A 60,546-nucleotide genomic window follows, 5' to 3' on the forward strand; every position below is an offset into this window, starting at 1 on the left:
TACAAGGTCAAGGTTAAACAAGTAGACAGACGGGACAGAGTAACTTGTAACTATCATACCACAGAAACACACGATCTTGTCACCGCTATTTTGTCACCACGGTTTTGTCACCACGATTTCGTCACCAGATTTTGTCACCACAATTTGGCGCTTTGAAGATTGCGTTGTCAACTACAGCGTTTCTCAAAAGGTGGTGTTCGGGGATTGTCATTGAATTGAGAAAGACGTTGAGGAATAGAGAGATGGTCAACAGATCATGTGTGGTGCCCCAACATTCCAAAAAAACTAAAGAATGAGTGAAGTTGTTCTATGACAGCTATTTAGTAGCTGCTCACAATCTTTATGAACAGCCTATAAACAGAGAAGACAGATTAGAACTGGACAGTCTGGACCACACCGATTTGCTTGTCTTTAAAAGTCTTGATATGATCAACCTCAGCCTTATTGAATTCCTCTCCTTCTCTCCTACAAACCTACAGAGGGAATCAATACATAAAGTCTGAGGGGATTCCCATTGCCTTGATTTTGTTTTTCCGGGAATCATTGAAAAAAAAAGACCTAACAGATGAGACGTTTATAAAACCGTATGTAGATCGTGTCATAAACAAATTATGTTCAGGGCATCTATGCGTGTCCATAGGTCAATCTAGTCATGCATGTTAATCAATGACTTCAATTCAAAGTTTTAAGAAATATCCAGAAAATGTCTCGGATCTTACATGAGCTTCACATTGATATCAACTTAAAAAGTTAAAAAAAAATTTATAATGATGAGAATTGTCTTTAAAATTGTCATTGTCCTTTGTTGATTTTTCTGTTTTTAAATATTGTGACTTTTATTAGACATCGGTAGGTCCACTTAATATGTCATATCGCGGCTATATAGTTGTTTCTATCTAGAACACGCTAATACTTCCGTATCAACTTACAATAAACTATCGTTAGACAGTTACCATCATAATTTAACTTAGAATAGCAGGCCTACAATGTAGTACCGGTACACTAATGATATCCATAGAATATATTTTATAACGCTAACCCCCTCCCCTCTGTTACTGTGTTAGAACATAGATCTCATATTATCACATTGCACAGACATTCCTTGAACAAGAAAAACATTTTAAAATGCTATTTTCAAAAGACAATAAACGAAATGCAAGGAAAATGTCAGATTGGCTTACTCGCCCCAGCAAGGAATAGTTGGCCATTAAGTCTAACCCTAACCCTAACCTTAAGCCATCACGTGACCACGATGGAAGTAAATAAAATTGAACATTTTAAGGTGCAGGTCCTAATGTCACATTCTTTGGAGTCACTCTCTAGGAGAAACTGGAAAATAGTTGCTCTAGGATCTATTCATTGGTTTAAAATGTCAATGCTTATTTTGTGTGTGTGTGTCTGTCTGTTATGATTGGTCACGTCTGCTAAGACCAAAAAAAAAAAAAAAAAAAGAACACGAATTCTTAAATTAGTCCAAATTAAAGTTAGGGCTACTTGAGATTCTACATATGTCGCAGGATGGACAGTCATGCCAGAGCAAAGAATGACCTACGATTGTCCTGTATAAAAAAAAACAACATTTACTGGAAGATGTTTAACAGAAGGTGTTTTCACGGTAGAAAAATGCCCCCTAAGAATCCCTTAAGGAATACGACATCTATTTCTAGGATTAGAAAGAATTAGTCTATGACTTTGCGCTGCCATTGTTGCTCTGGTCACGTGACAAATAAAATAGCGGACAGGGGAAAATAAAAGAGCCAAAAAAAATGAAGCAGCTCTATGCCTAACTTCACAGCTATCTTCGTGTTCCTAAGAAATAAGTTTGTGCTCATGTTGACAATGAAGGAAGAGCTTCAAGGTCTATAGTGATTATTTTAACAGAAAGAACGAAGACTGCACTTGTAAACACAACAATGCATAATACTGGTGTAGGGGGAACAACAACGTAATAACAACATTTTGTAAGGCGTACGAGTTACTTCCCTTTCCTTTCCATTTTATAGGTTTCAAATAAAAATTCTGAGAATGTATTGGAAATGATAATTTCAGGTTGGATTACCTCCCATGCGTTTCATTTGTACTTATTCCTTTCAGTCAAGTTAAAGACAATATCTTTGTAGCAATCTTTTAAATAGAACGTCATTTGATCTTCAAACATGTCCACACTGATTATAGCTAAATGATAAACAAGTGAGATTATATTTAGAACTCCAGCAGGCCTATTTATATGTTGTTACTTGTTAAGTGCATGTAATGTTTAGAAAAAGTACTGGGGCTGCGCAGCCACGGGAAATACTGCATTCCTCACTAATCTTCGGACTCGAAGACAAACCTTATTATTATTATTATTATTTACATTAGTTTGGGACCATTCAGAAAAGCTAATCGTTTCATTGTCAAAATTTTCTAATCTACAGAACATTGATAAGACAATCATGCATTTCTTATAAAGCAAATGATAGTGGGTAATAAATTAGAAGCCATTCAGATCAATGATTGAGTCTTTAAAAAATACTCTAAAATTTAACGACCTTGTCTTCTTTCTTCTTCTTTGTTCTCATTTTTATGTTGGAGCGTTCAATACATTAGATGAACTGCGCAGTGGTTTCCAAATCAGGGAGCAAGCTCTCCATATAATTTTCTTTCTATTGGGGTCTAAATTTATATATTTTGTTACAAATGAACAGTGACAGGTAAAGGTCACTACGTGTGACCCCGGCTAGATGACACAGCAGCGAGTGTTCTCTGGAATCTACGCGTGACCTCCGTGACCATATCGAAGGTGCCGATCTACGTTTATAAACAAAGACAGGATGTGACGTGTCCTCAAGTGATGTTCCAGAAGGTACTAGCAGTGTTTCAGCGACATTGGAGAAACGATTAGGGGCTCTATATGAACCAGAGAGTTAATGTGAAAAGTCAGTCGTCGGTAAAGTCGTCGTTACTGCTGTCTACTGTACGAGCAGTAGAATAGAGATGTGTACGACTCGATGCAAGTTAACTAAGGTAGAGTTAACCGGTGTGGACTAGAGTCGTTCAAGTCTATACAGCGAACTACAGTGGGCTTGAGCCGTTACAGTCGATACAGTCGATGTAAGACGTGTACGGCTCTGATTCGGTAGAGTTGAGAACCACTCGGAACCACAGAGTAGAGTGGAATACGGCTCGATGCAAGTTGAGAAGAGTTTAAGTGCAACGAAGTACAGTGATATACTACCAAAGTACAGTGAAGTATAAACTACCAGATATTGTACAGTCTTCTAGGCTACTTGTTACAGTGACGGATTGATAGAGTTAATAGTCAATAAAGTTATATGAAGCTGTGTTTTTAGCAGTGTTTTTATTTGTGTGCCTACTAATACATTAAGACAGAAGAAGAGAAATAGGCCTACGTATATATATATATATATATATAGTCTTCGGACTATCAGTGAATCGGATTGACTATTTGTTAAGGTCTTAGGCCTTGGACTCGGGATATTGAAAAAAAAAGAGACCCAGCATGATATATATGACTAAATCAGGATCATTACAGAGACAGTATATCATAGTGAATGAGACTAATAATACTCTAGCTCTATCATCAAGCTTCATTCTAGTTGTCTGTTTGGAAAATAAACAAATAGTAACTTGATAGGTTTATATAATAATTGTATCCAATAAGTGATTTCACTGTTCCTAGTTGTATGTTAAATTAAAATAAAAGATCAGCACAACGACAAATCAACTTCACTTTCCCCAACTAAAGTCAGGTACCCATTAGAGTTGGGTGGACTCAGGGGCGTCCTAAAAAATCCAAAATTCCAGTCTTCACCGAGATTCGAACCCAGAATCCTGGGTTCGAAAGCCAAGCACCCCCATTAGAGATATATACGCGAAAAATAATATTTTATACACACACACACACAAATTAAATTGCTTTCCAGACTTTAAATATTCCCCACAGAAAACTTCATTAAATCATTGAGCAAATTCTCTTGATTAGGTGGAATAAGTAAAGGCTGTTGGTCATTGTGCTGGATACATGATGGCCTCTTTGTCCTAAAGAAACAGGTAAACATCCCTTTCTTTGTTCTGACTTAAAATCTAAATCTTTCAGATGTTCCCTCAGAATTGAAGAATATTACGTCCTAGCCCAATCCTCCAGCAGGATAGTGAGGGATGTTGGCAAGCAGAGCTCTCTAACAGTCCAGAGCACATACCACATGATTAGGCAGCACTCCTTCTGACTTTAGGTCATGGCAGTGGTGTAGAAACCATAGTGGAATGTAAATTATTGTCCCTGGGTTCTAGAAACCAAAGTGGAATGTAAATTATTGTCCCTGGGTTCTAGAAGCCAAAGTGGAATGTAAATTATTGTCCCTGGGTTCTAGAAGCCAAAGTGGAATGTAAATTATTGTCCCTGGGTTCTAGAAACCAAAGTGGAATGTAAATTATTGTCCCTGGGTTCTAGAAGCCAAAGAAAACTAGCTAATGATTACTTTTTACAATTAAATTTTTCTTTCATGCTGTAGCAGTATGCTATGATTCAATCTCTATGATTCAATCTCTATGATTCAAATCTCTATGATTCAATCTCTATGATTCAAATCTCTATGATTCAAATCTCTATGATTCAATTATCTATGATTCAATCTCTATGATTCAAATCTCTATGATTCAAATCTCTATGATTCAATCTCTATGATTCAATCTCTATGATTCAAATCTCTATGATTCAAATCTCTATGATTCAATCTCTATGATTCAATCTCTATGATTCAAATATCTATGATTCAAATATCTTTTATGGATATGTGGGGAAGGTAGTAAAACTCTACATCAAATGACCATGGCTTTCAGGTCAGCTATCTATCAGCTTGTATTTTGATGTGACCATGGCTTTCAGGTCAATTTTCTATCGGTTTGTATTATGATGTGATCACGGCTTTCAGGTCAACTATCTATTGGCTTGTATTATGATGTGACCATGGCTTTCAGCTCAGCTATCTATCGGGTTGTACTATGATGTGACCATGGCTTTCAGGTCAGCTATCTATCAGCTTGTATTATGATGTGACCATGGCTTTCAGCTCAGCTATCTATCGGCTTATATTATGATGTGACCATGGCTTTCAGGTCAGCTATCTATCGGCTTGTACTATGATGTGACCATGGCTTTCAGGTCAGCTATCTATCGGCTTGTATTATGATGTGACCATAGCTTTCAGGTCAGCTATCTATCAGCTTATATTATGATGTGACCATGGCTTTCAGGTCAGCTATCTATCGGCTTGTATTATGATGTGACCTCACCTTCACCTACGTGCTCTATGATATAGTGCTTTCTCCCTATAAAGCTTTCTTCTCTTTTAAAAAATTTTACAGAGGTTTCTGAGCTGCTTTAAGACCCTCAGCAAACACAACCCAGCTCAAGTCAAGATTCAAACTTGATAGTTAGAAAATTGGTTTTGCCATTTTTAAGAAAACTCATAAGTATTGAGTGTCATGAGATTATTACTTATTACAATAAAAGTCCTTAGGGCATCGGTTCTCAACCTTTTAGGCTTGGCATCCCCTTTTTACAACCTCCCACTCTGCCGTGACCCCCCCCCTTCCACATACACACACAGCAATAGAAGAATGGACAAAAACAATTCATTTTTTGATGGCCGTAGGCGACCCCTGGCAAATTGTCAATCGACCCCCAAAAAGGTCATGACCCACAGGTTGACAACCCCTGCCATAGGGTATCGAATGTAATGACTCCATTATTTATAACATATATACATTGAATTGTCTTTCAAAAACTTTCTGATATATACAGAGTGACTGAGTTTAATTAGTGTTACATAAACCTTCTTATTTCAGGAAGTGACATTATTGTATTCTGAACATTGGCCCCATAGGTGTATTTCAACCTCTCTGGGTTATGTCTATTTTATTAATACTACATCAGACTACTAAGACTACTGCAAGAACCAAGCACACACCACAGAAACTTGTAATTGAGAACAATAACTTTATTAATGTTGTAGACATCAGTCTTGTTTTATTATTATAACGGTGTCATTCAACATAACATTTTTAGCCAATCAAATTTAAGGAGGTTATTTTATAATTTAAAAAATAGGATGAGAAAATAAAATTGTTATAAAAAAATGTATGACTATTTGATGTGGGAATGAAACAAATAATAAAATAAGAATGATTCAAACTCAGCAGACGGACGCTTTCAAATGCAGGCTAAATAAAATAAGATCTAGATGTATGAGTCTTATAAACAAAATAGCTGGAATGATAAATCACATTGGTCAGTTCAATAAAATTATCAAAAGAACACATCTAAGAAGCTTGAGTGGACTTGAGTTACTTTGATAACATCATAGACACAAACTCTGTGAAAGAAAATAAGATTTGTACAACAATAATTAACAATAATGTATTTCTTCAACTATATAAATATACAAGCAAATTGAGTTGATCAGACCACACAGGCTGCAACCATTTACTGGACTAAACTGTACATAGAATTAATTTGTTTTGGTACTTTGAGATTTACTCCTAATAAACCACTGGCCCAATTAACCGGTGGCCCAATTAACTGAATTGTACTATACGTGCCATTTTATTATACAATAGTCATTGTTTTGAGAGTTAACATTTCTTAAAGAATATTTCGGGAATCCCTCTTGAAAAAAAATATTTTTGTTTGGTAATGTCCCTTGAAAGAAATATTTTGGTAATCCCCCTTTTAAAAAAAATTGGTAGTGTCCTTGAAAAAAAATGTTAGCTAAAACCTCTTGAAAAAGAAACCTAAGTTCAATTAAAAACCTGTAGTCAGAATTGCAAAGTTAAAATTACGACATCTCAATAAATGGAAAAATTATGATATTTCAAAAATTTATGACATAATATAAATTTTGAAATAAAATATTTGTCAACTTTTGTAATCTTGTTTTGATGGCTATCTGGTCGTTTTGCATGCATATGCCCTTTGGAAAGTCCAGAGTAAGTAAGAAACACTACCACTTACCATCCCCTGTTCTGTAGCAGTTTCAGATTATGATATGATATATTTATTTCTAAAGAAGCACCAAAACTTTTAAGAAAACAAAAAAAAAATCTCAGAGGTGCCATGCAGACATTGATTAACATGTATGACTAGATGCATGAGGCGTAGGAGGTAATCATCTTCTTTTTTGACATAACGTCTGTATTTTATAAGATAAGATAAGATTAGATAAGATCAACTGGACAAACTGATAAGTAAATGTCAACTTCTTTTGTCTGACAGAATGATCTGGACATGTCATAACTTTGCCCCCATATATATGTTGAAATTCTTGTCATCATAACTTTATGACTGGATAAGTGTTTGTATTAAATTTACTTAGAAGCATTGTGGACTAAACTTTGTGTCCGAAAAAAATCATTACCTCATCCATTTTTGTTTAACTTAATTTTTGAGATTTTTGAAACTTGATACTACTTAATGATTTCACATTTGAAAAATATAAAATTCTATATAAGATATTTCCTAATAAATTGATGTATAGGAATTGTATAGTCTGCTTTTGTTAAACATTAGTGTTTGAATCTCTTAATATTTCTAATCATATCTATAAATCTATTATCGTAATTAATTGAGAAAAAAAATTGCCAATTCGGTTTAAATCTATCATTGTTTCCATTTTTCAAACCTGCTCCGCATGTTCTGAATAGGTCAGCAATAGAAATGTCTTGTTGGCTGAAAGTTCAAGTGAGCTAAAAGTTCATTTGAGCTTAAGGGTAATAAGTTTAATTCTATACATTGAAGCAACTACCCAGAGCAGTGTTGAAAGTGATTACTAGGTTGAGAAATATCGTAAGGAAGATGTTATTGGAAATAAACAAAAGACTATGCTTATTATTAATTCACAAGATGCTATTGTAAGTCATGTAATGTGCATTTAAAAAGGTTTCCCAGTTTATCATTCATTCACTGAGCCTATCACGGAGTGGGGTCGGAATGTTGTAACAGCAAATTATTGCTTACCAGTGGAACAGGTTTGAGATTTTTAATTTCGGGATCTTTTGGACCACTAAACTCTAATGGGTACCTGACACTAGTCAGGGAAAAGTAAAAGCGGTTGGTTATTGTGCTGGCTGCATGACACCCTTGTTAACCATAGACCACAGAAACAGATGACCTTTACATCATCTGCCCTATGACCACAAGGTCTGAAAGGGGAACTTCACTTTTACAAGTTTAATATTAAAAACTCAACTCACGATTTGAAAAAAAAATCTACATGAAACAAATCCATGCAGAGGTAGAGAAAGGAATCACTGACCTTCATAATTTACTTGGCCATCCCCATCAACATCAGCTTCCCTGATCATTTCATCCACCTCCTCATCTGTGAGTTTTTCACCTAAATTTGTCATAACATGTCGCAACTCAGCAGCTGAGATGAAACCATTGCCATCTTTATCAAACACCCTTTGGAACAAGAAAAAAATAAAAAAAAATTATTTTATTTAAGGCACAGTGACACAGTCATTAAAAGAAAACTTTATGCATCATATTTAAGATCCACTATTGGCTTATTTAAAATTAGATATTGTAGTTTTATAATAATTAGTCTTGGTTGGTTTTTTGTTCTACATGTTTCGGATGTTCCTTCAGAACTGAAGATTATTACCGTGAAGACTGGAGAGACGAAGAGAGCCCATGTGTCAATGTCCAAATGAGAGAAAGACGTTTGTTGATACGATGGGTGGGTGACTGTGAGACGCCAGTGTGAGACATTAGGCAATAAAAGTGTCTACAATGCGTGTTTGAACAGATACATGTGAAAAAGTACAGGTGGAGAAAAAAAGATATTTAGGACCTGATTTTTGTTAATGTTTGTTAATTAGAAAGTTTGTAGAAAGAGTTAGTTGAATTTGGAGAGTGAAAGTAGAGCTAGAACTTGTCGTGAGAAGTGAGAGCTTGTAGAACGAATAGTAAAAAGTTTGTAGAAGTTGTACAGAGAATAGAGATGGAGTTCTGTTGTAAAGTGTTTGTATACTAAATCTATATTGAAACTGCTACAACGTACACTTGCCCTTGAATCATCAACAGTTAACAAGAACTTGCATCCTTACAGTTATATTCTAGCCCAAACCTCCCACAGGAACGTGGGGGATAGCAGTCGGCAGGATTTGAACCTGAATGTCCAGAATGCATAGGCTACCCCACGACCATGCAACCATCCTTTGTAATTATCGCACTTCACTTCAGGAAAAGAAAGACAACTCTTTTGGTAGTGCCCCAGCATGCTGCCTCAAAGTGACAATACATGTCAAGAAACTCTGCAGACATATTTCTCCCTAACCACATAGAGTTTGGGAACACTCAAATCAGATATGTTCCACTGTTTCCTCTGACTTAGGACACTGTGAATCATAGTTTGGTGATAAAGGCCCAAAATATTTATTTTTATTTTATTGAGATCCTGACAGTTTATCTTTTATATTATGTGCATCTTAGCATGATAGATCTGTTTTTTTAAAGAACTACAATTATGTAAACTTACTGTTTAGTGTCCTTGATCAATTTTATACATTTATTAAAAATTTCTATGTCAATAGAAAAATTAATTTATAACAAAAACATAATATTTAAATGACATGTTGGTAATTTGCTTTTTGAAAAAGAAGATTTAGAATAATAATAGATGAATTGTAAAAAAAAAGAATTTAGAAAAAATAAGTTTAAAAATAAAAACCTGAAGGCTTCTCTTATTTCCTCTTCTGAATCTGTATCTTTCATTTTTCTGGCCATCATTGTCAAGAATTCTGGGAAGTCTATTGTTCCATTTCCTGTCATGACAAACATGTAGAAGTGAATAAAAGTTGATTATAATTGACAGCACCATTTAAATTGTGCGGAAAGAACCTAGTGCAGAACATTTAGCAAAACAAATTTCATTAGAATATGGTTTCAATATAAAATTCAATACCTAATGTTCATAAAACAATGCAAGGCTAAGTTTCAATAAACCCTATAACAATGTTTTTTTTGCTTCAGATGATTAATAAATAGCCAAGATGGGTTCAAAGGTCTTGTTAGTCCAGCAAGCTGTTAAGTTGTAGATCTTAAACAAAGACTAAGGAACAGCACAGTTATTAATAGATTTAAAATTAATGTCTTGTGTACTCAAATCTGTTCAAGTGCTAACTTTTTATATATATATATTCAAAGTACAAAATTCATCTTTCAAAATAGTAAAGTTAAGTTCCCCTTTCAGACCATGGGATTAATAGGAAAGATGATGTTAAGGTCATCTGTTTCTTTGGCCAACGGTTAACAAGCATGATGTCATGTGGCCAGAACAACAACCAACTACTTTAACTTTCAGGTACCCATTAGAGTTTGGTGGACTCAGGAGCGCCCTAAAAGTTCCAAAATTGAAAATCTTAGTCTTCACCGAGATACAAAGCCAGGACCGCAGGTTCGGAAGCCGAGTGCTTAACCACTCAGCCACCATGATGACCTTGCCCCTTCTTTCAAGATGACTTCATTTCAAATATTTCTATAGGTTTTACAAATATTGAGCTTTAAATGTTTCTTACAAACAAATTAGGAACCATCTTTTGCTGTCATATTTGGCAATGAATGTGCTAATCGATATTAATGAATACCTTATGAAATAAATGAGCCTACCATCAGCGTCTACTTCATTGATCATGTCTTGTAACTCTGCTTCTGTTGGATTCTGACCTAGTGACCTCATGACTGTTCCCAGTTCTTTGGTAGTGATAGTGCCGTCACCATCTTTGTCGAATAAACTAAAGGCTTCTTTAAACTCTGTTGAGTGTAGATTTTTAGAGTATACACATATGATCAATTAGGTAGAGTATATAATTTAAAATATTAAAGTAGTATCCACACACTAGGTGTTAGACATTTGAATGATATTCCAAACATTTATTTCAATACATATTTTCAAAAGGTAAATATATTTATTGAAACATAATGTAAACAGTTATGTATAATCAAAAACAAAGTTTTAATTGGCGAATTAAATAATAATTTAAAAATAAATAAAATAGAACAAATAGAAGGAGGAATAACTCCATGGGTTTAATGGCTACAGACTATTAATAAGGTTGTCTCCCATTTTAATATTCCTCTAAAGTCGAAATGAAAAAAGTATAACTCTAACAGCATTACCCACCGGCTAAGCCCGTTGATTTGTTCCCAGGCTAGATCTAGACATTGTTTATTTTGCTAAGAAACCCCCTCGCATTTTTTGTTCTCATTGATGCCTTCAAACAATAATAATAATAAAAAGTTATTGAGCGATTAGGGACTAGAACCCCTGACTCTCAGATTATGTCTAACACTCTAACGACTTAGCTAATCAAGTCTTATTAATAGCAAACGAAATTATGCAAAAAAAGTTAGTGCTCAAAAACTGAAGTCTAATTAAAAAGTAAAGTGCTTAAAAACTGAAGTCTAATTTTGTACTTTTCAATATATGGGCTTTAAAAAAAACAAAAAAACTTGGGTTGATTTTGCAAAACAGCTCTTTTAGTAAATTTAACCGCTGCGGTTTTGATCATAAAAATACTTTAGTTGTCGTCAACTTAGGGTAAGTAGTGAAATTTTCGTATATATTTCGCCCACTGCAAGTGGGAAAATTAGTGATGAGTAGATGTGGGCTTCTGGGAAGGTGGGGCGAAATGTGATAGGGGCAAGTTGTCACAAACACCATATCGGTCTAATTTGATTCGTTATCAAAAATGCGAAACTAAATTTGAGATGTTTACGGAAGCATATTCAAATAGTTATAAAATGAAGTCGATACATTTTCACATTTTGAACTTATCAGGGCTTCATTGTTTTGACTGTTAGTGTTAGGAAAGTGGAATTTTATTTTTGCGTAATTTTGTTGTAAAACACTTTTACTGTTGAAATGATTGTACAACATTACACTGTTTCATGTATTAGTTACACATTGAACCTGTTTTCCAATAAATGTTATTGGAATAAATGTTCTGAAAATTGCTGTGGGGCAAGTTTGCCCCAAATGAAGAGTAAGCATTTTGAAACAAATTTTAATATTAATATTTGTTTATTAATAGTTATTTGTTTCATTGATTCTTTTTTATGGATGCTGCCTAAATAGTCTTAAGCGACTTTCTCCTTAAAAGAATGCTGTTTACAAAGGTTATGCTAGCATCAACATACAGAAAATATCTGTCCTCCGAGCGCAACAATTAGTTTAGTTACTATTTAGAAAGGTTAGAGGTGGGTGCATTGCTGGGAGAAGTGAACAGATAGTTTACAAATATTAGATAGAAAAAAATAAACATTATTTTGAAGAAAAACCTACAGCTTTCCTTGTTAGGTCCAAAACTTTTCAGAACCTCCACAGATATATCATTCTTTCACGACGACCAGTCAAGGAAACTACTTCAAAAACAAAATCTTGACTAAATATGCTATTTCTTTTAGACATAGCAAGATATGGTGATTTTTGAATGTGTGACATTTTACCCCATGCCCTGTGTCGACTTTTATAGTAATGTGTGTATTTCTATTATTGCATTTTGTTATTTATTTCTTATATATTTTTTCAAGATTGTTTTAGAACTGACGTCACCCTGTATGAATATTATATTTATTAACTAAAGGGTAGAGGTACAGACCGTAAAAATGCAGATACGGCAGTGGCGTGCCACAGATGGGTATCACATTCCGACAAGGTGACGCCGATGGGAAGTAAGATACAAACTATCGATTAGCCAGCAAGTAATACGATTCCACCCAAAAAAATCAATGAACAGCTGGAAGTGTGTTGATTTCTTTATTTACAATTGAAGAGATGAAATAAGAATGTATGTATATAAATAGATTTAGGCTTACACACGTGGGAAAGTTGTGTGTGTACTAGATCATGGGAAACACACACACAGCGCGTAGTGAACAAAGGGTGGATTGTAGACCTATAGAAAACTTAAAGCAAGACGAGAAGTTGACAGAAGAACGCTGATATAGATGTCAGTGAAACAGTGTGCGTTCGTTTTTAAGTAGTTCGGTAACAGTATACATTTTATTGTATGTATTCCAGCTACATTATGTGAATGTCTGTATGAAGTGAAACAAGTACACCCCTCTCTCTCTCCCTCTCTCTCTCGCTATCTCTCTTTCAATAAGTAGATTACATGTATATAAAGTCTGTGTGTAAGACAACGGATTTTGAATGGTGAGGTGCAGTGCCAATGTAGGGCCCATTATTGCCTTCCTGTATAGTTTGTTATTGCGTGTCTTGGTTTATAATAGTTTATATACATACATATAACAGCCGATGTCAGGCACAGACAGGTGTTGGAAACATAGAGAGTTTAATGATTAATCCAACGTGATTTGTGTTTGATTTCTTTGCCAAGATTTTTTTTTTTTCGAATCAAACGTGGGGCCTAGATCTTTGAGTTCAAGTTTTGTTTTGATTCAAATGTGAGGCCTAGATCTTTCAGTTCAAGTTTGGTTTCGAAGCGGGTAGGCCTCAAACTCGGGACCATCATATCGACAGTCCGAAGAGTAAACCACATGACCAGGCAGCGCTCTACTGAATTCGTGATGTAATTGTTATGATACAGACTGAATGAAAAAAAAAGATCCCACATCAAACAATTAAGGAAGATGGATCGAGCGCCTTAAAAGATATTTGAAGCTGGCGTGTGATCACGTCACGTGGTTCTCTCGTGAGGAGAGCTCCCACGTGATTATTTGTTCAGAAAGAGGCTTGCATGTGATCCATCCATCTCCATTTAAGTTGGCTAGAGGAATGAGCGCACGGCAAGAGATGGACAGATGGTGGACGAAGGTCCAGTGAGGCGTACTGTCATAACATTGCCAGCATGTCTACATGGAGGCGAACTGTTTGACCCGATGATGTCTATAAATAGATTCAGGGGAGACTATCTATTTTTTTTTCTTCGTCACCATACATTCAAGCGCCCAAACCTTAGTACTCGTAACAGCCAATTTGTATATCAAATATATAGTTTAGTGAGGTCAAAGTATATCAATATTGAGACAAGAACATAGAACTGGAGTTGATTGATTGACAGGGCATGAAAGCATTCCCCAAACAAAGGCATATTCATCGTCCTTTTGATTCCAATAAAGTGCAAACATATCTTACAAGGGGAGCAAACGTGTGCTTATATCTGGAAAAGTAACCAATTTCATTCTTGACTAATAAGGAGAAGAGAAAAAAAAAGAAAGAGAGAGAAAAAAAAAAAAGAGAAGAGAGAGAAAAAAAGAGAAGAGAAAGAAAAAAAAATTAGCACATATTAATTACAAACTTAAATTTCACTAAGCCATTTTGTCTTTATCCATATCCTGTTAGCAATAGCAACGAAGAAACATTTGTATAAAGTCCTAGCAAATATAAATAGAAATGTACACATAGACCGATTGTACCATTGTACGGACATAGATTCTATATTGTGAGATCCTTAGGACTCGCTAGGAACCTTTTGTACAGACATAGATTCTATATCGTGAGATCCTTAGGGCTCGCTAGGAACTTTCTGCATGGAAAGGTAGGAGAGTAAGACAAAAGTAGGAGAGTCAGACTAAAGTCAGAGAGAGTCAGACAAAAGTCAGAGAGAGTCAGACCAAAGTCAGAGAAAGAGTCAGACCAAAGTCAGAGAAAGAGTCAGACCAAAGTCAGAGAGTCAGACCAAAGTCAGAGAGAGAGTCAGACCAAAGTCAGAGAGAGAGAGTCAGATCAAAGTCAGACAGAGTCAGACCAAAGTCAGAGAGTCAGACCAACGTCAGAGAGAGAGTCAGACCAAAGTCAGAGAGAGAGTCAGACCAAAGTCAGACAGAGTCAGACCAAAGTCAGAGAAAGAGTCAGACCAAAGTCAGAGAAAGAGTCAGACCAAAGTCAGAGAGTCAGACCAAAGTCAGAGAGAGAGAGAGTCAGACCAAAGTCAGAGAGAGAGTCAGACCAAAGTCAGACAGAGTCAGACCAAAGTCAGAGAAAGAGTCAGACCAAAGTCAGAGAAAGAGTCAGACCAAAGTCAGAGAGTCAGACCAAAGTAAGAGAGAGAGAGTCAGACCAAAGTCAGAGAGAGAGAGAGTCAAACCAAAGTCAGAGAGAGTCAGACCAAAGTCAGAGAGAGAGTCAGACCAAAGTCAGAGAGTCAGACCAAAGTCAGAGAGAGAGTCAGACCAAAGTCAGAGAGAGAGTCAGACCAAAGTCAGAGAGAGAGAGAGTCAGACCAAAGTCAGAAAGAGTCAGACCAAAGTCAGAGAGAGTCAGACAAAAGTCAGAGAGAGAGTCAGACCAAAGTCAGAGAGAGAGAGTCAGACCAAAGTCAGAGAGAGTCAGACCAAAGTCAGAGAGAGTCAGACCAAAGTCAGAGAGAGTCACACCAAAGTCAGAGAGAGAGTCAGACCAAAGTCAGAGAGAGAGTCAGACCAAAGTCAGAGAGAGAGTCAGACGAAAGTCAGAGAGAGTCAGACCAAAGTCAGAGAGAGATTCAGACCAACGTCAGAAAGAGTCAGACGAAAGTCAGAGAGAGAGTCAGACCAAAGTCAGAGAGAGAGTCAGACCAAAGTCAGAGAGAGAGTCAGACCAAAGTCAGAGAGAGTCAGACCAAAGTCAGAGAGAGAGTCAGACCAAAGTCAGAGAGAGAGTCAGACCAAAGTCAGAGAGAGAGTCAGACCAAAGTCAGAGAGAGTCAGACCAAAGTCAGAGAGAGAGTCAGACCAAAGTCAGAGAGAGAGTCAGACCAAAGTCAGAGAGAGTCCGACCAAAGTCAGAGAGAGAGTCACACCAAAGTCAGAGAGAGAGTCAGACCAAAGTCAGAGAGAGAGTCAGACCAAAGTCAGAAAGAGTCAGACGAAAGTCAGAGAGAGTCAGACCAAAGTCAGAGAGAGAGTCAGACCAAAGTCAGAAAGAGTCAGACCAAAGTCAGAGAGAGTCAGACAAAAGTCAGAGAGAGAGTCATACCAAAGTCAGAGAGAGAGAGTCAGACCAAAGTCAGAGAGAGTCAGACCAAAGTCAGAGAGAGTCAGACCAAAGTCAGAAAGAGTCAGACCAAAGTCAGAGAAAGAGTCAGACCAAAGTCAGAGAGAGTCAGACCAAAGTCAGAGAGAGAGTCAGACCAAAGTCAGAGAGAGAGTCAGACCAATATCAGAGAGAGAGAGTCAGACCAAAGTCAGAGAGAGTCAGACCAAAGTCAGAGAGAGAAAGTCAGACCAAAGTCAGAGAGAGAGAGAGTCAGACCAAAGTCAGAGAGTCAGACCAAAGTCAGAGAGAGTCAGACAAAAGTCAGAGAGTCAGACCAAAGTCAGAGAGAGAGTCAGACCAAAGTCAGAGAGAGAGTCAGACCAAAGTCAGAGAGAGTCAGACCAAAGTCAGAGAGAGTCAGACCAAAGTCAGAGAGAGAGTCAGACCATAGTCAGAGAGAGAGTCAGACGAAAGTCAGAGAGAGAGTCAGACCAAAGTCAGAGAGAGAGTCAGACCAAAGTCAGAGAGAGTCAGACAGACCAAAGTCAGAGAGAGTCAGACCAAAGTCAGAGAGAGAGTCAGACCAAAGTCAGAGAGAGAGTCACACCAAAGTCAGAGAGAGAGTCAGACCAAAGTCAGAGAGAGAGTCAGACCAAAGTCAGAGAGAGAGTCAGACGAAAGTCAGAGAGAGTCAGACCAAAGTCAGAGAGAGAGTCAGACCAAAGTCAGAAAGAGTCAGACGAAAGTCAGAGAGAGAGTCAGACGAAAGTCAGAGAGAGAGTCAGACCAAAGTCAGAGAGAGAGAGTCAGACCAAAGTCAGAGAGAGTCAGACCAAAGTCAGAGAGAGAGTCAGACCAAAGTCAGAGAGAGTCAGACCAAAGTCAGAAAGAGTCAGACCAAAGTCAGAGAGAGTCACACCAAAGTCAGAGAGAGTCAGACCAAAGTCAGAGAGAGAGAGTCAGACCAAAGTCAGTCAGACCAAAGTCAGAGAGAGTCAGACCAAAGTCAGAGAGAGTCAGACCAAAGTCAGAGAGAGTCAGACAAACGCGATGGTAAGACAACATCAACGAATGGACGGGCCTGACATGGTCGACAGATCATGTGTGGTACCCCAACAGTCCAAAATACTAAGATACAGGTGATGGTGAAAGTTGGCTTAGAGATTACTTTAATGAATAATAATTTTGTGTAAGCTTGGACGGAGCGAGATAAGCTGGGTTACGTAGTTATCTGGAAGTTGGCTGTAACAATACCGTTACTGATTGAATATGTTAGAACGAGGCTGGTATTGATTTTGTACCTTGAGGCTCTTATGTTTCTCCTGACGAAGTAAAAAAAAAAAAACACCATAAGAAATAAGATGGCATAATGATCACGTGATCTTAGTTAGTACACGGAAACAGTATCAAATATCCCAAGCAATAAATGTTAGCACCGATTAGATTATAATCGGCGTGTAGAGAAGCTTACGAACATGATGCTGGGAAAGAGAAGGTGCACTTAATTGTAATACTACAAAAGGATTAGGTGTAAAAACAACATTTAAACATTTTTAATTCAACACATCCAAGCTGTGAGACCAGCATAATATATTTATATAAATATGTTCTCGAAACTTTCCATTGTTATTATGGGATAGATTCAAACGAAAGATAAGTCTAATAACTAGATATGCTAATACCAATATGGTTTATAGTTTGTGAATTATTAAATCCCTTGAATATTGTGCCATTTTACTTTTTAAAAAGCCTCTTGTTTTTTTTGTTTTGGTTTAATTAAATGTTGAACTGAACGCCGGCATACACACCGAACGAATGCAAGCCTCAGACATAAGCAGTGAACAATATTACACAGTAGCAGAGACAAAACAAACACGGACACACTCTGGATGTAGGTCAAAACTTAACACAATTTTATAAATATTCACAAAATAAAACTCCTGGATGTTAATTAGGCTACGATGTATAATATTGAAATGGCTAATGCAACAGAACACCAAATATAAAACAAAAACTATAACAGCGAATGTCTCTCTTCGTGTATACTATGCGATTATAATTAAAGAAAGAAAAATATTTTTTTTTAAAAGGACTTGGTTTGAACAGACAAAAGCATTAAGAAAAAAAAACAGCCAATTCTATGAAACGTTACAGAAACAACTATTAACACTGTAAGGATTAATTCTCATGTCCACCCGTATTAAGAACCCAAACAGATGTAGATCTAGTCTTATACTGAACTGCGTGTGTATCTACCATGAGTAATTTAGTATGAGATGCATGTTACATGTATTGATACAATACAAGAAAAGCAAGCAAAATTTTTAAAATGCTTTTAGAATGGTTTATCTAATGGGAAAAACTGATCATTTACTGCTATATTTCTCAGCACTGTAAGAGTTTTTTTCCTTGTACCATATCAAACAAAATTTATTAATTACCTCTATTTAATTCACTAATCTGTAAATTTTTTTTTATTAATTCGTTTTGTTAGGGACAAGGAATAATTGTGCAAAGTTAAAACCTTGATCCGAGAATTGGACTTGGGAGAAGCAACGTGTCCCAAATGTGTAACAAACAGAGTGACATGAAATAAGCTTTTAAAGCATATCCAGGTCATAAAGCAAGATATCTGCATCTCCATTAACAGCAAAGAGAGAGAAAACTTCTTACCAGCTATTTGTTCTTCTGTAAGTTGATCAGCCTGGGGAGTAAGAGAACAAAATAAACTTTAGTTATTGATATTTATGCATCAGTAGATGATCTTTCTTATGACATAATCTTTCAGAGTAAATAGAACAATTTACAATGAGGAACGTCTGCACAATCCCATAAAGGTAAGCAAACACACACCATTTTTGTATCCACTGTGAGAAACCTTTATTCTATATTTATCACACTCGAAAATGACAAATACACACACCGAAACAACATTCATTTCATATCATAATTAATTATGTATTTATATATATTATGTAGTTGGTTTCTAGCACCGATCAGCTAGCACAATCTGTGCATGTAGTCAAATTATTTATGTAGACTTTGGAATAAACTTGTACAAACTTATTTTTGAAATAAAATTGAATAAAACTTTTCTATGAACATCAACCAGGTGAACAGAGCTCAAGTCAGATGAAGAAGAAAGCGCAAAACGTCGATACTGAGATAGTTTAGGTGTATGGAGGCTATGTACATCTTGTGGCGGGCTTGTTTCTGATTACGAAAAAAGACATCTACAGAACAATGTGAAGAATTAGACCGTTTCGAAGTGTACAAGACGGGTAGAATCCCGTTGGCGGAGCAATACTAAAATGCTTTGTCCAAGAAAAGTTTTAATATAAAATTGTTACAGACAGTATAAAAAGCTCATTTTCGAAGATGAAAGACGTCTGTAACTTTAAAAAAAAATGTTTAAACATTAATAAAAATGTCATTTTCACTTGATCAATATATTTTCAAATATCGATCTATATCCTTCATCAGTTGCGAAGCGGCTAGGAACCATCATAAAGAAATGAGATGAATGCGAGGGCATTAGCAATGGTCGGAACGATGCTGCCCATACAGCTGGTGATGTCTCCAAAGGAATAGCAAGTGCTAATACAAGCTGGGATCAGCGGCGTCGAAAGCTAGGCAGGGTGTGAGCACGGTGTACTGGACGCTGCCTAAAAGTCGCCAGATTTTTTGTTTCCTTGAACGCCAGTGCAAAGGCATAGAAATTGTGTCCCTTGAAAAAAAAAACGCCATCACCCTTCCATCGTGAGCTAGTCCGAATGAGGCAAGTTAGTAGTGTACTTTTTTTAAAACAATGCTACCATTAACTAGTCAGTAATGTAATGAAATCATGTCATAGTTTTTATTAGCCTTTTGTCAGGCCGTATTACGGCAATAATAACGTCCGATGTCACATTTTACACTGACATGACATCATATGTCATGTAACTCACATACTGAACATGAAATATATTCGAAGATTCGATTTTGTAGGTCTTTAAGCTTATATTACACATATATATATATATATATATATACCGAGCGTAACCGGTGGGTAAACTAGGACAATCCAAAATGTCTCTCTTTCCTTGAAGGCAACGTTATTGATCCCACTTCCGCTAAGGTTGGCACCGCACTTCAATATTGATAAGTATCGCCCAAGATGTTGAGGTAAATAGACTTTCTGTGCTGTTAGGACAATGGATGCACCCGGTGGTCTCAAGAGGGATCGGTTTCAGGGTATCAATAGCCATTCAAGACAGGTAACGGAAATCGATGGGTAACTTTGAACCCTTGCCGCTCGTATGCATTATAGATGTCGTGAAGAATACGACAAAAAGAGATGTCGTGTACAACTGAAATATTAAAGGTACAAACAAACGCTGTATGATGGAGATTGGTGGTATGTTAAAAACCCAAACTTTGAAGCTTCGGCAACGTATGAGGGGTTTAAGCACTGGAACCTAATCCAACCTAGGCTAGAAGGGCCATCAACACACCACACTCGCAAAGTTATGGTCATACATTGGCACCACTGATGATGCCTGACAGAGAGGATTCGAACCGCGGGACTTACCTGAATCTTGGGAAGAGTGAAAGAGATTTGGGGATATTTTCGATGTATAAAAAATGAAACAAAAAATGATTGTCTTAGAGTCAGCTAGAGGTACTAGAACAAAAACAAAACATTTTTGACAAACATGAAAGAGAATACTTTTGTTTGTAGTCAGAGGCGTCTCTTGAATTGGCATCAAAGGGTGCAGTCCTTACCCCCCCCCCTTTGCAACGCCACTTTTTGTCATATATGTTTATAGCAGCTTGTTAATTGTAATTAGATCTCTGTATAGATTAGTACTGAATGGACATCCTACAGTGCTGGGAACACTGTTTCTAATTGATTATGGTCCTAGTTTTTTAATTCTACAGAGATTACCCACTGAATGAAATTATCACAGAATAATAATCAGATGGAGCAGATTTTCTGGCTAATTGAAGACAGATTATGGTCCTCACAAAATTGCCAAACGTTAAAAAAAAATAGTGAGAGTAATAAATGGTTGTAAGAGGTCAGTTTGTGAGGTGGGGGGATGTAGAGAGGAGGAGAAAAGGGGAGGGTGGAGTGAGACACACCTAGAACTCGGTGACAGACTCTCTCTCTCTCTCTCTCACTCTATTTCTTTCTCACTGTCTCACTCTTGCTTTCTCATTTTCACTTTCTTTCTCTTTTTCTCTCACTCTCTTTGAAGTCTTTCTTTCTCTCTCTCTCTCTCTCTCTCCCGTATCTAAATGTCAGACATTGAGAGGGTAAAATGAATCAATGTCTTGAAGAAGAGAATATCAGACGTCACGTGACGCCATCGACCTGGCTCCCCCTCGTCTGAGTGCTTAATTATACGTGTACACTCGCCCATAATGAGGAGAAGAATGATACAGGTTGTGTGTTGGAGGGGGGAGGGGTAGGGAATTATGACACGACTGTTGCTTCAATATTTTCTTAGTGACAAAAGTCTAGAGGCGAGAACTAGGCGAGTAGATTCAATATCTGTAATGGGATCGTTAGGGTGTTCTTTGGGAGTATATAGATAGAGAGGTACAGAAATAAATAGAAAAGACAGAGAGAGAGAGAGAGAGAAAGAGAGAATGATAGACAGGGGAGAGTTAAATGTCGGTACTACTCCGATAAATGTGTGAAAAGGGGGGGGGGTGATGTATGTTTATGTAAGAATAGAGAGAGGGGGAGACAGTGAGAAGGAAATAGAGAGGGGAGAGGGTGCGAGAGAGAGAGAGAGAGGAAGAGAGATGGAGAGAGAGAGAAAGGGATCGAGATAGAGTGGAAAGAAAGCGAGGGGGGGGGTTACAAAATGTTGAGTTCGTCAATAATGTTTAACGACGCATTTGATAACTTAGAGCTAAATCTAGAGACAGACGGGGCGTCCGGAGATTTTTCTAAAGACCACCACCACCGTCACTTATCGTATCCCATAATGTTTCGGACCATTGGTGCACCACACAAGATCCTTTGACCGTCTTTCTCCATTCCTCTCTGTCTTTGACTTGGATAGAATCTCTTTCAATGATTGGCGTGTCCATTATTTTATGCTGACTTCCCATCGCTTTCTCTGTCTGCCTCTTTTGCTTTTTCCTGGTACCGTTCCATGAAGGAAGGTCTTTGCGAGCGCTGACGACAATGAGGTAGTAGTTAGCAAGTAATTGTGGAGTCCATTCGTCGTATTAATCCTGTTTCTAATCTCTTCTTATTACCCACTGCAGATTCTATTCCAGCCTAACAGAAAATGTACTCAAAGGCGTAGGCAAGACTTTCAAGGGGATGGAGGCGGCCTCACCTGTGTTAGAAGAGTGCACTAGATTAAAGATAGAGCAATTCTTTGAAACAGATCCAACCAATGTTATATGTCAGCCAAAAGTACATAGCAAAAAAAAAAATGCATTTCTTGAAGGTTACATGGAGCCTAAATAAAGAAATCTAAATACCAACGCCCGAGCTCGATGTGTGAGTGTTAGTTGAATGCACTAGAATAGCGAGCAGAACCGAAAGGTGCGGTCCGCCCTGGACTATTAAAATAGTTGTTCTTTCTTCTTCTTAGAATCATTGAGATACAGATCAATCAGTGTCACTTGGGGGTTTAGTGATTCGCTGTAGGTTTGAAATCATGCACTTGTACTTGGCTATATATAGCAATTGTACAAATCTTTCCTCGTACGAATAGCATTCTACGTGATTAGTTGTGATTAGTCGTGCTAATATTATACGAGGAGATTGTATAATTCTAGCACAATGACCTGTGACCTCTTTCCAACAGTTTCAAATACATTTTGACTGACATACCAGCTATTAATATTATTTTAGCGCTATCCCATATTGAATCTAAGTTAAGATATTGCAGTTCCTACAGACATGATATTTAAACTCTGGTGACGCTTGAATAGTCGAGAGTTAATGCATTGAGAGTTAAAGACTTACAATAGAGTTACAAGATATCCAGGGGATAGCCGAGGATTAATGATTGCGAACTGAATTGGGCTGTGACTTTTTAAAAATGAATAATATATGCTATTAATGGGAATCGTGAAATAAATAATCAGCCACAAAGCTTGAAGCATAAAGACATAATAAAAATTAGTTTAATTAATTCACTGAGATAGTATTGAACTGAATCACAATAAACACATGAACCCCCAAATTAGTACTTGTGATTCTTTAATTTGCCCCTGTGTTCTTCCAGAAACTACTGGATTGTCGTGACTTGAGGTGTGTAAGTATCCTGCTAGAGCAGCCTGTGTTACTTGATTGCAGACAAACACTCGAAGTCTGTACTTTTAGTACTGTTTTATGTATATCAAACCCAGTATAAATATTATATAGCTCCTGCTAAGGTGTTCTGATTGCATTACTTCCCAAGTAATTTGCTTTTGGAAATGTGCGCAATGAAAATTGGCTCCAAAGAGATAACGACACAGAGCGTTTAAAGATACAGACATGAGTCTCTTAAGTGACGTATCCGTAAATGTTCGCGAGTCTCCATCTATGAAACCAAGGGAATGGCCGGAGGCAACACACACATAAAAAGCTCAAATAAACTCCTAACAGATGCTTGCTTCTAAAACTGACAAAGCTTGCTCATACCTAGAATATAATGGTCTTTTGTTTAGATTGAAGATTGCATCTGACAGACATCTTCGTACACTGAGTTCATAAGATTTTGATTCATGTACATGAGATTCTGTTTATCTTCGTGTACGTAGACAATAAGATAGTTTTCATAGTCGCTTGAAAAAAAGAGCTTCAAAATCCGTTTAAAGAGTTGAGAACCGTTGATTATTTGAAATCGTTCCACAGTCTAGCAGTAATCTTGTCCCAGTATGAAAGCCCAGAACTATTTAAGGCATTTAGCCAAACATGTCTATCCATTGTAGTGTCTAGAACAAATCTTTGACCACTAGGTCATGTCAACGAGACACTAATGACACACACACACACACACACACACATATATAGTAAGAGGTCAGCAGACCGAAATCAGACACTTAATTCTGTAAGACGGGGAAACAGCCTCGTGTGTTGCGTGATCGGGTGGTAATTATTTGCATGAAGTCTAAAAGGTTTACAGACAGATAAGTCTAGGTACAGTGGGCTTGGGGTACTTCCCTTTCCCCCTCTAAGTTTTTTTTTTTTTACCACCAGAGGCGTAGTGAGCAAAACGTGAACCCGGGGAAAGACTTTAATAGCGCCTCCCACACCTCCGATTTTCCACGAACATCATATAGAAATATAAGCTGCGTGTGGCGCCTCCCCTGACGAAAGCGCCCGGGGCATCGTGTCCCCTTAATTTTCGGACAAATGCTGTCCTAATGACCTAGGATTCATATGAAACAGTAGTGATGTCCAGCACTTCTGAATCGACCAGAGGTCACTAAGAACAAAAGAAGACTAGTAGGAGAGAAAGAGGGGGAAAAAAAGGAGGGGGGGGTGGCACAACAATAGGTATTACTTGTAGACTTGTAGAGACATGTGTGACGTTAGGGGCTCGAGACTCGAGTAGACACAGGGAGGGGGTGCAGTGGGGAAATAAGGGAGAACGATAAAGAGAAAGAGACAGAAAGAGAATGAGTGAGAAAGAAAGAGCGATATAGAAAAAGCGAGTGTGGGAAGAGAGAGAGAAAAAGTGAGAACAAAAGTGTGTCGAGCGAAAGAAAGAGAACAAACGCGAGAAAGAGAGAATAAAAGAGAGAGAGATGGAAGAACAGATGAAGAGAAAAGGAGAGAAAGATTAAAGAAAAGAGAGGGAAGAAAAGAGAGAGGAAAGAAAAGAGGGAAGAAAAGAGATAGGGAAGAAAAGAGAGAGAATGAAGAAAAGAGAGAGGAAAGAAAAGAGAGAGAGAGGGAAGAAAAGAGAGAGAGAGGGAAGAAAAAAGATAGGAAAGAAAAGAGGGAAGAAAAGAGATAGGGAAGAAAAGAGAGAGAATGAAGAAAAGAGAGAGGAAAGAAAAGAGGGAAGAAAAGAGATAGGGAAGAAAAGAGAGAGAGAGAGAGGGAAGAAAAGAGAGAGAGGAAAGAAAAGAGAGGGAAGAAAAGAGAGAGAGGGAAGAAAAGAGAGAGAGAGAGAGGGAAGAAAAGAGAGAGAGGAAAGAAAAGAGCGGGAAGAAAAGAGAGAATGAAGAAAAGAGAGGGAAGAAAATAGAGAGAGGAAAGAAAAAAGAGGGAAGAAAATAGAGAGAAGGAAGAAAAGAAGGAAGAAAATAGAGAGAGGAAAGAAAAGAGAGGGAAGAAAAGAGAGAAGGAAGAAAAGAGAGGAAAGAAAAGAGAGGGAAGAAAAGAGAGAGGGGGAAGAAAAGAGAGAATGAAGAAAAGAGAGGGAAGAAAATAGAGAGAGGAAAGAAAAAAGAGGGAAGAAAATAGAGAGAAGGAAGAAAAGAAGGAAGAAAATAGAGAGAGGAAAGAAAAGAGAGGGAAGAAAAGAGAGAAGGAAGAAAAGAGAGGAAAGAAAAGAGAGGGAAGAAAATAGAGAGAAGGAAGAAGAGAGAGAGTTTAGAAAGAGAGAGAGAGATGGAAGAAAATGGTGAGAAGAGTATTTTGTTGTGATTGGGACACAAATGACTTGAACTTGTTTATGTTGTGACACATCGATGAAACACAAACCTCTAGATGTAGACCCCATCACACTGACCTTGTGGTCCATACAACTTGCAACTTAAATTACCCGGAAGTATAATATGACCGCTAGACAGCGAGCGATTTGTCCACCCTCCACCCACCCCCCACACACACACCGGAACTGTAGCTATTCATTAAATATTACTATCACTGATTTCACATTCATGCCCATAGATCAAGACCTATGTTAACAGTGTAAGAAATACCCACTAGAATTAGAACTTGCTAGCACACGTGACTTAATGACGCATTTTTAACCACGTGACACGTGTACGTCTATGCTAAACGTCCAGCTCCCTTTGATAGACCAAATAATTCAAATAAGAACTTTTAGTCTTAAGATAAAAGTGTTCTCATTTTAATGGCATTTGATTCTCAAGTAAAAGACATGAGCAAAAATGTTTCGTTTTCAATTTTAAATAAGGTCTTGCTTAAAAATAAACAAACTACCATTCAGTGGGGTAGCTAGGTGGGTTGAGTAAAGGGGAGAACTAGAAAAATTCCCCCGGGCCCCCATTTGAGTGAGCCCCCAAATGATTTCTTTTTACATTAAAAATTAAATATTACACAAAATGCAAAGGCCCTCAAAGAGGTCAAGCCTCACGGGCCCCAAAACGATGGAAAATTCCTAGCTACGTCCCTGCTATAAATTCATGAGAAAAAAACATGTGGGACGTATCGAAAAAGCTGATTTAAAGGGTAAGACTAAATGTATTTTATGTATGCGGAGGATTTACATAAGCAAGTCCAGTTTTTTGTACATGTATCCTTAAGTCCCTCTGTATAATGCGGTAGCTGGTCAGTTCGAACATGGTACGAGGAACTCGCTTACGATTGTTTATAATAAGCAACTTGAGGTTAAGCCACGTATCAAGAAAACGGATTTCTTAATCTGCTTGAAAAATTAAAATATAATTTAAGATTTTCATGTGAAGAACAATTGTTTTGGACAACACAAGCTAACAAGCAAAATAAAATTTTAAAAATACTTTAACAAAAATAAAGCTTACATTAAAGTGTATGAATTAGATTATATCATTCATGTAATTAAATTTGTAATAGATCTAGAATCTAGACTAACAATAATAAATCTGTGCGATTTGAACTTATTTTTTTACCACTTGTTTTGCTCAATACGCTATGATCCTATCAAGGTCTGGACCAGTTAGAAAGGGCGAGAAAGATCGGGGTATCTGGGTGATCGCATTTTATATGTACATTTATTTTTTAAAAAGAGAGAACGACCTGAGTTCATATAATCTTTATAAAAAAATATGTAGCTATGTCAAGGCTTTCAGATGGCAATAGCTCTGCATTGCCCACCTCATTACTACAGGTCAGGCTTCAGTAAAATAGAAATGAGTTAAGTAAGGGTTAGCATGGATGCGCGATGGCTTAGCGTAAAGCGCTTGGCTTCCGAATAGGGGTCCGGAGTTCGAATCCTAGTGAAGACTGGGATTTTTTATTTCGGCATCTTCTGGAGCCTCTGAGTCCACCCGGCTCTAGTACCTCACAAAGAAAAGTAAAGGCGGTTGGTCGTTGTGCTGGTCACATGACACCATTGTTAACCGTAGGCCACAAAAACAGATGACCTTTCTATCATCTGCCCTCTAGACCACAAGGTCTGAAAAGGGGAACATAAGGGAGCGCATAAGTTTTTCTCTGCGCACATCAACACTTGGTTCGTATCCACCAAGGATCCAACTGAAACTGTTTTAAACTTAAACATTCAGATCTCGATACTAAAAACAGTAGGACATTTCCATACGCAGGGGCGTCTCTGATTCCACCCAGCTATAATGGGTACCTAACATTAGTTTTCGAAACTTAAAGGCGGTTGGTTGTTGTGCTGGCCACATGACACACTCGTTTACCGTGGGCAAGAGAAACAGGTAAAATTTACATCATCTGCCCTGTAGATCGAAATGTTTGAAAGGGGAAATTTACACAGAGGCTAATCCATAAATAAAAAGTGTGGGGTTTTTTTTGGTGTCTACGTTGTGAAGAATACGGAAAGATTGACAAGCGAAGATTTTTTAAAAGCCATAATTTTGTTGCACTTTTCAGTACTGTAGAATCCAATATCTAAGCGATTTGTTTTGTAGCACAAAGTCATTTGTATTTATTTAGAAGGCTACATTGATCATGTTTAGTTTGACTATTTATTTCTAAATCTAATTTCTTACTTTTTACTAAGCATATATTTACTAAACATATATTAACTCACTCCGTCTGTCTGTCTGTCTGTGTACTCTTTTTGTTGTCCTTTTCCCCAAATCTTTATAAAGTTAAAACTTTAAACAACTATTCATTGTTGATGACAAGACACGAATCAATAATACAAAAAATTAACCATATAGTTTATCAATTAGTGGTTGTGACGAACCGTTTTAGCTCACTCAAGATATCACTCAGGTCTAAGCATTTAATTAATTTATTTACTCGCTATTAATCATCAATTTTATTAATTTAGCCAATCAAGCGCTAAAAACACAGCCACCACCCCTCCAATCCAACCCCACCCCTTTGGCATCGATGTCACATGTTACTATCCCCGCCTTGACACGTGTCACACTAGGCTCTTGACAAGAGTACACTCCCTCCATCTATCGTGGCAAACATCCGTTGACCCCCCCCCCCTTCCGGGAGCGGCTGGTCACTTTAAAGTGCCCATTCAACTCAACGCCTCGAGCAACGCTGTTCGTCTGGCACTAGCCTTTATCAAGGTATAATCTCCCTTGATGTGCCGAGCTCTGATAATCTCCCCTTCATAATCCACCTGACCACCTGGGCTGATTTCCTGGACTTTCAACTCGCGCCTTCGCGCAATGTCTATCTCCCGGAAACGCCGACACGGTCAAACGAGGATCTCTTTGTCAAAGACGCCAGATAGTCTAGACCACCTTTGCACTTATCTCCCGCCACTCACCCCCCCCCCTTTTCTATCCACGTGTATATGGACAAACTTCATCGTCCGATCTCATTCACGCTTTAGAGCCCACAGAGAGCACATCTAACTCTTGATTGAGCTCTAGACTATTTTCATTCCCTTATTTCACTTTGGATTGGTGCTTTTACCTATAGGCAACATCCGCCTGAAATCTTAGCAACCCAAAGCTGATAGCAGATTTGCTGGCACCAGATCTGTAGACATCAGACCTACTCATCCTTCAAGAGTCCAAGTAACAACGCTAGCCACAGACTCGTCACTGGCTTAACTGATTGGTAGACGCAGCTTAGCTCTGCAACCATACGAGTTGGACTGCACACGGAGCCTGGATCCACTTCGCCAGCCCACCAGCAGACAGCATCAGTACCAGCCACACCAGTCTCATCAGTGCAGCACCGGACCAAAAGCTAAGCAACCAGCCTAATGACACTCAGACCACTTGGTTCTAACATCTAATGATGATAGTCCTATGTATGTAAATACGCTAGATCCCATACTAGCAACTGTACAGCATTTCACCTTTCATTATCTTATTTTGTATAATAAACTGTACATAAGTTTACGTCTAAATATAGTATTTGTTGCCTGCATTATAACGCTGTGCTTGTAGCTTATATGTGCAAGTAAGGATTCTCAAACCATAAAAATCCCCTAGACACCCAAAACGGCCAAATCTTAATCCGACTTGTCACAGTGGTAATTGATTTTTTTTTTTTATAGTTTACGTTAGTGTTAAACCGTCCAATATTTGCGGTTCTTCCCTTAAGATACGCTTTGTTTAAAAACAAAATATTTGTTATGTTTTGTTTGTTTAGAGATCGTTAAATCGTTGCCAAATGTCTTAAAATTGATGTTTTAACCCTTGGTGATTTTTAGTGATGAAACAAAAAAGGAATCATTAACAAATCAATGTAAACAAAGAGAATGTTACTGCGAAACAAAACATAATGGGAAAAAAATTAATAGAAGCTTACAACGTAATATAAAAACTATAATGCGAATATTTCTTCGGCTGTAAGCCAGCTGTCCAGTGTAATGAGGCTATAATTGTCGAAGAATCGGTTATCGGAACTTGGCGGGGTGGCACGGAATCTATCGAATCATTTCTGTATCGGGTGTCTAGCAACACAAGTCTGCACTTAGCTGGCATGAGAGTGCCCTGTCTGGCCACTTTTTTGTGTGACAATCGTGGGAAGATAAAATGGACAAAACCGCTTATTGAAATGGTGCCCATAGATGCACCATAATTCCTATCTTATACTCTTTGAAAGAACGCCTGTAATTTATAAGATAAGATACCCACAAAATGAGTTTCAGCTCATCTTTGATCGAGTTTTATTAAAGGTCGACTGCTATAAATAACTGAAAAGTGCATTAAGACCAAAGCGAGATGGCCACAGGACACTGTATTCAGAATATATAACACTAGTATAGGAGACAATGAACAGAGACAACGGCGGACAAAGGCTTTGTCTAAGTGAATTATGAAAAAATATGTAGGTCGCAACTGGGTTTGTGTAGCCATGTGAAACACTGCACTTATCCTTTATCTAGGAATCGAAGAAGAGAGAGAGACAGACAGACACGCACACACACACACACACACTTTTGACAGTGAACATCATGTCTTACAATATGACCAAACCAGCTCAGCTTTCGTCTCTTTACAGTATTGCGGAGTTCTGTCTTTATGTTGACTTGTCATAGCACAAGCTCACTTTTTCCATTACTGGTATCTGATACCCAGCATTATTTTGTACTCTCTGTCTGTCTGTCTGTCTGTCTGTCTGTCTCTCTCTCTCTCTCTCTCTCTCTCTCTCTATATATATATATATATATATATATATATATATATATATATATATATATATATATATATACACATTTGATGTTCTAGAACAAGGTGAGAATAATTGACCCTGACATTGCATAGCTCTGGAGATAAGTGGAGTGTTTATTTTGATTTATGATAGATTTATCAGGTCTACCTCTATTATCACACGACGAAAAAAAAAAAAGAACAAATACCCAATCATTTTGTTATGCAAGAATGGGACAAACAGAGGTATTGACACATCTGCACTAATTAACTCGTACATTCCATTTACTATAGGAACAAACAAATGATTATCTTATCAATAAATATGGAGGACACTTCGAGTGGATTATTGTGAGCCATCAAACAAGATGTTTACTCTTTTTGACTGCAAGAAGCCATTTTGTTTTTACATATGTCAGCGCAGAGTGTGTGAAGTTGTTTTAAAAGATAGCGTGGCCAACACAACGACCATTTTTTACTAAATTGTTAAGAAGTATTAATCAATATGTGACAGACTTCTAATGACATTTTTTTTTACGAACTCCACGCGAAAATGGGAAGCAACGACCTTAATAAATGACAGTCTAATGATAGGAGGATGTGTAAGTCTTGTGATTCGCTGTCTACGTCTCGTTACATGCTGACGTTTACCTCTTCAAATAAGGCTGGAGTTAAGTCTTCTAATACGCTAAGGGCGTATGTCCAGTGAAATTATTGTGTAGAAATGAGATAAAACAAATACGACTACCGGGCACATTATTGAGCTTCTGAAATGGAAACTTTGCCAACAGTGAAATCTTAAAAAAGACAAAAGCCTTTAGTTTTATCTGGAAGAAGACAAAGTCATTAATTTATGTAACTTACAGATTTGTTATATTTACTAAAATCAATACCATGGCCAACAATGAGGACGCATCGATGATGTTATATTATAAAGTTAAAGAGTTTTCCTATGATTGCACTTGTACGCGATACTTTTCAAATTGCTAAATAGATTTTTTTTTAATTTATTGCTTTGTAAAATGTGTCACAGGTGTTTCTTCAGATAATCACATCCTAGCCCAAACCTCCAGCAAGACGACGGGGGATGGTAGTGGGCAGGGTTCGAACCCAGGATTATCGAGATCACCGAACGACAGGCCAGAGCACAGGCTACACAACCAGGCAGACATGATAAAAATGTAAAGCAACCCTTTGTAGTGGTTACACGGGCCGCAGTAGTGTGTCACTAGTGTTAACCATCAACGCACTTGATGGGTTGGTCTAATTAAGATGTGCTTTGGACTATATACCACCGAGCCACTGCTCCGCTCCGTCCCCTCTCATCTATATGTAAGACCAACTTACAGCCAGTTCTTATACGTAGTAACAGGCAAATAATGAAAAAAAAAATATCTAGGTCATGCAACACGTGAACAAGAATAGACAGTTCAAGACGGTCCAGAGAATAAGGTCAACGCTAAAGGAAGGGTCAATTAGAGGTTACTAATGGTCAATCCAGACAATGGCTATTTTTGTTTGGACCATTAACACTCACTCAAAGTGACACATTTTTAATGGCATAGAGTACATTTTAAAACAAGTTAAGTACTCCAAGTACCCACTTCCGACTTTGCGATCCATAGGGCAGGTGATGTAAAGGCCATCTATTTCTGTGGTCGACGGTTGACATGGCTATCACGAGGCCAGGACAACGACAAACCATCTTTACGTCCCCCAGATATTGTCAGTTGCATATCTGAGAGTAAGATGGACTCGGGGGTGCCCAAAGATTCACGAAATTCAAAATTCGGTTTCAAGAAGATTTGAGCCCGATACTTCTCGGTTCGTAAGCCAAGCGCTTTACCACTCAGCCACCACCACCACCACCACCCCTAGAATACATTGGAAATCCTTGAATGACACCAGATCTGTGTATAGATGTGCGTGTGTTCGGAGTTGACACACTGTGTAGAGCAGCTCTCAAGAGTTCAGTGCAAACACGAGCCACGAAGATGTGATGTAATTGGAAGAAAATTGTCATTCGATGATCAGCAGGCCGAGGTGGGGATATTGGCGGGGAGTTGGGGACTGCGGTTGCCAACTTCAAAACAGCCACATTGATACTACCCACTAACAAGAACCGATCCATGCTTCTAACAACCACATCTGGTGCAATTCCTATCTTCTTATCTTATACAATACAGACGTTACTTCAAAAAAGAAGATGATTACGCCCTACGCGTCATGCATCTAGTCATGCATATTAACCAATGACCTAAATTCTGCCAATTCACTGGTTCTCCTGTCTAGCTTAGGCAACCCATTCCATGCTCTAATAGCACTTGGGAAGAAGGAGCAGTTGTACAAATTTGTCCTAGCATATGGAAATAATATAGTGTATGTATCTTTGTGTCTTTCTGAGTATTTTATTAAATTTTGTTTTTGTATTTGAAGATTATGGTTCAGTGTTTTATGCATAATTGCTACTCTACTTTTAAGTCTTCTATCCTGAAGGCTTTAAAATTTAGTGATTTTACTAAAGGTGTTACTCTAGTCAAATGTGAATATTCGTTTGTTATGAATCTCACTGTTCTATTTTGTGTCTGTTCTAGTTTCTTAATGTTTTCTTGAGTTGAGGGGTCCCAAACGGAGAATGCATATTCTATTATTGGCCTAACCAAGGTTAAATAACATTTTAGTTTTATGTTCTTATTTGATTTATAGAAATTTCTTTTAATAAACCCTAATGCTTTGTTGCCTGTGATGCCTGAGAAATATCCTAAAAATACACTGGTATGACAAAGTAGAAAACACCAAACTGTGGGAGATGAGTGGACAGAAAAATATAGAACTGCAGATCTTAGAGAGGAAGTGGAGATGGATTGGTCACACCCTTAGAAAAGATACCAACAACAGAGCTAAGCAGGCCATAGAGTGGAACCCCCAGGGAACAAGATGTAGAGGAAGACCAAAAAGAACATGGCGAAGCAGTGTACTAGAAGAAGCCGAAAGGACCGGAAAGAGCTGGGAAACCATAAAACAAAAAAAAAAAACTAGCAAGAGACCGTGGAGAGTGGCGTGTTTTTGTCGAGGCTCTATGTTCCATGAGGAACACAAAGGAATGATGATCATCATGATGAATGCTTTGTTTGATGTTTTGATAGTTTCATCAATATGGGGATTCCATGACAGTTTTCATTTATTATATCACCTAGGTATTTTGCGTTTTTCGTCTGTGTTAATGGTATACCATGAATAAGATAAGTGGAATTAATTTTAGTTTTTTTGTTACTCTTAATAACTGACATTTTTCTTAGCGGAGTACTGCTTTAAGCAGTGTATAGTATTAGTCTACAGCAACTGTTTGAACAAGAAAAAACTAAAAAGTACTTTTTTAAAAAAAGACAATACCTCCTTTATACTTCTTATAGAGCGATTATTTTTTCTCTTTATACTAATGAATGCTAGATTTAAAAAAAAATTGTTTTTTACCCTGCCCCATTCCAAAAACCCCCGAGAAAAAATTCTTGGTTTAAGCGAATGTATAAATCTACTAGACTTAGATTTAGACTTAAAAGACAGTGCTCAAAATGTTCCTGGACATTTTATTAAACTTTCGAGTCGGGACTACATGCGGAAATACCCGAAGACGTTGAGTCTGTTCAAGATATGAGTCCTAGACTTTAGTTCGAATCAGTGAGCTCTCTGGTGCTAAGCCTGACTGTATATACTAATAATAGAAGATTAACGAAATATTTCTATTCACATTTGTTGAACTCAAAATTCCCACAGGTATAGACCGGTTGTGTAATATGCTAAGCAGCTTAATGTCATGTGTAAATAAGTGTACACACTTGACTGTACGTGTGTACACAGTCCAAAAGTGGGCCGACCTACGCAGTGTTCAGCTTCATAAAATAAAAAAAAAACTACAATGAACCCTCCCCCACTTCTGACACCGCACATTCCCGACAAACGAGACACCTTGCTCTCTAAGCGTCATCAATTTTCCCACTGACACTAAATATTAAGTCTTAACGCGGTAGCCTTGAGTCACGGAGTGGTTCTCAAGATTGGCAAAGCTTCAGACAATACCATTATCTCAAAATATCAGAACGACAAACAGACGTAATTAAACAAGACGCCACTCCCACAAAATAATCCTATTGTTTATGTAGGCCTTCAAATAATCATATTGATTATATGGGCCTACAAAAGATGTATTTTAAAAAACGATTTTTCATTTCAAAACATGTTTAGACTCTCCAGTTTTAGAACCCTTCTACTTAGATACTATTACGTTTTGGCGCTTCTTAACAGCAGCGGACTGCAGATGTAGGGTTGTTAATAGAGGTCAAAGTTCAAAACATCTCTGGATGGCACAGTCGTGAGTTGTCTTCATTCACACACACAGACACACACACATTCTGCTACAACATGGCATGCATTCTAAAGAAACCTTTTTTAAAATCGGAAATTCGACACTATTATATACCCTAATTGGAACGTATTTACTTTCAGACATGTTTAGATTTCAAAGTGCTTTAATATTTGAGAAAGAATCCCAAAAACTTCGTTTGTCTACAGCAAAGGACATTGGACAACTCAGTGATCGTCAAGTTTGGACAGTTTATGAACAATTTTAACGTGAACTGTTGTGTAAACCGTAAACTTATGTTAGTGTCTTAGGTGCTGTTGGCATTGTAGTCTCTTCAGTACTGAATAAAAAGATATGCAAAAAAAAATATTTCTGAAATGTAAGAACTTACAAATAAAAATTTAAAAAAATAAAAATTACAAAAAAATAAATAAAAAGTCCACAAAAGAGGCTAGAGGATCCAAAAAAAAAAAGAGGTAAAGAAAAGAGGCCTAAGGCCCAAGGATTCCTATGATGACAAAGCTAAAATTAAATAGCGCAAATTCTGAGGTTTACTATTAAAAAAAAAAAAGATCTTTGTGGTCTTAAACCAATAAAATCATTAACTTTGAATAATTTTGGATCTTCTCTCTTTGTAATGAACATGAAAAACTGATGTAGTTTTGACCGCTCTCTAACGCTCCTATATCTGCAACTATGACTTTATAATTGATGAACTCCAGCGGGTACATTACAATGAACAGTGTATTTAATCATGAACTACATACAACTTCTCCATAACCTCGACTGCTCAACAGTATTGTATGTATTATAACCTGGATGCGTTACCCTTTTTGTCTTGTGAGTTAGTGTAAATGAAAGTATAATCTGAATTTTAAAAAAATATATATTAACTCACTTTGTCTCTTGTAAACATTCTTCCTCCCATTATTCAGTCTCGGATCATGTCAAAACTTTGCATAATTACTCATTGTCGAAGACTATACATGAATGTATTAAAAAAATAATTAACCAATGAGTTAATTTATTAGTGGTAATAAATTATTGGGTTTTGTATAGAAGAAGGGAGATAAATCTAGCAGTTATTGGGAGATGTCGCAGTAATTGTCGACATGTTATGGAGATGATTTGGTATTTGATGGAGATTTCTGGAGATTTTAGGAATGAAAGTTCTAGACAGTATTTGTAATCAAGGCGAATGTAGTGGGGTTTATCCCCACTGGTCGACCCATGGCGTACCATACGCCTCTGTTTTGCAGGGCCGGCCATAGGGCACTGCGACGGCAGTGGGCCTCGCACTTTCATTGGCCCCACTCTAATCCTAGGTGTAAATTATTAAATGAAACCTCCTGATTTATCAAGAGCTTTTGAAAATATCCTGAAATTGCTAAATCACTGCCCCATATAATTCAATGCTGCAGCAATACACTCTTTTTATTTTCTATATAAAAACAATTATTTTATTAACACTAATTGATTAATTAATTGATTAACTTTTGTATTGATTCGTGTATTTCCATTGACTATGAACTATTTTTACAAAATTTCAACTTGATCCGAGAACAGGAAGTGGGAGAAAAACGTCCACAAAGTGTAATAAGGGGAATTACACCATACATACAATCACATCTTTCAAATAAGTAGCTTTTATTTCCCCTTTATGATACCAAAACAAAATAATTAATTTAAAATAATTAATTGACTAAATGGTGTTTTTTTTTAGTGATTTATGTTTTGTTAGGTACAACAAATAATTGTGTAAGCTTTCAACTTGATCCGAGAATGTGCGTGGGAGAAACCTCTAGTAAAAAAATGTGTACCAGACAGGCAGTTAGTAGGAGTCTTAGTAAAAATGTGCGTCTGTTTAGCATGAAGAAAGGGCCGCGTGTAAATTTGTCACAAGGCAAATATTCGTAAGAAAGACTACAAACACGTCCCTTCCTATTTCATTATCCCCCACGATGTCCCCAAATATACGCAGTTCAATTAAGTGCTCTGGATCTATAATCCCCCATCACTGCTACTTGACTAGTTAAGGTGAACAGGTCCAAGATGAATGTGTGGTGTAGACACTAAATGAGATTCTTTGTCGTGTCCATTCTGTGTTTCGTGCTGTGCTATTGTCGTATCAATTGAAACAAGTCATTAGAGTAGATTTTCCATGAAAATAAAGAGGTCTAAGACAATGTGCTTAAAACATTTAAAACAAACAGAGTTTATGCTGATTACTTCGGCCATCACTTGGAGCACTACAGGGAAAAACGTGGGACACTTATTTCCATGAGCCTAGCCCCCCTCCACCTCCCGAGGGTGGTCGTAGAATTTTCTGGCTGATTTTTTTTGCTTTGGTTTTGCTTATTTTAGGTGAGACTTTAATGTTCAACCATCAATTACCCCAGCGCAACCAAGGGGGTTTTGAGTTTAAAATCCCCCTCCATGGGTTAGACGTTAACCCCCCACTCTTCTATTAAATAAACAATAATGTAAACGACAGTCACTAAATTCCACGAGCGTAGCCAAGGGGGATTTCGAGTTTAAAACGCCCTCTCTTCAATATAAGACTAAAGCATACAATAGTCACCAGATTCAATAAGCGTAGTGAGTTTAAAAAAAAAAACTCCAGAGAGTTTTAAGATAAAACTCCTCCAGACGGTTTTTGAGTTTAAAACCCTCCTCCTCCTGGCAAGGCAAGGGTTAAGTGTCTATAGTCTTTCCACTAACTTCAGGAAGAACCTATTCTAGGGTACAATAAACGTTTTCCAAAAAGAATGAAGGGTTGGAAACAAACAAACAAACAAACACACACACACACACACACACATATATATATATATATATATATATATATATAAAGAAAATAATTCCCCCACCGAAAAAAATCCTGCTTATTTCAACAATTTGTCTATATCATGTGTACCAATTCAAATTTTTACCAGGTACAACGCAAAAAAAAAAGAAACGATATGGCTAACGAAACGAAGCAGGACGTTTTGGCGCCGCCGTTTTGGCGACGCCGTTTTGGCCCCGCCGTTTTGGCGCGAAGGTCGTTTTGGTGCGAGCCGTTTTGGCGACGGGACGTTTTGGCGCGAAATACATTATGTACGTTTATTGTATTATTTCTTTTAAAAGAATTATTCATATCTATGTTTTGCATGAGTGTATGTGTTAAGACATATTTTTCACGTACTAAATGTAAATGTGTGTTTGTTTTTCACATCATTTTCTTTAATAAACATTTTGGCTTGTGTATGTGTGTTTATTTAGAGGCACACTTTTATTTTCAAAAACGTTTTTTAAGATATTACTTTAAAAATTAAAAACAAAATGAAACGATGGAAGACTAAAAATTGATGCAATTATTTGTTTACATTAACATTGGTTTATTTAATGACTGTATGGTGTCTCCAGCTATACATACCAAACACTTGCTAATAATAAGTAAAAATATAATACATGTACGATGTTTCTCAAAAGACTTTAAGTTAAGTATACATAGACACCATGGTTATTTGCCTTAGTCGCTGGAATTCAAGGGTTCATTAAAAAAAAGCTACGTGCTTATTAAATTATCGTCAAATGATATCTCGCGCCAAAACGTCACGTACCGCTAACGAAAAGAGCTTTATAATTTTCTGAAAATGTATACCAAATTTATAGTTTCAAATTTTGTTTAAACAATGTGCCCTTTTTCCCATTTCATATTTTTACAATATTTACCAACAACAACGACCACAAACATTAATGGAGGTTTACAAAATGTTTTTCGACTGAATGAAATCATTTAAAATTGTCCAAGACACACACACACAAATGATGACTCAACAAGAGTAGGTGGACTCAGTCCGAGACCAGTCGTTATAGAAGTCCTGAACACTGACCTGCAGACGTCACAACCTGTCTCTTCCTGACACTTATTTTTGCTGTTCTCAAGTGTTCATATTTTATCGTGAGGAGAAAATGATTTGCGTGTGTGCGTGTTTGATTAATTGTGTGTAAGATTGCTTACTGTACAATCACTGCCACAATGGAACTAAAGTTGTGTTATTTGCGTGCTCTTTGTGTCACTTGTGCACGCCTGTCTTTGAGATAGTTTGTGGCTGTGATTGAGATAGTTTGTGTCTGTCTTGGCCTCACACTGTCTTTCCCTTACAGTGCGTGTCTTTCTTTAAAATAGTTAGTGTCTGTGTTTGCCCTCACAGTGTGTGTGTCCTTGCCTACAATGTATGTGCGTAACGGGAAGGGGTTTTTACATTCCCCTGTCAACCATTGAATTTTGATTTAAAAAACCTCAAGTTCAACATAATACACATCTAGCATGACGCTAAACCATCCTCTCATTTTCTTTCTAAACATTCAGCAATGAGAATGTAGATGTATCTAGTACTGCTTTCTGATCTCTTATGTCATAAGTTCCCAGGGGCGTCCCGCATTTCTAGGGGCAGTAATAATACTAAAGTTACTTTCTCTTAGTTTCTGGACAATCAAAAGGATTTCATGTTTGTTTTGGTGTCCAGTACATTTCCGAGCACGACCTTCATTTACCGAAAGGTTAATGACCTCTAGTATGATGCATAGTGGGCCAGGACATAAGACCTATACGACATAGTTATTTCCCCCTAGCTTACACACACACACACACTTTTACATTATTTAACCACTAAACATTTTAAAGCGGCCCTTCACCCCAATAGTGATTTAGTCTCTTTAAATCTAACAAGCTTTTTCCTTAAAAAATATTTTAATGTCGCTTTAAGAAGATGTGGTCATTTTGTATGTTGTACTAACACATCAACGTCCACCCTTTCCCACCACCCACCCTATACTTAGCGGATAATATGAATTTGTTTTGAAATGCGTCACATTATAAAATAAAGCGTCTAATCAAATTTGACGGACGGGTCCTTAGCAAATGTCGCAAAGTTTGTGTCCAGAGGCTCGGGGCCTTGTACGAGGGTCATAACAGAGCCACGAATATATGTGTGATGAGTTGAAGGTGACAAAAGATACTCTTTATCGCAGGAACCCCCTTGCCACACTCACAATCGCCCCCCCCCCAATGCCGCCTATGTCTGTGACAGCCTGGCTGGTAAGCAACAACTTATACTATAAGATATGTTATTTTGGAATTTGCCGAAAACTAAACTTTTTTTAAAATTATATATGACGAAGGGACAGCATCTGAGATGAACACTTGATTAAGTTCAAGACATTACCTAGCTTAGGTCACCCAAAACAATATTTTGCACTGACATATAAAATATCTGATCTAACTCCATACGTCAAATAGCCTAGGGCCTTTTTAAGTCTAAATTAGGCACTGCCTCCTGTAGTGCCCTTGCAGGAAATGTGTGGTGTTCAAGGAAGTGTCTCTTAGCTTCAAAAAAAAAAAATAAGCTGATACTGCAAGACACCCCCCCCCCGCAGACATCGAAGCTGAAGACACTTAAACAGGATATGCGCCAGTGTCTCTTCAGACTCCTTGCAGAGGCGTCTACCGAGATCAGGATGTTTCTGTGTTTCTGTTTCTTTCATAATCCATTCGTTACGCCTTAACATTAGGAAGGAAGCGGTGAGGGGGGCTTACGGGCATCTCCATGTTCCTTAGCAAGTCTATAAATATCTTATGTTGCAGCTTTTGTATACACTATAAAGTATCTGTACAAGATGATGGTTAGTAGATCTAGCGCGAGATTTAATTCGTTTTTCATCAAGATACATCTTAAACATCATTCGTTTTCATCAAGATACACCTTAATCATCATTCGTTTTCATCAAGATACATCTTAAACATCATTCGTTTTCATCAAGATACATCTTAAACATCATTCGTTTTCATCAAGATACATCTTAAACATCATTCATGTTCATCAAGATACACCTTAAACATCCTTCGCTTTCATCAAGATACATCTTAAACATCATTCGTTTTCATCAAGATACATCTTAAACATCATTCATGTTCATCAAGATACACCTTAAACATCCTTCGCTTTCATCAAGATACACCTTAAACATCCTTCGCTTTCATCAAGATACATCTTAAACATCATTCGTGTTCATCAAGATACATCTTAAACATCATTCGTTTTCATCAAGATACATCTTAAACATCATTCGTTTTCATCAAGATACATCTTAAATATCATTCGTTTTCATCAAGATACATCTTAAATATCATTCGTGTTCATCAAGATACATCTTAAACATCATTCGTGTTCATCAAGATGTACAAGTATCTTATCTTAGTAGGGAAACCACAACCAGTGGCTTAGCAACCAAGGGGTTCATTGCATAAGTCCATTTTCCAAAGGAAAAAAAAATATTTCCTTGTAACTTCAGTACAAATTTCACGGTATACAAATTATATTCTGTTTTATTTCTTCTAGTCATTACTGAATTTAGCGCAATGGACACTATTGGGCTCCCTTGTAGAGTGTAGACCTAATGTCTGAATTGGAAATAGTACTGGATTAAAAAGGTCCTTAGTGATCTGAAATTTGGGGCCCTTTTTGTGTGTGTGTGGGGGGGCGTATATAAGTTCAAACCAAAGATTATATGCAAGTGTTAAATATTTCTTGGGGGCCCTAAGCTATAGCTTGTATTGGCTTATTGGAATTTTTTTTTTTTTTTTTTTTTTTGTAAATATATCGATATATACAGGATGAATCTTTTCTTTTTTTTTTTTGTTACACTCAAGGGAAGGGAGGCGGCCACTATCACTTTTTCATTCTCGGGCCCACGAGTCGGCCTGCCTTGCTACTCTACATGACACAACTTAGTTATTTCTTTTCTCATTTATCTTTCTTTATGTACTAATACTCTAGTAAGCAATAAATCTCATGGACCGCCGTGGCTGTCACCTACCTGTTGCCTTGCCTAATATTGTCCTATGTATCTAATCTATAAGAGCACTCTAACACATGTGTGGTCTAGTAGACTTGGTCTGACAATTTATTGTGATTTTTAACGTTTTAACAACAGCCCGATTTATCTCTAATTGATAACATCAACAAGTAACACACTTACCATTGTTTTTTCTCTGTAAAGCTAACACACTCACACAATCCAGGAATGTCAAGGGGAAAAAAAAAACTACTCCACACACTTCGTAACCACAACAACAGAATGGAAGATGACAAGAGAAGTAACTCTGAGAAGATGGGAAAAAGAAAAGGGAGAGAAGAACACCTCCGCGCCCTAGAGCCCCGCTTGCATCTGCGTCGTCGTCTGCTCGGGGGCAAGTCTCGCGCGAAGTCCGTGGGGACTGTTTACTGCTGGCCCACGCCTTGCCCCTTCCCCCCTCCTTGCTGACGGCGTAGTGACTGCAATGCGACGGATCAGTAGTGGATGAATCATTTGATGACTGGAGACGAAGTTCTTTGCTAGCCAACTAATGAATTAGAGAATTAATAGGAACTCTTCAAACGTGGAAGCGTGTTGTTGTTTTTTCATTCTGCAGAATGACGTTCCCTATAAAACACTATACTGTTCCAGATGTACTGTATCACGAGATAGTTCACGTCTATAATATGAAACACTGCTTACCAATTGTTGTTTTAAATTAAATAGATTTTGTCCCTTAAAAGAAGTAAACATTGGTTTGTAAATATTGGTAATCTGTATGACTGAGATTACTTAACTTAGTAATACAATTTAGAAAAAAAATGTTTTGACTAAAAAATCTTAAACCGTTTACATAAATGTGTAAAAGAAATAAATGCATGATGCCCTTATCATAGATTGCATCCTGCGTTTGTTACTATTAATAATGAATAGTTGTAAATATGGTGTATTTTGATGAAAAAACTGCTTGCATAGTTGATTTTAAAAATTGAATTTTTCGCTTTCAGAAAATAAAAAACTTTGAAAGTTCTTAAATATCATGATGTCGGATTTTCAGTATTTTTATCTAGTTTACGAAGACGGACGGACGGACGGACGGACAGACAGACCACACAAAACTAATAGCGTCTATTCCTCTATCGGGGGCCGCTAAAAAGATATTGTTTCCCCTCACGATATAGTTTAAAACTAAATGTCTTTTATACGTGGTATTCCCCCCTTGGCAAGTGTAGGAATCTGTCTAGATGACGATCAAATTTCCAATAACTTCCATTTATATCAGTATTTCTATAAACCTGCAGCCAAAGGTAGAAGAAAAATCTGTCCCAGTGAAGATCCTTCGTGCACCCCAGGGCGCCAAAAAGAATGCTGGTGATTACTTTAATTAAAAGCAGTAATCACCTTATCGCTTAGTATTCATCCATTTCCATCCGAGCGCAAAGTTTTATGGAGAACATTTCGTTTTAATTAATATTAGAATTGAAACTAAAGCCTACAAATTGAAATTGCTTTGGGTGGAGTATTTCAAATCCACTGCTGACGACACAGAAATTGAGTGACTAATAGGAACTGACAACATGCATTAAGAATTATATTTAGTCTTCAAAGATGTTAATGACCGAGTGGGCGTCTGTTTTGTTAGTCGATTGCTTTCATGACAGAAGAAAAACTTTTTTTAAATTGGACTTTTGCACTTGATAACTTTTAAAAAGAACAGTTTTTGCTTGTATTATCTTATAAATTACAGAAATTGTGTTAGAAGATAATTACTTCCATAAGATGAAGTAATTATACTACAACAACAATATTAAGCCTAATAAGATGTTATTTAATGCAGGGTTGAATAACTAAAGTATTAAAAAGTCATTGCCCCCCCTTACTATTACGGTCAAAACTAAATGGCTTTTATGTATGGTATTCACCCGTATAATATAGTGGTGCATGTTACTTAGTCTTAACTCTTTCTCTCCTAACTGACGATTCTAGCGTTGATTCCACCAGAATGTGGTGAATAATTACGGAAAGAAAGAGTTAAACTCTTCCAAGAGATGGGTTTTCCTGGATGATCCAGGCGACCCGTACCATGCTGTAATGGCACTAGGGAAGATGCAGCACTTGTAAAAATACGCTTGTATAGTGGTCAGGGGTGTGCCCATGTACTACTACGTGTTAAGACATGTCAGCACAACCCCTATCTCTCTCTCTCTCTCACACACACACACACACACACACAGAAGTTGCCATTAGAGCAGATTGGGATCAGGAAGGTCCCTAAATATCGAATATAACAAGATTCAACACTCAGCATCATCGGCTCGGGGAGTCTAGAACTCTACCACCTGGCCATAAAGTTCTTAACCACCAGGCCACGACGTTCATAACTAAGGCACCCGTTACCATGACCCAACACAAGCAACAACAACTTTAAAGAATGTCCAACATTTTTCTTGAAAATAGGGAATTTTACAGGTTACAATAGTAATGGCTCATGGTCTGGCTTATATATATTAAACAGATGCGATAGGCGTGACGTAATGAAGAAGTAAGAGGCTTGTAACCAACAGGTCTTTGTTTTGTGGACATTTCTTTGTTTTCTGGACATTTCTTTTTATTTTTGGACATTTCTTTAGCAACGTAAAGAAGTCGTTTCACTTTTATGTTAGATTTAATATTTGCATTCCATGATCATGGCTGTGTGTTGTTGACAACTACAAGTTTATTAAAAAAAAAGGATGACGGATTTTCAATAAGCATAATAATATGATGGAAGGTTGAAGAAAAGGGCAAGGACCTAAATTGTAGAGTATTGAAAGAGATGCATGATCAGTTTCGGGGTATGATCAGAGACTATAGTAAATTTATTAAATTAAATTGTACATTTTCTGAAGTGTGTATAGTGATTCCATGTTTTAGAATAAATGTTTTGTATTTATTTGGAAAAATCTTTTTTTTTTTTTTTTTTGAGCTTACACTTTAAAGTAGTATCTCCGGCATCACGATGTTGAATTTGATTTAAACAGATTACAAAATTAAAACATCAGAAACGCATTGTCTAATCACCATAATCTCATCATAACATCAACGAAGTTATTGTGCAATCTCGACCTCAAGAAATTTGTCGTGTCACATTGCAATCTTAGAGATGTCGGTTTCATGGTTAGTGTTCTGGTTGTTTTTTAAACGTTTATATAAAACCCCATGGTGTGCACGTGCAATGCAAGAAAAAAATATTAATTTTGGCTTTTACTGTGATATGTGCAGACATGAAAACTAACCTCGATTTCAAATAAAGTTCTTGATACTTGTAAGTTTAAAAAATGGTTATGCGAATATTCATACAAACTGCTTTATTGGTTTATTTTTTAAAAAATTATCAGAAAACTTTAAAAAATTAGCACATCAGAAAACATGTTAGTAGGTAGTAATTATTATGTGTTACATTAATTTGTCAAATAGCACAATTCTATAGATGCTAAAAATACACAAATACGTTTGCTGTATTCTATACTACCTCCACTTGAGTTAAGTATTGTTCAAAAGTTGTAGTTATGATAATGGTTTGCATTCAGAGAGCTAACTTTTAATAATGTTCCCGATGCAAGATACAAAACGAGAAATAAGATTTCAATTGCGTTTATAATTTTTGATATCAAAAGGTAGCAGACAAACAGACAGACAGACAGACTGAACAAACCTAATAGCGGCTTTCCACCTTACGGGGCTACTAAAAAGGATGATTTTGCTATATTTTTTCTGTGTTCTAAAAAAAAAAATTATTATGAACGTTAAAAAAATCATGAATTAAAATCAGATTACCAGAATATTGTTTTTACTTTTAGCGAGTCATCGTCTGCTGGGAATCTCAAATGTGAAGTAATTTGTTTCACTGAAACGAAGATAAGAAGTTGCTGGGCTTCCATTCAATGAAATCAAACAAATTGTTTCGTTACTGTGTTTCAACGAGGGATCCTTTTGTTTTTCTTCTTCAGATTAATGTCGTGGCCAACACCAGATTGTTTTATGACAACTCTGACATGTTGAGAGAGAGAGAGAGAGAGAGAGAGAGAGAGAGAGATTCTCAAACAATTAGCCATATGTACCCAACTTTTAAAACATTTTTATGCCCTCTGCATGGCTCCTCCTTCGTGGTCCAAGATGAGCACAATTTTATTTCCAATCAACTTGGAAATGGTTACGAAGACCAGTCTTTAATTTAATTACAAAACCGATCAAACGGGTAAATTGGTTCTGTGTCATTGTTTCCAGCTTTTGTCCCAAAGTTTTCAGGACTTCTCTTAGTTCTTTGCTGACGACTGTCGACTTCGTCTGATACCTTGTTATAGATGGTTTCTAACCCTGGAACACTTAGTACCTTGTTATAGATGGTTTCTAAACATGGAACACTTGGTACCTTGTTATAGATGGTTTCTAAACCTGGAACACTTGGTACCTTGTTATAGATGGTTTCTAAACATGGAACACTTGGTACCTTGTTATAGATGGTTTCTAAACCTGGAACACCTGGTACATTGTTATAGATGGTTTCTAAACCTGGAACACTTGGTACCTTGTTATAGATGGTTTCTAAACCTGGAACACTTGGTACCTTGTTATAGATGGTTTCTAAACCTGGAACACTTAGTACCTTGTTATAGATGGTTTCTAAACATGGAACACTTGGTACCTTGTTATAGATGGTTTCTAAACCTGGAACACGTGGTACCTTGTTATAGATGGTTTCTAAACCTGGAACACTTGGTACCTTGTTATAGATGGTTTCTAAACATGGAACACTTGGTACCTTGTTATAGATGGTTTCTAAACATGGAACACTTGGTACCTTGTTATAGATGGTTTCTAAACATGGAACACTTGGTACCTTGTTATAGATGGTTTCTAAACCTGGAACACTTGGTACCTTGTTATAGATGGTTTCTAAACATGGAACACTTGGTACCTTGTTATAGATGGTTTCTAAACATGGAACACTTGGTACCTTGTTATAGATGGTTTCTAAACCTGGAACACTTGGTACCTTGTTATAGATGGTTTCTAAACATGGAACACTTGGTACCTTGTTATAGATGGTTTCTAAACCTAAAACACTTGGTGCCTTGTTATAGATGGTTTCTAAACCTGAAACACTTGGTACCTTGTTATAGATGGTTTCTAAACCTGGAATACCTGGTACCTTGTTATAGATGGTTTCTAAACCTGGAACACTTGGTACCTTGTTATAGATGGTTTCTAAACCTGGAACACGTGGTACCTTGTTATAGATGGTTTCTAAACCTGGAACACTTGGTACCTTGTTATAGATGGTTTCTAAACATGGAACACTTGGTACCTTGTTATAGATGGTTTCTAAACATGGAACACTTGGTACCTTGTTATAGATGGTTTCTAAACATGGAACACTTGGTACCTTGTTATAGATGGTTTCTAAACCTGGAACACTTGGTACCTTGTTATAGATGGTTTCTAAACATGGAACACTTGGTACCTTGTTATAGATGGTTTCTAAACATGGAACACTTGGTACCTTGTTATAGATGGTTTCTAAACCTGGAACACTTGGTACCTTGTTATAGATGGTTTCTAAACATGGAACACTTGGTACCTTGTTATAGATGGTTTCTAAACCTAAAACACTTGGTGCCTTGTTATAGATGGTTTCTAAACCTGAAACACTTGGTACCTTGTTATAGATGGTTTCTAAACCTGGAATACCTGGTACCTTGTTATAGATGGTTTCTAAACCTGGAATACCTGGTACCTTGTTATAGATGGTTTCTAAACCTGGAATACCTGGTACCTTGTTATAGATGGTTTCTAAACCTGGAACATTTAGTTAGGCCACCACCATCACACTTTCAACCCAATCTGTGAGTTACATTCTAGATCAAGCTATTACCAATATTTTGAGCAATTGTTGCACATATAACATTAGAATGACATATCATGTAATGACCAGTGCGTATTTTAAAAAAAAGTAAACTCTATCTGGCTGATGATCTGTTTCTGTGGCTTAGGTTAACGAGGGTGTCATGTTGTCAGCACAAAGACCAACCGCTTTTACCTTTCCTTAATTATGTCAGGTACCCAATAGAGCTGACTGTGCTTAGAGGCGCCCAAAGATCCCGAAATTAAAAATCCCAGCCTTCACCAGTGCGCATTAGTTCTAGTCATATCCATTGAAGACTTCTTGGCCCACCTGGCAGGTCAAATACCACGTCACCACCTACCGAGTAGCCTGTTCTTGGCCCACCAGGCAGGGCTTACACCAACTACCGAGTAGCCTGTGAGTTTCCATCATGCTCTGACAACAATCCAACTGATAGAAATGAGAAAATGGTTTGAGTGCTGAGACAAGTCCCAAAAGTCTATGGAGTCTGGGAGCAGCATGAGGCGCCTCCCCGAGATGGAGGCTGACAAGGCATGAACGAGCTATTATATCACAGTGCAGGACGGCTCTCTGCTCCATTGGTTCATATATATTTTTAACGGTTTTCCCGTTGTGGCGAGGATGAGGAAACCGTGTCTCATATTCCATTTGACTAGACCAGACTTGTTCATCTCCGTCCCGACAGGTCCGGGAAGCCACCAGTTCTTGACCTGTATGTGAAGACATGTTACTCACAACAGCAGACATTCTGGCCTTCGCTTTTAAATGAGAAGATATGAGCCTCTGAAACCTTCACTCTAACACAGTTTGATATTCGTGAGGAACAGGGGCCTGTGTTTATTACTCTTTAATTTTACAATTTATATGCGTCACGTATGGTTTGATTGGAACACATTTTTAATGCCTTCAAGAATAAGATGATGCAAGAGAGAGAGAGAGAGAGAGAGAGAAAGCAGATGATGTGAATGCTGCTTATATTTGTTATTGTAGATGTTGTCTTATAAGTATTAAGGAATTGGATGTAGGACATACATGTGTTGGTTGTTCATTGTGTGGTTCATAACCAACGTACAGTTCAAACTGTCATCACATGCCAGTTACCACAGGATTGTAAAAGAAATAACATTGAGGAGATAGATAGATAGATAGATAGATAGATAGATAGATAGATAGATAGATAGATAGATAGATCATAGATAGATAGATAGATAGATAGATAGACAGATTGATAGATAGATAGATAGATAGATAGATAGATAGATAGATAGATAGATAGATAGATAGATAGGTAGATAGATAGATAGATAGATAGATAGATAGATAGATAGATAGATAGATAGATAGATAGATAGATAGATAGATAGACGACCGACAGACAGAAAGTTTCCTAGTTATGAAAGCAAGAGATGGAAAGAGCTGACTTAACATTTCGCATGAGAAGAGATCTATCCAGATGTTTGGACGAGGCTATTACGGACACATCTATCTTTAACGCTTAATCCTGCTACCAGTGTTGCACAGGGCTTGAAGCGGTGGAGCCATGGCACCTATGGGGTGGGGCGTAGGGGAGTGGTATCTATCTCCATCACTTAATCTTGTAACACTTTCCATCTCGTGAGTGCATGGAATGTAGATGTATGGCTCACTTAGACATTCTGTGAAACCTATTAGACTGCATTCCGCCAAGTTGGTAGGTCAACAGTCGATTTATTGATATTAAATATCAGTATCAGAGTATACAATAGTCAAGACACAGTTAAGCAAGCGCAAACAACTGTGACTTATTCTAATTCAAATGTATTTATTAAAGAATTTAAATTATGAGATAATTGGCCACAAAGTGAAAAGTGTTCAAACTATGTCATTCATCTTTAAATTATGTTTTTGTGGTCACACTTTCAGCGGGTATTCCCAGACTCGACTCAAATGTTTTTTTTGTATTCAGAAGAGAGTTGACAAAATAAATACACGATCGTTGACATTTTGCACACCGTCTTAAGCAGAAATCATTAGAGGGACTCTGGCTCTGAGGTCTTTATACGCCATTCATATGTAGAACTGAGTGTATTTTGGATGATAAAAATAATGCTTTTATTTATTATATATTTTCTATTAGTTGCTACTTGAACGCTTTCATCAAAGATGCTTGCGCTCCATCATGGACATACGATGGCAAGACCGCACTACAAACAGCGATGTCCTTGCGAACACATGTACGGACAGTACGTGCCTTAGATGACATAGAAGAGAGTACCTGGTAGCATGCGGCTTCAGAACGAGACAGCTGGAGGTCACTTATAAAGGCCGCGGGATACAGATTTGAGACCGAAAGAAAATCCGCTGCCGTGGACAGAAAATCTTAATCAACCACCGGCGGACAATGGTTATGCTTGCCCTGGTTGCGGCAAAATATGTAGGTCACAGCTGGGGCTGCTTAGCCTCAGGAAATACTGCATTCCTCATTAATCTTCAGAATGGAAGACAAGCCTTATTATTTTTTTGTATTAATTTTTCTTTCATAAATGGGTAGAGATAAATTAAATGTATTAATTATAATTAACTTTTGAAAATTATAGCTACATTTTTTAAACACTGATGTTGAAATAAAATATGTGAAAAAAAATAAAATGTTCATTTCTTTAATTTTGGAAATGTTCTAACGAAAGCGAGAGAGAGGGGGGGGGTAGCCCAAGGAAAAGAGGGGGTGAAAGGGACAGGGAGAGGCGGTAGAGACATGAAGCGAGACAGTATTAATAATTGAAACATTAAAATTGGTCAACAAGGTTGACTATAATTCATAGATTCATAAACAACAGAGAACGTGGTGGCTAGTGGTGACGTAATGTAGGGTCAAGAGTTAAATCCAGGTGAGATTGCGATTTTGAGCTTCGGTGATTTTTGGGACGTTCAGCGTGTTCAGCGTGAAACGAATTGAAGTCTTTGGTTGATACTTGACCACAAGATACCCTGGTCAACCTGTCGCTCATAGAACAAACTTTAAGTACTTAAACACAGAAAATATGAATGAATGAAATGAAAGCTGAAAGACAATCCAGCATCTTGAACTGAACACAATACAATGGTGGCTCTTACAACTATTCAGCATCTTGAACTGAACACAATACAATGGTGGCTCTTACAACTATTCAGCATCTTGAACTGAACACAATACAATGGTGGCTCTTACAACTATTTAGCATCTTGAACTGAACACAATACAATGGTGGCTCTTACAACTATTCAGCATCTTGAACTGAACACAATACAATGGTGGCTCTTACAACTATTCAGCATCTTGAACTGAACACAATACAATGGTGGCTCTTACAACTATTCAGCATCTTGAACTGAACACAATACAATGGTGGCTCTATCAACTATTCACCCCACCCCCTCTCTCACGTTATCATCTCTGTTTCCTGCAAGTTACGTCCCCCCCCCCCCCCCCACACACACAGCTGACGTAAATCTAGTTTATTCCTCATTCGTTCCTTAGTTTACTTATAGCCCAAGCACTCAATATGCCCTACTTAGTGTGACTAATTGATTTCTTCTGAAATCGATTTCTCGTTGATCATGAACCGAAGGGGATTTAATGGACTCATGCGTGCGTCAGTGTATCGAGTTTTAAGCCCTCCCCCTCCTGTTTCCCAGTGGCGTAGCCAGGACATTTAGAGAGGAAAAAAGATTGCAGAAAAGGAGTCATAATATGACCAAAACATTTTCATTCGACTTTTCAAGTTTTTTAACAGACACACTGAACCTTTAAATACAAAAACAAAACCTAATAAAATATCCAGAAAGACACTGAGATAAAGGCACATTCCACGTTCCATATACTATGACAAATTTGCACAAATGCTCCTTCTTCTCTAGCGCTATTAGAGCATGGAATGGGTTGCCTGAGCCAGCCAGGAAAATTATTATTAAATTTGGTTTTTGTATTTGAAGATTATGGTTCAGTGTTTTATGTATAATTGCTACTTTACTTTTGAGTCTTCTGTCCTGAAGGTTTTCTAAATTTAGTGATTTTACTAAAGGTGTTACTCTAGTCAAATGTGAATATTCGTTTGTTATGAATCTCACTGCTCTATTTTGTGTTTGTTCCAGTTTCTTAATGTTTTCTTGAGTTGAGGGGTCCCAAACGGAGGATGCATATTCTATTATTGGCCTAAACAAGGTTAAATAACATTTTAGTTTTATGTTCTTATTTGATTTATAGAAATTTCTTTTAATAAACCCTAATGATTTATTGGATTTTTTTTTTATAGTTACATCAATATGTGGATTCCATGACAGTTTTTCATTTATTATAACACCTAGGTATTTTGCGTTTTTAGTTTGTGTTACTGGTGTGCCATGAATAAGATAAGTGGAATTAATTTGTTTTAGTTTTTTCTGGGTGGAAAGACATGCTCCAATTTGATTCCCATTTCTGTAATTCATCTAATTCTCTTTGTAAAGTATCTGTCTCTTGTGTTGTTTTTATTGTTCTATATATTATGTAATCGTCTGCAAATAATCTGACTTTTGTTCCTGAACTAATGCAATTTGGTAAATCATTTATGTAAATTAAAAATAGTAGTGGGCCCAAGACTGTTCCTTGAGGTACACCTGAGTTTACTATATACATTTATATTGTATTCAGATACAAGCTACTAAAATAGGTAAGGGACACCCAACACAGTTTGTTTCAAAGCAGGCCTACAAACGAAGAATGGATAGAAACAAATACGCACAACATGATCTGAATAAATCTAACCCTTAAATTAATTTCATGACCCTAGCTCAATAGATTGAGAATCCTCTCTGAAATAAATGTAAATACTTTATCACATTAATAACCCATTGCTGCATACATCTTGTATCTATGTTTTATTTGTTTCACTCAACAGGTGAGAATTAGGTGGGGATGACTTTGTGTGCTATAATTAAACCTTATTGCTTGTTTCAAATATCTCATGTTGAAATCTAGTAGGTCTTGGGCCACTGTATCAGCCATGGTGGAGGGGAGGTGGCAAAGGTTACAACCTATCTTTTACTTACCCCCAGACATATTCATTATACAAGCCCAAATTAGTATTGGAGAGTAGACACAAGGCAAGGTCAGTTTCAGGTGTCGACATCTTGTTGAAGACTCTATTTCCTGACAAGACGAGAAAGTTGCTAAACAAGTTTCAAGCCCGGACACTGCTTAGTTCAATCTAAAGCTCTAACACTAGCAGAGAGGCGCAATGAAAGAAAAAAATAGAATGGGGAAAGTTTATGTGCGTGTGTGTGTGTGTATGGAGAGTGAGAGATTGGGATGTTATACGAAAATCTCTTTTATATATCGAATCCTGGTGAAGACTAAGATTTTCTAGCGATCTTTGTGGACCTTTGAGTGCACCCAGCTCTAAATGGGTACCTGACATTAAATGGGTAAAAGTAAACAATTAATAGTTGTGCTGACCACATGACACCATCGTTAACCGTAGGCCACACAAAAAAACCCAGATGACCTTAACATAATCTGCCCTATAGATCGCAAGGTGTGTGTATAATGTAACGCGTGAGTACAACTGACCAGAAGGTGCCACCTACGAGTTAGTGTTTCACAAACTCCCTCTATTATCATAATTTTTGTAGTTTATAGTTTGTGACCATGTCAGCACTATTTCATTGAGGTCATGAGTGACCGTTTTTCGCTTATTTCGTTAGTTGTCACACCTGAAACCAGTTTATGAGTCATGCAACTGTCATGAAATCATTGGAATTGAGAGATGCACGCGAACAATGAAGAACATACAAAGTTAATTAGGCAGCAGAAGAAAGATTAGTTTTAAAGTACTGTATGTGGGTTATAGAAGGTAAGACTAGAAAGATTACTTTTAAAGTACTGTATGTGGGTTATAGAATCAAACATTTCCTTGCATTAAGTGGATAGTCCAGCCCTAGACTCCAATATTATCTTCAGTAAAGAGTTGAATAAAATATATACGTCCAAGAACGTTAGGTGGACTACTACAATTAATTTGTGACAGTATCCATCCATCCCAGTGGCACTACAGCCCATGGAAGGCCCTGGCAAACCTCTCCATTTTGATCTATCATGTGCCCGGACTTTTAGCTATTGTAGATCTGCCTATAGGTCATCAAGTCACCGTACTCGTGGTCTGCTTTTGGGACGTCTGCCTTTTGGTTTATGCCGGAGAACAAACTTTGCTCCTCTGTTCTTTGACATTCTTTCCATGTGACCCGTCAAACGTAATCTGTTCCTTTTTATTTATGACAAGTATACATAAGTAAATCTTAACAGTATACATTGTGTTTAAGATATTTTATCTGAGAATACCACATTTTCAGTTTAAAAATCTAGATCGTATCCAAGTTGGGGGATAGAAACTTCTTTCGTCGTGGCGTTCCCACTCATGCGACTTAAACCTTCAAGCAAGAAAAACATAAAAAATACTTTTATTTAGAAAAAACTAGAATTGTATCAATTAGTTTGGTTCAGTCATGTAATTCAATTTGCAGTAGATCTAGACTAACAATAATAAATTTGTTTTTTTTTTCAGTTTAATTTCATGCTTTTTTGCTTTTTCAATGCGCTATGACCCCATCACTTGTCTGGACCAGTTGGGAAAAGGAGTGAGGGGGGGCGTATCTGTGTAAATGTTACTGTGATCGCTTTTTAAATGCATTTAAAAAAAACAACTTGCTCATTTTTTCTTCATGTCTCAAGCCTCCAAGGAGAGTAATTCATCGTGCATCAGTCAAGTGCGGTTTCTTTCCCTTGTTCGATACCAAACTAAATGATTAATTAGCAATAGTTACTTAACTAATTGTTGTTTTTTTTACAAGTCATAATGGTGCAAATTTCAACTTGATCCGACATTGGGTGTGAGAGAAATAACGTGTACAAACGTTGTATCAGACAGACAGAGTGAGTTGATAAAAGCTTTGTAATAAATAATGCTGATGTTAGTTAAAAATAACAAAAAAAAAGTGCTGACCAGGTCAATGCCTCTTGCCCAAGATAACCACACGTGTCAGCACCAGTGATTAAATACAGACCACGCCGTGAAATTAGTTAGAAGCGAAGTGTAATAATTATTAATTAATTTAATTAATTTTTCAAAAATTATACTTTTATGAAAAAATACAAACAATAATAATTGGTAGTATTGTCAAATGTATTTTGTACTATGTCTTGATATGAATGTTTTAGATTGTGTAGAATTCTCCCATTCAAACTAATGTAGTTGTCGTTTTGAAAGTAAATCGTTTATAGTTTTTATTTTGTTTTCACCTGTTCGATTCTATTTAATTTTTATTTTCGTTTTATTCCTATTTTATATCTCATTTTTATCAGCTTTTACATACAATATTTATATTTTAAAATATCTATACATATTTCGGACGTATTTTTGTTATTGAAGTGTCTATAATGCCACAGTAACGCTCGTAAACAGGGCTGGAAGAGGTCAGGCGGGGGGTACTGAACCGGAGACTCCATAAAAGAGGAGCCCCAACAAAAGAGAAAAAAAATTGAAATTTCGAGAGGTCAGTAACTTTTAGGTTTGTGGTATTGTACTGTTAGACTTTCATTTGTTAGCACTTTTACCGACAATACTGTAAAACTTACAGTTGGCAACACTGTCTTATCTTATCTTCTTATATAATACTGACGTTACTTCAAAAAAGAAGATGATTACGTCTGTCGTGGTTAAGAAGAGTCCGCTGATAGCCTGCTCCTTAAATAAAAGTGCAGCTCCAGAACTACGACAGTGCGTCAACCCAGGGCCTTACCCTCCAACAATATAAAAATATATTTTTTTACTTCAATATTTTTTGAAGGCAGGAATCAATCCTAACTGTTACACAAATAGCATAAGTTACTCTCCTGGTCTTCAGACAATACGTGACAGTTCTCTTGCATATTGACAAGATTCCAGTTCGCGTAATTGAGGGGGGGGGGAGTTATTATATCTCTTATTGTTGCAAGGTTTATCTCCCGTTAGCTTGTTACATTTTCTATATAGAACAAAATTAATTAAGAATAATTAAAACATAATTAATTAAGAATAATTGATTAACCAATTGGTTGCATTTTTTATTGATTTATGTGTTGTCTTCGATATTGAATAATTGTTTCCATTTGATCCGAGAATGAGGGAGAAAGAATGTGTAAAATATTTTCACCAGACAGACAGAAAGACAGACAAACAAACGGAGTGAGTTGAAATATGCTCGGTAAGAATATAGATGAAGGCTTTTATTATTTTCTATTTCTCCGAACGCACTATTCATTTATTAACTCATGGACACTGCGTTAAGTAATGTGAATGTTAGGGTGAGGCAACAGGGTACAATGACATCTTGGAATGGAAGTCGTTTCAAATTGCGAGTGCATTATCTTCAGGTAGGTAGAATTATAGTGTCACATGTAGCCTAGAGTTATTGGTGATTTGTAGAAGGTTTGATCCTAATATTCTAGATATAAAAGGTTATAGCAAAGGTGTCAATAAGCAGTGTTTATCTATTGTGAAGGAATGCGATTTATACGTTACATTGATAAAGTTTCATATATTTTATCTATGGAATAAGGGTAATTGATTTATAATTTACAATTCTGAAAGGTGAAAAAAAAAATGGGAACTACCAGGAAGGGACACAACTGTAAAAATTACATTGTGCTTTAAAGCTGCTCTTCTTGGAATTCTTATTGTGTAAGTTATCTGTCCTTCATTTGAAGCCATATTCACAGTCATTTATTAACTTGAGGGCATTGACATCCTCGTGGATCATTTTGTAACAGACAATTACAAACAATACAGTAAGGAACGCTGCTCAGACCATAAGACCTTGATCATTATCCCCCCCGCCCCCCAGAAAAAAAAAACAAGAACAATGGGCTAATGTCTTCAAGAAAATCGATAGCAATAAGTCAAGGTTATTAGTGGCAGTCAAAATCAACCTTATGGACTCTGATGAATGAAGAATGTAAAAAATCAATATAGGCCATTTATTAGTAAGCTGACTGATTGAAATTATTCTTCTAAATAAATGGCATGATCATTTCGATTGAAGATCTATAAACAGTATATTTTAAGGAAATAAAATCAACACTTTACCACTCATGTTCGTAGCCGGGGGGGCAGGGGGTCGGAGTTTAGTGACTGGTGTTTTGCTTTGATTTTGTTTATTTTAGGTGAGATTTTCGTTAGGCCGCGATGTTTTACAATTAAACGTTTACCTTCACATTCATGAAATCGCTTTGCTGCCAGCTCATCGCCATAAAGCCCCTTAGTGGGGAGCTCAAAAAGGTCTCTAGACCTCTTAGAGGCAACGTAGGGACCTCAACGGGGCCGTCCCAAAGGGACGTCGGTAATTTATCATTTCAAAGTTATCTGACGAAAATAGATTTTTATAAGATAAGAGAAGATATAAATAATAAGTAAATATATCATTGAGCATGAGATCTTATCTTATAAGTTACAGACGTTACTTCAAAAGAAAAGATGATTACTCCCTACCCATGTCCGGGGGCTCTGTGTCAATGTTAATGTTAATCAGGGACAAAATCTTATCAAGTCGCTATTTTTTCCTGGCTGATTCAGGTTGAGAACTAAACTTAATGACTACGTGCCACTGCTGGGAATATACCTTAGTGTGAGTTACACAATAGTTATAGTTATTTGCATCTGCCTTAATTATTTTTGTTGTAGCCAGAGGTATAGTATTAATGATTTATACGATCACTAAAATGAACTTCAATGCTGCCAACTAAATACAAGTTGCAAACGGAAGAGCTTAAATATATATATATATATAAAACACATAGTTTGTCAACATTCCCATTACTCCAGACACCGGATACACCAAAAAGCTTACAATGCTTGCCTCTCTGTAGGATAATCTCCAATATGTACAGACTTCAGGATACACTACAGCATCAGCAGCCTTCGTCACAGTTTACAACACGACAGCATCAGCAACCTTTGTCACAGTTTACAACACGACAGCATCAGCAGCCTTCGTCACAGTCTACAACACGACAGCATCAGCAGCCTTCGTCACGGTCTACAACACGACAGCATCAGCAGCCTTCGTCACAGTCTATAACAAGAAAGCATCAACAGCCTTCGTCACAGTCTACAACACGACAGAATCAGCAACCTTTGTCACAGTTTACAACACGACAGAATCAGCAACCTTTGTCACAGTTTACAACACGACAGAATCAGCAACCTTCGTCACAGTCTACAACACGACAGAATCAGCAACCTTTGTCACAGTTTACAACACGACAGAATCAGCAACCTTTGTCACAGTCTAAAAATACGACAGCATCAGATAGCATCGTCACAGACTACAACACGATAACATCAGATAGCAACTTCACAGACTACAACACGATAACATCAGATAGCAACTTCACAGACTACAACACGATAACATCAGATAGCAACTTCACAGACTACAACACGATAACATCAGATAGCAACTTCACAGACTACAACACGATAACATCAGATAGCAACTTCACAGACTACAACACGATAACATCAGATAGCAACTTCACAGACTACAACACGACAACATCAGATAGCATCATCTCAGACTACAACACGATAACATCAGATAGCATCATCTCAGACTACAACACGACAACCTCAGATAGCATCATCTCAGACTACAACACGATAACATCAGATAGCATCATCTCAGACTACAACACGACAACCTCAGATAGCATCATCTCAGACTACAACACGATAACATCAGATAGCAACTTCACAGACTACAACACGATAACATCAGATAGCAACTTCACAGACTACAACACGATAACATCAGATAGCAACTTCACAGACTACAACACGATAACATCAGATAGCAACTTCACAGACTACAACACGATAACATCAGATAGCAACTTCACAGACTACAACACGATAACATCAGATAGCAACTTCACAGACTACAACACGACAACATCAGATAGCAACTTCACAGACTACAACACGATAACATCAGATAGCAACTTCACAGACTACAACACGACAACCTCAGATAGCATCATCTCAGACTACAACACGATAACATCAGATAGCAACTTCACAGACTACAACACGACAACCTCAGATAGCATCATCTCAGACTACAACACGATAACATCAGATAGCATCATCTCAGACTACAACACGACAACCTCAGATAGCATCATCTCAGACTACAACACGATAACATCAGATAGCAACTTCACAGACTACAACACGATAACATCAGATAGCAACTTCACAGACTACAACACGATAACATCAGATAGCAACTTCACAGACTACAACACGATAACATCAGATAGCAACTTCACAGACTACAACACGATAACATCAGATAGCAACTTCACAGACTACAACACGATAACATCAGATAGCAACTTCACAGACTACAACACGACAACATCAGATAGCAACTTCACAGACTACAACACGATAACATCAGATAGCAACTTCACAGACTAATACACGACAACATCAGATAGCATCATCTCAGACTACAACACGATAACATCAGATAGCAACTTCACAGACTACAACACGACAACCTCAGATAGCATCATCTCAGACTACAACACGATAACATCAGATAGCATCATCTCAGACTACAACACGATAACATCAGATAGCATCATCTCAGACTACAACACGATAACATCAGATAGCAACTTCACAGACTACAACACGATAACATCAGATAGCAACTTCACAGACTACAACACGATAACATCAGATAGCATCATCTCAGACTACAACACGATAACATCAGATAGCAACTTCACAGACTACAACACGATAACATCAGATAGCAACTTCACAGACTACAACACGACAACCTCAGATAGCATCATCTCAGACTACAACACGATAACATCAGATAGCATCATCTCAGACTACAACACGATAACATCAGATAGCATCATCTCAGACTACAACACGATAACATCAGATAGCATCATCTCAGACTACAACACGATAACATCAGATAGCAACTTCACAGACTACAACACGATAACATCAGATAGCAACTTCACAGACTACAACACGACAACCTCAGATAGCAACTTCACAGACTACAACACGATAACATCAGATAGCAACTTCACAGACTACAACACGATAACATCAGATAGCAACTTCACAGACTACAACACGATAACATCAGATAGCAACTTCACAGACTACAACACGATAACATCAGATAGCAACTTCACAGACTACAACACGACAACCTCAGATAGCAACTTCACAGACTAATACACGACAACATCAGATATCATCATCACAGACTACAACACGATAACATCAGATAGCATCATCTCAGACTTCAACACGACTATATCATGAAGGCGGCTCATCACAGCAGAAACCAGTACACAAGAAACCTCTGAAATGTACACAGATTAGCAAAAGGGTGAATATGCCAAGGAATTAGAACCTTTGAAGACCAACTTCCTTTCACTTACTTGGCATGTTCTGCATGAATGGTCTAATATAAAACAATGAGCCCAAATCATAGACCTGCTCGGTCCAGACACAAAAACCTGTCATTGATTGAACTACAGAGATCTTTGTTCCGCGTGCTAGTAGTTCCTAGTACATGGCAAGACCCCCAGCAGTGTTGACACACTAAGTGTGTGCATACAATCAGAGACATGAAATAATAAAACAAACATTGTGTCTGGTACTGAGATAAAGCGATCTAAAAGAATGTATAAGCTCCTCTTTATTGCACAGTTAGACACAATGAATAAAAAATAAATAAGAAAATTATAAAAGATACTTTAAAAAAATAATAGCGAAGTGTAATTGTATCAGTTAGTTTGGATACCTCATGTCATTAAATTTGTAATAGATCTAGACCAGCATCAATAAATCTGGGCGTCTAGAAATATTTTTACCAACTGAACGACCAGAATTCAAACTCTTGCCTAACGGCATTTGGGCAGACTGATGGTGAGATACTTATGACTA

General features: G+C 37.3%; 2 protein-coding genes across 2 annotated transcripts; one reads left to right on the forward strand and one right to left on the reverse strand.

Annotated features, from left to right (window-relative positions):
- Positions 1 to 5,978: 5,978 nt before the first annotated feature.
- On the reverse strand, positions 5,979 to 42,009 carry LOC106071926 (calmodulin-like). Its single transcript, XM_056023254.1, has 6 exons — positions 41,806 to 42,009; positions 18,657 to 18,687; positions 10,673 to 10,816; positions 9,735 to 9,828; positions 8,316 to 8,464; positions 5,979 to 6,377 (listed from the first exon to the last, which is right to left on the reverse strand). The coding sequence occupies exons 1-6, from the start codon at positions 41,806 to 41,808 to the stop codon at positions 6,349 to 6,351; spliced, it is 450 nt and encodes a 149-aa protein (XP_055879229.1). The 5' UTR covers positions 41,809 to 42,009; the 3' UTR covers positions 5,979 to 6,348.
- A 15,426-nt stretch (positions 42,010 to 57,435) lies between these two features.
- Positions 57,436 to 59,829, forward strand: LOC106078528 (dentin sialophosphoprotein-like). The gene is made up of 2 exons (XM_056022808.1): positions 57,436 to 59,020; positions 59,054 to 59,829. The coding sequence occupies exons 1-2, from the start codon at positions 57,436 to 57,438 to the stop codon at positions 59,827 to 59,829; spliced, it is 2,361 nt and encodes a 786-aa protein (XP_055878783.1).
- The last annotated feature ends 717 nt before the right edge of the window (positions 59,830 to 60,546 follow it).

The sequence above is a fragment of the Biomphalaria glabrata genome, chromosome 3 (genome assembly GCF_947242115.1).
Source record: "Biomphalaria glabrata chromosome 3, xgBioGlab47.1, whole genome shotgun sequence".
Classification (NCBI taxonomy): Eukaryota; Metazoa; Mollusca; class Gastropoda; family Planorbidae; genus Biomphalaria; species Biomphalaria glabrata.

Bases quoted from the DNA above. Each gene is read 5' to 3' on its own strand.
- LOC106071926 (XM_056023254.1), bottom strand. The intron at 10,817-18,656 runs GTAAGAAGTTTT...TACACTCAACAG, and splicing joins TACAGAAGAACAAATAGCTG to AGTTTAAAGAAGCCTTTAGT. The intron at 9,829-10,672 runs GTAGGCTCATTT...TTGTCATGACAG, and splicing joins CAATGAAGTAGACGCTGATG to GAAATGGAACAATAGACTTC.
- LOC106078528 (XM_056022808.1), top strand. From the start codon at position 57,436: ATGTACAGACTTCAGGATACACTACAGCATCAGCAGCCTTCGTCACAG. The intron at 59,021-59,053 runs GCAACTTCACAG...CGACAACATCAG, and splicing joins CAACACGATAACATCAGATA to ATAGCATCATCTCAGACTAC.